This window comes from Nannobrachium achirus (assembly GCF_963921795.1).
Source record: "Nannobrachium achirus genome assembly, chromosome: 8".
NCBI classification, from domain to species: Eukaryota; Metazoa; Chordata; class Actinopteri; order Myctophiformes; family Myctophidae; genus Nannobrachium; species Nannobrachium achirus.
The window spans coordinates 68,261,400-68,333,488 of record NC_137817.1 but is presented as its reverse complement, the minus strand read 5'-3'; the positions used below and the strand labels follow the sequence as shown (position 1 = coordinate 68,333,488).

Genomic DNA, 72,089 nt, shown 5'->3' with positions numbered 1-72,089 from the left:
CACGGCTGTGGTCAGCAGGCAGCCATTGCTCTTTTCCTCCTCTTAGTTTTAGTTTTATAGTTGATGTTCAAGTGCCTCCATTATTTGTAATACAGCTTTTTATAAGAGTATCGAATTATTACTCTACCTTTTTGATGACTGTATGCTACCCTTCCCTATTTTTTATTAGTGTGCAGTGTTTTAAGTGTTCAATTATATCTTTGGGGCGTGCGCTTTAAGTCGCAGTGATTTATCTTTGCTTGCAGTGATTTATTCTTATTGTACAGTGTTATTAATACCCCAGTCTAATGATGGTAGTGCGACATGTTTGATAACCTTTGCTCACTGATGCTGTTTAAATAAAGTTGTAAAGCTATGATTCACAAAAGCCTCTGTCAGTCTTCTTAGCCCTGTGTGGGGAGATTTAGTTGGTCATAACGATAACAGAGTAAATGCATAAGTTAGGCAGGTCTCCCACCCTGTAATTGGGAGTGGCGTTGTCACTTTAATATATTCAACAATACTATCAGTGTCCATCTGGTCACATACAGTTAAATGATCTCAATAGGTATTCATTTGCTGCATGTTTAGCAGATAGTTGCTCCATTCTTCATCAACAATGTTGGCAGGGTGTGTAGCAACCAATAATGTAATAACGGCTAATATGTAATAAGAGCTCATAATGTAATAAGAAATGTAATAAAAACTCATAATGTAATAATCAGCTCATAATGTAATAAAAAACATGCGCATAATGTAATAATTAAAATGTAATAAAAGCTCATAATGTAATAATCAGTTCAGGTTCAGGTTTATTAGTAACATGCATATCCATACAGGTACAGACATACAATGAAATGCTTGTGCCAGGAGCACTCTCAGCCTTATTACACACAAAAACATCAACCCACAACAACAAGACAACAACAAGTCACCCAAGACAACCCAAAAAACAACAAAAACCATACAGTGTAACAGTGTACAGTTTAAAAACTGCGTACAGTGCACATGACTACCTACGTCTCGCATTCATCTCTTCGTTAAGCAACAAGATTGCTTGAGCATAAAAACTATTACTGAGACGGGTGGTGTGCGATGAGATGCTCTGGTAACGTTTTTTGGATGGGAGGAGATAGAACAGGGAGTGGGCGGGATGACTGCTGTCTAGGCGTGGGGCGGTATCGACATTTTGTTACCGCGATTACCGTCTTCCCATTTACCGCAGGTATTGCGGTAATTACCGCACCCCCGTATCTATTAATTAAGGTTCGGCGATAAGCCAAAATATTGCAATCGTCTTCCCAAAAGTCGCCTCTCCACAGCCTGACTGCCCGAGTTATACTTCCCCGTACAGCACAGCACAGGTTTGGCTTTGAAAGGAGCAGATCTACAAGCTCACAACACGTCGCGTCGCATCCGCGACGTGTTCTGAGCTTTTAGATCTGCACTGTCGGGTTACCATAGTAACGGTAGCTACTTGGGCTTTTAAGACACAGACTGCTGTGTGTGAACAAACCAGAAGAGAGACGGAGACGGGTAATCAGATCGTGTACAGTGATTAACTCACGTCTGAAATCGCAGCGATTGAGTGCTGATATATACAGGTTTTAGTGACAAGACTTGACAGAAAAGGTTATAAAATCGGCGACGGGGCACAACGGGCGAGTCGGTCGGCGCGACGCGGTGGGAAAAGTAAAAGATAGTTTCATTTTCGGTTTTAGTCCACGCGGTCCGCGCTCCGCCTGTAATCCGTATGGATAAAAAACAAAATGCCACAAGGTACTACTGCCACAACACAAGGTATGTATTAACATACTTGTGTTGTGTGGATTACAGTCAGAGAAAGTTTACGCTTCTCCGTGCTCCCTACTACAAGGCTGCTGCTGTGTGTAGTGACTGTGTCTCCGAGTCGAGTGACGTATGTGTCTTCCAAACCATAGACGTTTCAAACCTGTGGTACGCGGCCCAGAGCAGAGCGGCATGGAGCGCATGCGGTCCTCGCCTCTCCCCCGTTTTAAAACTCGCTTGTCCGCGGTAAGGACCCTGACACCGCGGTAGGCCTCGGTATACCACAATACGGCGGTACGGCGGTTACCGCCCACAACCCTACTGCTGTCCTTTAAGATGTTCTCTGTCTTTTTCTTACAGCGTGTGTTATAGATTGTGTGTAGCTGTGGTAATTCTGTGCCAATGATTTTGGCAGCTCTCTTCACAATTCTCTGTAACTGTTTACTATCTTGAACAGTCACGTTACCAAACCACACTGTGATGCATCCTGTCAAAACACTTTCTATGGTACAGCGATAGAAATTTACAAGAGCCTTGGTGCTCAGGCCAAATCTCCTGAGGCGCCTCAGAAAGTACAATCGCTGCTGCGCTTTCTTAAGGATACCTTTGCTGTTTAGAGACCAGTGAGTTTGTTATGTGAACACCCAGGAATTTGAAACTGTCCACTATGTCTACAGGTGAACCATTTATGGTTAAGGGACTGTGATTGACTTTAGACTTCCTAAAGTCAACGATGATCTCTTTTGTTTTACTAACATTTAGAGAGAGATTGTTATTCTGGCACCATAGGGTTAGCTCTTCAATTTCCCTCCTATAGGCCCTCTCATCATCGTTGGATATTAGTCCTATAACCGTGGTGTCATCTGCAAACTTGAGAATAGAATTATTGCCACACCTGGCAACACAATCATAGGTGAACAGACTATACAACAAGGGACTGAGGCAGCAGCCCTGGGGCGCTCCAGTCCTGGTCAATATCTTAGATGAATGCTTGTTCCCTATTCGTACAGATTGTGGCCTGCCTGTCAAAAAGTCAAACAGCCAGTTGCAGATACTACTGCCAAGACCAAGACCCCTGAGTTTCAACACAAGCTTAGATGGTACAATCGTGTTAAAGGCAGAGCTATAATCTATGAAGAGTAGTCTGACATAAGAGTTCTTTTTCTCCAGATGTTTCAAGGCAATGTGTAGTGCGAGAGAAATAGCATCATCGACTGATCTATTAGCACAGTATGCAAACTGTAGTGGATCAGTATTATGTTATATATAACATTATAGTTCATAATGTAATAAAAAATACATTATTACATTATGACGTTTTATTACATTATGAGCCTCCTATGTGGAGGTTCTTAATGTAACACATTATTACATTATTACATTATTGAAAAATCTGTTATTACGTTATGCGCTCGTTTTTTTATTACATTATGAGCTGATTATTACATTATGAGTTTTTATTACATTTCTTTTATTACATTATGAGCCCTTATTACATTATGAGCCGTTATTACATTATGAGTTGCTACAAGGTTAGATAATTATGACAGGTTTTCCAATTTGTTATTCAAATGTATAGTCATTTCATGTATATAATTATGTTGGGTGGTTTACTGTTGATTGAGAAAACAATGTTGTGCATTAAGCTTATCATCTGAGGGCCCCCAGTTTACTGTCATAATTGTCATATCGACCATGTGATACACTGTGAATCAAACGTTCTTCACCTCAAATTGTTTCTGCCTGGAAAAGATGGTTCTTAAAACTCATTCACCCCTGTAATAAAAGTGAAGAGTGCCAAAGTAATTTTTCATTGTCCTTTACTGGTGATCACCAAAACCCTTATGCCAGATGAAATGGGCTGACGCTTGTAGGAGTACACTCTTGGACTTAATGAGATACTTTTATTTGTAAATAATATGGAATGTGTCGGCTGAAGTCATTTATGGTGGAAATCCCCCCCCCCCCTTTTTCCAATGTGATTTAATCTTGATTAAATCACATTGGATTTAATGGGGAAATGCTTTTAGACTAGATGGATCGATCTCAATTATAGGGAAGGGACAATATGAAAAATCACGATTATGATTATGATCAAATAAAATTATTTACGATATCGCAATCTACAAGCTCACAACGCGTCGCAATGCAAGCTTGTAGATGGGCTATTTTTTGGAAAAGACATTTGATTGATAGTGGAAAAAAGACTATCAAGTATGTATATTATAAGTCCTTTTACCAATTAGAGGGTTTAAGTGGTACCGGATATGCAGCTCAGCAAATAAAAGGTGAATTGATCCCAGTGCATGACGGAGGACGATATCATGATAAATTAAATCGCCACAATGCGATTATCGTGAGTTTTTATCACGATAAACGATAATATCGTCCCATCCCTACTCAATTATTTCCAGTAATAGGATCCTCAAATTGAGAATCAGTGGCTTTGTACCCCCACTTGAAAATAATTTACAGGGAGCCTATAACCATGCAACTCAATCCAAGGGAAAGGTTCTCGAGATTCAGGGTATCTTGGGTGCAGATACATATAGAGGAAAGTACAATGCACACTCATTAAGTCTTTTTTAATAATGAAGCAGTAGGCTACAGACGCGCAAGGGAAGACGATTCCCTTCTGTATAGGCCTCTGCTGGTGCTTCATTAGAATAAAAAAAAAAAGACTTACTGAAAGTGCAGATCTATAAGCCTATACCGATGACATGCTAAATGTGAAGAATGGATCAACAAAAGGAATGCATTAATATTGCCATCTACATTATAACAACTGTTCTTTGATATTCTGAAGGAGAAAAAAAATACTAAACTCACACTTAAGCGTAGGGAAATCAGGATATGCCATGGTGTAACAGATGAAAGCATTTTGGAATATAATATGCAAGAAATGATTAGACATTAACAAGTAGTCCCAATATGCTTTACTTTATTAAAACAGGCATTGGTGGACAGTAACATGTACTTGAGCACCTGATGTTTTTCATCAGTACTTTTGACTTGTGTATTTGAATACTGTTACTCCACTACATTTCAAAGACAATTACTTTTGACTCCACATTTCTAGGAAGAGAAAGTAAATAAGAGTTAACCGCTGTACAAGATGAACGTCATAACAACACACTGAGTGCTTATGGATAGAATATACTCGATTACAGTGGTTTTCAACCTTTTTCATATCTAGGTGCTTTATTCTGCATTTGATTTATTCTGTGTGTAAAAACCCAACCAGATTACTTCAGATTTACTTAATTTCATAACCAGTCAAAGAATATGTGGCATGCTTTTTGCTTTTCATTGGACTCACATCTATGCCTGTCAGCCTCTGACACTGCAAATTGGTGATGCCATTCTGTAACATTTCAACTCGTTCGCCACGATGACCAGTTGTTAGAGGACAGCAAAACCCTTGGTGAATGTGGCTTCACCAACCAGACTGCGAGACCTCAGGCCCCAGCTACCGTTGGTTTGGCTTTCCGCATTGGTGGTACGTATGTCCAACATGTTGACTGATCCATTTCCCAAGCTCCACTGTGGTTCCTTTGTTCAACGGAATTGCATTTGGTTCCTTAAAGTGGTGGTATATCCTACCCGGCTTCTGCTTGAACACCTGGAGTTCATGCAGCACACGGACCATCGCCTTGATGTCCTCGTCTCGGTTGGCAGATGTGTGTCTCCCTGACACATGTGGAACATTACAGGCTTTGTCAAAATTGTCCAGCATGACCTTTGTTTCTCCTAAACTTTGGCTCATGGACTGTGCAATTAATACAATCTTAGACTGGGATAAAGTCGATTTGCAGGTTGATGATCCAGTTTATGTCTATAGCAGATATGAAAATGGACCATGCATGTATGTGCATGTGCGAATTACCCAGATACAGTACTGAGTACCCAGATACAACACAAATACACTGTCTGTGGATAGTTCTTTTAAGATTATACTACCGAAACAGCTAAACATCTGTATAATGGACATATTTTGATAGGAGGGGTACTGTGTGGGTGACGTGACGTAACGTTTTCGCTGTCCTCGGTGTCAAACATGTATAAATAAAAAATATATTTGTCAAAAACCTTCTGAATATTGTGCAGGACATTAAGCTTTATGTGAACTTACTCAAGATTAAAACATTTCATTCCTCATTTCTTCAGAATCTTCAACCAAACATGGCAAAACTCATATGGTGTGACTGTCCTGGCCTTGTTTCTCAAAGTGGGAACTTGAATAAAACTAAGAAAAAGAATTGCTAAAAATCATTTGAAAATGAATTTAGGCTAAAAAAAATGTCTATTTTGAGCCTATATCTTTTCAAAGTCAAAGCATAATGTTTTCAGTCATTTCTGATCAAAAACATTTTGTCCCCCAACCCAAAATCATTTGGTGTGACACTAGTTTGGAAAAGTTAAACAGGCAATTATTTGGACACCTATTGGCTAGAGAGGTCCTTCTTCTGTAAGGCTATTCAGCACTCCCAGCACAACTGCAAGACAGGTGTCTGAGGTGAGTTATGATTTTAACATTTTCATGAAATGCCATCTTGTTGAAACGTTGACAAACTCACCATTCTGGATGTCTTTTGGTGTGACACCTTTTCTTTAAAAAAAGCTTAAGTTATTTGAAGTTTTGGTCATATTTCCATGTAGATCTAGGCTGCTTTGTTATAGCTAGCATGCTGTTAGCATGCTAATGTGTACATAGTAGCCTCAAGGTAAACCTAAATGGAGAAAACAGTAATATGGTGTGACACTTAATCATATGGTGTGACATGTTTGCTTGTCACACCATATGACTTGACTGTCACACCATATGATTTATACTGTATTTAACTACAGATATAACAACAAATAACAAAGTTCCATGTTTCTTTTGTACATTTAAACATTTGTTTTAAACACTTTTACATAAAATGTAATTTAGCTTCATTCAGTGATACTTCAAATTCATCAGACAGAGCAGAAACCCCTTCACAGAAACCTTAACATATTGTTTCAATCTAAACAATATTTTCTCTTTGTCTTAAACTATACATTGCATTTTCTTTTGTCAGCTGGAAAATGACAAGTGCTGAGAGAACGAGAAAGTACAGGGAGAAACTAAACAATGACCCAGCAAGGAGAGAGGAGCCAAAGGGGCGAGACTGCATTTTCTACGAAGAGCAGGAGGTTGTCTGTGGCATAGCAGAACCGCAACAAGGCAGCCGGTTTGCTACCCTCACCAAATACGACTGGCTGATGTACAATACAGTCTAAATGTATAATCTAATCTGATCTAATACTTTTGTACTTTCACTCACTGGACTGGACAGTGGACAGTGTTAAGGTAGGACCCGAGACAAAACTAGCGAAAATAGCTGATCTACAAGCTCTCAACACGTTGTGCTGCGAGAGCTTGTAGATCAGCTATTTTCGGAGTTGCGCAACCCAGCACTCTTTAGCTAGTGGAGATGTGGTGTAATGTCATGATTCCTAATTACATTTGTTCAACACAAAATGCTGTGTTCAAGTTCAGGAGACTTCGGAAAAAAGCAATTTACCTGAATGCTGAGTTCTGTTTCCACTAATTGGTGTTAATAAAATGTTGCCTTCAATGCCTTGGCTCCAAGTGTGGCTATGCGCCTTATTGTCCCTTTAGGATCCTTCTGCCGTGGGCCGGCAGAAGACTTAGGTGTGCGTAGCATTCCTGTGCACATCCTCATCATCCATCTACTACTACAATTCTTTCTTATCCCATGTTAAAGCCCTACAATAATATCCTGTTCAGAAATATTAAGGCCATGTTATCCTGGGTAATTGTTTAATCAATCAGTAGTTCAGTTCAGTACTCACTAATAGGTAGGTTAAAACACAGTTTGCTTTGACACATGAAGATATGATCATACGGTGTGACACTAAATCATTTGGTGTGACATTCCAAATAGTGAGAAATCATACCTTTATTAATGATTAAACCAAAAAAATGTTTATGGATTACATAGAGAATATTATCAGGAAGAGTCACAAATATTTGTGTAATTTTAGAGAAAGTTTTGACAGAATACATTTAAAATATGTTGTAAGATCATGAACATGGGCCTCACACAGAGTGTCTATTATGAAAAAAATATACAGATATAATTAATTTTCAAAAAACTATAGTGGATCACTGGTTAGTTATGATAAAGGACTTTGATAAAGTGAGTAACTTAAGAAAGATGTACTCCATTTTCATTTTATGAACAATTATTTTCATGTCACACCATATGACGATTTTAGGCACAAGTACAACAAACTGCTGAATAAAGTCTGATTCCAATAAAATATCTAAAAACAAAATGTATTTCCATAAGGTTGAGAGTGAGTAGAACAAAAGTAAATAACTTTTATGCCTGCAATTTAAAGTTTTTTTAAAAACACATTTTTTGGTGCGTCACGTCACTGACCCATCTACATCATTGATCCATGGTGTAGCATAACTATACAAGTTTATTAATTGATTAAATGTACTTTATAATAATGGTGAGGGTTGGGAAATGAGAAGGGTTTCACAAGAACTTTTCAATACATTGGTTTGTAAATGTATACCAATGTAAATGTATACCAATGTAAACGTGCTTGCAGCCAGTTGATCGGCATCCAAAGTTAAAATCTGTTCAACAGTTGCACATCCCCTCGTTTTGAATTATGTCAGTGTTTATAGCGCTATTATTATTAACCATATACACTGTGCTTTGCCTTAAAATTACAGTATTATCAGTGTTGATTTTACTCACACCAGCAAAGGATTGCACACCTCTGCCAGACCAGACATCCAAAAGCCTTACAGTTTGGCCTGGCAGAGTACTATACGATAAAGATAAAGGTATTTTTGTAATCAGATTGGCGAGCAGGCAAAGTGGTCACTATTGTTCTTCTCTATTGCATCTTTTGTATTCATGTAAAAGTCATGTATAGTTATGTAAATAAGTGTTTCTGTACTTTTTTTAATTCGTCAGTGTTTTCAGTTCTATACTAATGCTGAACATCAGTTAAAAAAGAACCCTGAGTTCTGAGAAAACCTTGCCTCTTTGTGTGGTCCAAGGCGTGCCAGGAGGCATTTCTCGGGCTGAAGCGAGCCCTGTGCGATGTCCCGGTTCTCGCCCCATCTGACGTAGGGTGGGTGTCTTATCACTGTCGTAGCCGGAGGGTGAGAGAGTGGTAGCGTACTTCAGCCGGAAGCTCAAGAAGAGTGAGCGGAACTACTGCGTCACCCGCCGGGAGCTCCTGGCAGAGGTGCTTTCTGTCAGGCACTTCAAGTACTACCTCTGCGGCCTCCCCTTCACTGTAAGAACTGACCACTCAGCCCTCCAGTGGTCAATGACTTTCCAGGAGCCAGAGGGGCAGGTTGCCAGGTGGTTGGAGCGGCTCCAGGAGTTCGACTTCGAGATAGTGCACCGGTCTGGGGCTCGCCACGCCAACGCAGACGCCATCTCATGTCGGCCCTGGCAGCAGATGGGTGCCGCTACTGCGAGCGGAGAGAGGCACGTGAGCTGGAGCTCCGTGAGGACGAGGAGGAGTGTGCAGCCGTAAGGAGGGTCGAGGAGGTCGCCTGCAGGGAACTGCAGGCAGTAACGGATGCAGAATGGAGAGACGAACAAGAGATTCAGACCTGCAGCCTGTCTTGCAGTGGGTCGAGGCCCGACAGCGTCTGCCTTGGGAGCAGGTGGCGCCCTTCTCCAAGGCGACTCAGGGACTATGGACGGACTATGTTTGAATCGCTGCGGCTGTTCCGAGGTGTGCTGCAGCGGGCATTCAAGACAGCAGCCACTGGAGAAGAGCAGTGGCAGGTGGTGGTCCCGAGGGGCCTGCAGGAGGCTGTGCTGAAAGCCATGCACGGGGCAGGTGGGTCTGGACACTTTGGGGTCAACAAAACCCTTCGCCAGGGCTTCTACTGGCGACGGCAGAAGTCAGCCTCTTTTCTGCCGTCGCCAGTAGAAGCCCTGACGAAGGCGGCGAAGGGTTTTGTTGACCCCAAGTGTCCAGACCCACCCACCCCGTGCATGGCTTTCAACACAGTCTCCTGCAGGCCCCTCGGGACCACCACCTGCCACTGCTCTTCTCCAGTGGCTGCTGTCTTGAATGCCCGCTGCAGCACACCTCGGAACAGCCGCAGCGATTCAAACATGGTCCGTCCATAGTCCCTGAGTCGCCTTGGAGAAGGGCGCCACCTGCTCCCAAGGCAGACGCTGTCGGGCCTCGACCCACTGCAAGACAGGCTGCAGGTCTGAATCTCTTGTTCGTCTCTCCATTCTGCATCCGTTACTGCCTGCAGTTCCCTGCAGGCGACCTCCTCGACCCTCCTGACGGCTGCGCACTCCTCGTCCTCACGGAGCTCCAGCTCACGTGCCTCTCTCCGCTCGCAGTAGCGGCACCCATCTGCTGCCAGGGCCGACGTGAGATGGCGTCTGCGTTGGCGTGGCGAGCCCCAGACCGATGCACTCTCGAAGTCGAACTCTTGCAGCCGCTCTCGAACTCCTGGCAACCTGCCCCACTGGCTCCCGGAAAGTCATTAACCACTGGAGTGGCTGAGTGGTCAGTTCTTACAGTGAAGGGGAGGCCGCAGAGGTAGTACTTGAAGTGCCTGACAGAAAGCACCTCTGCCAGGAGCTCCCGGCGGGTGACGCAGTAGTTCCGCTCACTCTTCTTGAGCTTCCGGCTGAAGTACGCTACCACTCTCTCACCCTCCGGCTACGACTGCGATAAGGTCAGGTGGGGCGAGAACCGGGACCTCGCACAGGGCTCACTTCAGCCCGAGAAATGCCTCCTGGCACGCCTCGGACCACACAAAGAGGCAAGGTTTTCTCAGAACTCAGGGTTCTTTTTTAACTGATGTTCAGCATTAGTATAGAACAGAAAACACTGACGAATTAAAACAAGTACAGAAAGACAAAACAAAAACACTTTAACTTATATTCATACATTTTACATTTAAAATCCACACTAATTTTACGGCACAGCACAGTGTATATGGTTAATACTAATAGCAGTATAAACACTGACATAATTCAAAACGAGGGGATGTGCAACTGTTGAACAGAATTTTCAACAGAATTTGGATGCCGATCAACTGGCTGCAAGCATGTTTACATTGGTATACATTTACATACAGGGCTCGCACAGGGCCTCTCTTTTTTGAAAAAAAAAAAAAAAAAGTTGAGAAAACCTTGCCTCTTTATTCTGTCCCTTTAGCAGGTAGATGACGTTGCACAGGCTTGTTTAATGCTCCACCTCTGGCATCACGGTTATACTGGCCAAACCTTAAGACAGCCTGAACAGTCTCAAGTGGATATGTCGCTGTGGTAGCAAAGTCCTTAGATAAAGCAATAATTCAGTGAACTCCATATATGGGCAAGGACAAGGACTGTAAGCTAGATACCAGTGTCATTCAAAATCTAGATGTGGAGGATGCTGAAATTATTTGTTTGCCTTGAGCTGCCTGTTAATCTTCAGAATATGTTGACTGATCCATTTCCCAAGCTCCACTGTGGTTCCTTTGTTCAACGGAATTGCATTTGGTTCCTTAAAGTGGTGGTATATTCTACCCGGCTTCTGCTTGAACACCTGGAGTTCATGCAGCACACGGACCATCGCCTTGATGTCCTCGTCTCGGTTGGCAGATGTGTGTCTCCCTGACACATGTGGAACATTACAGGCTTTGTCAAAATTGTCCAGAATGACCTTTGTTTCTCCTAAACTTTGGCTCATGGACTGTGCAATGTCAAAATTGATGTTTGCACCAATCTGTGAAATGCACTCCTTCGTGTAGAGTATGTAGTGCTCACAATTCATGTCCAGAGATACGTTGTTCCCAGCACCTCCGTTGACATTCACAGTCCTATTCCATCTCAGTCTATGGGCCTCACTCGGGCTTAGCAAAGCATGGAGATCTAACTGGAGTTTTAGTGCCTCCAAGCTGTACCGATGTCGACCGGCCTGCCAAAAATGAAGCATCTTAAACTTCCATAGTCGACAGGTCCTGTCTCCGTCCCCCTCCTTCACCGAATCCTGGAAATTTCTCTCTAGCATGGCCATCTTCAGGAAACGAGTATGGTAATTATAAACACCATCAGTTCTAGTACCACTCCGAGATGTGGTAGCTGTGGTTGGGGGAGTGTGATGGAAAAGTTGGAAATGATGTACTTCCCACATGTGTTTTTTGAGATCTTTGGCATTAGCGAATGGCGGGTAGATACACTCATCTAAATGGCATTTGTGCTGCGTTTCAGGCCTGCTCTCTGGTCTTGGAGCTGGTTCTGGGAAAGCTGTTGTTATGTGGTCATTCATAATGTACCTCTCCACAATGTTGCCAAGCTGAGTGTCAAACCACTGCTGTTTCTCTAATGGAGAGCTGAAATGACTTGGTGGGATGTTGTGTTTTGGCGAATCCTGTACACTGTCTAGTCCAAAGTAGTCCAAAGTAGCTGTGATTAGCAGGGCATCTGTGACATCCTTGATGTAGGCATCATTTGCTCTAAAATGGTCACCCAGTGCTGATGCGCTTACATTCCGCCTGTCAGTTAAATTCCTCAAATGAAACAACGTGCCCATCTCTGAACCGGAGGATACATTGTAAAACTCTTTGAAAATGACTTCATTGAAGTTCATGCTGCAATGGAAGTCAGCCACAGAATTTACAATGCCAATGTTTCTCTCATACGCTGTCTTGCTGTTATCAAGATCTTTTATTGCACGATCAGAGTTCTGCTTTGTCAACAGGTCTCCTGTGACAATGACCTTAACAGCTGGCTTCAATTTGGTTTTCTCTTTGTCAACAGGCACATATGGGACATACCGGTCATTGATATGGCGCATAGCTCGGATCATGTCACTGGATTTCTTTTCGTCCACATCAAGTAAACCCAGCGGGATTATCTGAGTTTTCAGGGCCATTTCACTAGAATATTCATGAGATAAGTGCCACTGGACATTTTCTCTGAACGTCTCAAATGACGTGAAGTGGGAGACAATAACTCTACCAACCAGTTCCTGAAACTCAATTTGAAGGCAATTACGGTCTTCTTGATTGGGAACAAGTTCCTGGAAAGGGACATTGACGAGAGACGATGACCTGGCTTCTTCTGACAGATGTTCAGCGCTGACCCGCTCCTGGTTCGCAACCATGAGTAACCAATGGTAGTCGATTCGTTGATGTTCCATTGATACTATGTGCGGTCTAACAGCCCGGTCCAGGTTGTCGATAGTCACTTGGAATGGAGCAAAACGTGGGATACCCTGGGGAACAAATGAAGCAAAAGTTAAGACAAATGTATTTCTTTCCATAATGCATACAATGAAACGATTTATTTCTACATTACCTACTGTTTCTATTGTACACCTGTCTAAAACAATACATATTTTTATTCATTAATCTATTTATGTATTTATATATTTATTTACCTATTATTATATCCATTTATGTATCTATCAATATATCTATTTATGTATCCATCTATTTATAGAATTATGTATCCATCTACCCATTTATTTATGAATAGACCCTTTTTCTCAATGTAGTCGTTATACCAATTGATTCCCCCACCACATGCATTTGTTTGTTGTCACTGCCGTGACTGAACCGATTTATTTCTACTGTAACAACAACACCATGAGTACTCCATTAGTGCAACACTTTTATTGTTGAGAAGGAAATAAAAATCACTAAATGCTGCATGGACATTACATTATGTATGAATCATTGTACCTGTCCATCGGCTGCTGAAGACTGTGGTGTAGGACAATGTGGTCCATTCAGAGTATCCATGTCAGCATCCTCCTCATGACGGTGCACTCCATTCAGAGAGTCCATGTCGTCATCATCCTCATTGTCGATGGATTCCATGTCATCATGCTCGTCAGTCTATTGGTTTATCATGAGAAAAGGCAATAATTAGTTTAGTGACACTGATAATGAAGCTTGTGGGTGGAAAAACCCTAATGTCTAAAACAATACATATTTTTATTCATTAATCTATTTATCTATTTATTTACATATTAATATATCTATTTATGTATCCATCTATTTATGGATTCATGTATCCATCTACCCATTTATGGATAGATCCTTTTTTTAAAACGGACATCATAAAACTATGGTTTAGTGATGAGACATCACTTTTCAGTTTTATAGTGGCCGTTTCTTGGAAAGGAATGTTTTTCGTGCAAAACAAATGCTTGTGTTGGATTCATAATCCCGAAAAACACCTAGTTTGACCCCTCACATACTACTTAAAGCATATTTATTTTTCTATAGTTAAGTCTATGAGAGCCCAACTTTGGCTCGCACAAGTTTCCCAAGACAAATCTGCGATGCAAAATGTTCCATGTGGCATGTTCTAACTGTGTGCCAAATGTCATGCTTCTTTCATAAAGTACACGATTTTTGTCTGAAACGCTCTGACTATTAGCCCCTAGTGCATTATAAAATGGGTATAATAGAAGGCTTTTAAAAATGACATTAAGTCCACATCTTGCCATTTTCACTTTTAATAAAGACTTGCTGGTCAATAGAACCCAATATTATCATCCTGGTTGCTTTGGGATGGACTACACCCTGGCCATTTCGAACCCAGAGTTACTGTTGAAGTGTCCTTGAGCAAGACAATGAACCCCTAGTGGCTCCCGATGAGCAGGTTGGTGCCTTGAATGGTTTCCTCTACCACCGGGGTATTAATGTGTGTGAATTGGTGAATATAATGCACCATCATGGTAAAGCACCTTGGATAAAGGCTCTAAATAAATGCATCATTTACCATTTGGACAATCTGTATATGATATCAAAACAGCCAGCAAGTAAAAAATGACTAAATGATTTAATTGGCATTTCTTTGAGCAGTGTTGAGTCATTTCACAAATTTCATGACACTAAGGCCTATTGCAGGCCAGGGTTCCCCAATAGGCGGCCCGCGGGGGGCTACTGTCTGGCCCACAACAACCCCAGCAATAATGGTATAAGAGCAGAAACACAAGTATATCGTCGTTGTCGTGTGGAAATCTCGTATCTCCAAATTTGTACGTTCTTTCAGAAATCATACAAGGCCGTCGCACAAAAGTAGTGAAAACAGCAGATCTGCTGTTTTCGGCTGTTTTCACTAGTTGAAATCATTTTTAAAATGATAAATGCAAAACCAACGGTTTTGGACATACAAGATTTTCACCCGATAACAAAGATATCTGAACTGTCGCTGGAGTAGCGGGAACGCCACGGTCGCCCCCTGTAATGTTGTGGCCCTCGGCTTGGTACCCTGGACGTAATTCGGCCCTTGGGGAAAACTAATTGCGGAACCCTGGCCTATTGTATCCTACTGACTCACCGGTTAGTGAGGACGCCACCCATAGATCTAAATCTCAAATAACATGTCATTATTCCACCTTACAAGACCATCATCTTAGCCCTGTGGATAACACTGACCTAATCTAACCAATTGTGCTTTCATATAGTGTGTGTAGTGTGAACAAGTTTTAATGTTGAAGAAAATTAAATGAAATTAATACCTGCTCTCCATCAGATTCAAAGTCAATCTCCACCAAAGACTCCAGAGATGACAGACCGAGTTTATGGAGGTCTTGCGTTAGGCCACTTCCAGGCTGTTCCTAATAGGGCAGACAGAGAGCGAATAATGTATTGGCTAGTATTAGTTGAAATACATGTAATGTGGCATCCAAGCTATTAAAGGTTATTGAACAACGTAGAAAATACATTGTGGTTAGGCAATTACCATAGAGTCTGTGTAGTGTGAACAAGTTTTAATGTTGAAGAAAATTAATTGAAATTAATACCTGGTGCTCTCCATCAGATTCAAAGTCAATCCGCACCAAAGACTCCAGAGACGATAGACCGGGTTTGTGGAGGTAGTGTATCTGTCACGGTTAGATAGAGAAACTGAGCGCTCGTCGTGCAGCGCGGGGTGGAACAAGCGGTCGCTTTGAGCCACAACAACGTAGCGTCGGCAGGAATGATAGCCTCACCCCACGGAGGTTAGGGTTAGGCATAGTTTTTACTGAGGTTAAGGTTAGGGTTAGGGTTAGAGTAAGGCATAGTAAGCTAATGGCTAAACACTGCCGAGCTAGGCTAGTAAATAAAGAAAGAGAGTCGCAAACGAGTGACGTCAGCGCGACAAAACAAGCGCTCTTACCACAATCTAACTGAGTTACCCAAACTAACCGTAACATATCTATCCAAGCTATTAAAAGTTATTGAACAATGTAGAAAAGACATTGTGGTTAGGCAATTACCTTCTCCACTGAATCACTGTGTAGCCCCAAAGGAGATGCTTCAGTTAGACCTGTGGTGGCATGGTCCTTTAGAAGAAGAAAACACATAATTGAACATAGTTAAAACCTTTGCAGAGAAAATACTGTAGCATCTCGCTCCTAGAATGAGGGGAAAGATGTAGTGTAGCATTAGATGTAACAGTTTGAGGAGAAGACATTTAATTGTATTTACTATTTGTAAATATTAACATCTTTAAGGGTTTAATACTAATAAAGGAGATAGAAAAGACATTGTGGTTAGGCAATTACCTTCTCCACTGAATCACTGTGTAGCCCCAAAGGAGATGCTTCAGTTAGACCTGTGGTGGCATGGTCCTTTAGAAGAAGAAAACACATCATTGAACATAGTTAAAACCTTTGCAGAGAAAATACTGTAGCATCTCGCTCCTAGAATGAGGGGAAAGATGTAGTGTAGCATTAGATGTAACAGTTTGAGGAGAAGACATTTAATTGTATTTACTATTGTAAATATTAACATCTTTAAGGGTTTAATACTAATAAAGGAGATCTTTATTATTTTACTTTTATTATTGTACAAACCTCTTCACCAGTAGGACACGGCCCATCACCACTGCGAAGAATGACCTCTTTTTTCCACTGAAGTACTGCACTGTCATATACGTGACCCATGCGTTTGAGGGTTCGTAGTGTGCTTTTGTGAGAAACACATATTCCCAATCTGGAGAGTCTTCTGTAGCATTGTGTTGTAGCCCCTGCTTCACGCAGGATCAATGAATTGATAAACTGTGGTGCATTCACGGTTTGCACACGTGCACGGATAAGGGTGGCTCCAGCCATGGCCAGAGCACACTTCTTGATTGTTGTGTGTGGGGTGTCTGAAGCTGTGAGTCCATCGAATGGCACCGCACTAGCTTGCTGCAGGAATTTCAGAAAGGTCGGTGCATGTTCTCTCCACTCTGACACAACCGTTGTCCAATTGAAGTTTTTCAAGTCTTCCAGGCTGGTTTTTCTTAAGATGGACTCAAAGCTGCAACCGACTAGTTTTTTTACTTCTGCCTTTACTTCTTTCAGCACTTCAGCAGTCATCCTTTTTTTTTATTCAGGGATCTTCATTAGAACTCGTGGGAGTCTGAGGTACTGGCCCCGAACCAGCATATCAGCTACTTTTTCAAATGGCCCAGTGAGGATTCTTGTTCTGCTATATCTAGGATACTTCACCATGACCTTAAAAAATCAAACACAAACAAGATAATGATGTAATGCATGAACTGTACTTTAACAAACTTAGTGTAAGGGTCTTGAAACCAAGACCAAGCTCAGATTATAAAATACAGTGTAGTAACAAAAATGGCATGCTGCATAAAACTCTTCTGATGTACAGCAAGCTACACATTTTTTATTTGCCTCCAACACTCACCTTATATATTTTCTTCTGTAAGGGGGAAGTTACCGTCTCATGTCCAATGTCCTGTGATCTGTCCACATTGCCCTGTAATGTAGGACTGTTTTTATTTATGTAGTCTTCACTTTAAAAAGATGTATTAATTACAGGGAAAGTAATTTTAAATTGAAGAGGGGTCATCTCCTTTGAGATTACACACATCATTAAGATGAGCACATGCATACCTGTGCAGACTCTGTGTGTTCCACTGCAGTTTGTGTCTTTGGTGCAGTAGGCGCTGCCGGCAAGCTGCCAGCTTGCACCTGCTGTCCATCATTTGACAAGGTATTTTCACGTCTTGTACTTAACTCGCACACAGCACTCTGCAATGTGGAAAATAGACACAAGAGGAGAAGAAAAAGGAGAGGGGGAGAGAAGGATTATTAATTAGTTAAGATCATAACTGCTTGACTGCTGTCCCCACCCCAGTCAATCACCCATTCTAAAAAGCACACCTGGCAATCTTCAAACCTACAAACACTGAGCTGGGAGTGAACACACAACTGTTGCATGAAGCCAATCAATGCACACACAATATTAAGTATCACTACGTGCACTTTACATAGTAATGAAGGGGCTCTGTCATGACAGGTTCTTAAGTTACATGACTATGTGGCTGTCACCATTGTGATTATAGCAGAGGCATGGCAAACATTATAATGTATGTTTCTATAAATTACTCAAAATAAAGCATATTTTAATCTATAACTAAATTATTACAACTAAACAGTACGTCATTAAAATAATTGTTATCAGGCCCGCCGATAGGGGGGGGTAAAGGGTCCTCTTTACCCCCTTCCGGGAGTGGGGGGGCCCGGTGGAGTGGGGGCCCCGGCCCGGGCCCCCTCCCTCCGGCCTGGGCCCCCCTAGGAAAGGGCGCAATTACACTGTCAGTTACGGTATAGGCAGGCTGTGATGTCATTACGTTTCCACTGCGGAATCTTGTAATCTCATTGGGTCAAGATGGCCCACATGACATTTATCTCCTTCGCTATTCGCTCTCATACTAGGACATGTTTTGTTTGCGGAAGAAGCTACAGTGCTGAGTGAACCTATTACCTATGGAGTGAACGCTATAGACTCCGAGACAAGTTTGAGTAAACATTAATTTATTGGAAACATATGGATTAACACATGGCGAGGACGAGGAGTTTGCGGGTCGGTAGAAAGAGTTTCGACAATGCGGTGAGCACCTTATATATTGCATAATTGTACATGTTTGGAGCGGCAGCTCATTAATATAAGCGACATCTCTCTCTCTCTTTCTCACGACGTCTCTTGCTCTCTTTCTCACTCTCTCTCTCTCTCCCTCCCTCCCAGAGAGACGCAAACGAAGCGAAGTTGCACAAAATAAGTTATACAGTACATATTTCCTTTTAATATTAACCTGAGTAAAATAAGCTGCATTGGGAGGTAAACGGGAGAGACTTTATTGTGAATGTAAGACCAGAATAGATAGTTGTGTGTTGCTGGGTCCTAGTTGTCTCACAGTCACTGAATGTTATACTGTACCTCTGTCGCTGGCTTCATGATGGCTTTGGAATAGGGCACAGTTTAAGTTGCACGTGGAAGATGGACAGTCAAAGCTGTATTATTAGTTAGAGTATGTTACAGACACTTTGAAACAAGAGGGCACTTGTGTGAGTAAAGTTGGCTACGTTGTCCAGCCACTGCACACGCATTTGAAGATGGAAAAAAATGGACTGGGCTGGGCTGTCCCACGTTAAAATGTCACCGTGGCTTGAGTGGAATATATCCGAGGAGGCACAAATGCTTATCAACTGAACTGTCCCAAACAGCTGTCCTAAACCAGATGCAGGGACGCCTTTATCTATTACAGTAGCTTGTGAGTAGCCTAAGCCTATATACTTTATTACCTTATGTCAGCTGAAACTGAGCCATTTTTTGAAGGATTAATCTGAAATACATATTTCTGTGCAGCAGGCTATATGCTTTGTTTCTTATTATGAAGGAAATGTGTTCTCAAAGTAATGCAATGTTCAGGTTATTGAGCAACCATTTACGCACACCGATGCGCAAATGGTAACGTGGTTAATTAATGTATTTGTGCAAGATGGCCCTAACATTTGTGTACATACTTATGTTCAAACAGTACAATCCAACATGTACCGATGTCTCTGGTTCACATTGGCACATTTCACTCAGGTTTTTTTTCATCTCACTAATGTCAATTTGTCTGCTGACCTCACTCAGCAACAACATAGCAGTGATCACCCCATGATGTGCACTGCAATGTAGTTTCAAATGCACTGCATTGCAGATGCTTTTTTTTTTGTAAAAAACTAAAAAAGAAGAAGAAGACACGTGTGGCATACATGATCTGGGCAGATTGCCCCAGGAAATGTGCCAATCTCAACCCAAAACAAAGGTCATGCTTAGGGCTGTGTCTGTGTGCTGCATTTACCCGACCTGCTTGTCATTAATGCATACAAATATCTATGACCGATATTTTTATCAGATGTCTGGTAAATTTTAACCATGCCAGTTACAGTGATCAACAGTTTAAAACCCAGTTTAAAACCCTAGCACAACCACTTTTAACAATTCTTTTACTTTGAAAATGAGTAATTTCCTGTGAAATACACGTTATTTCGGCCCGCGCTGCGCGCGGGCCAAAATACGAATACGGGCACGCGTGGAGGGGGGCCCGCGTGGAGGGGGGCCCCGGCCAGCTCTTTGATATTGACCCCCTTGCCAAAAATACTCTCGACGGCCCTGATTGTTATTACTGCAATGACCCAGTTAAACGGTTTCGAATACATGCCACTTACGCTTTGATGCTCTAAATCCAACCTAAAAGTAACCGTCCCAGGGTCAAAGACAACAGGGACCGATCCTGCAGGCATCTGCGCTTCTGTACTGTAAGAGGCAGGGAAAACAGTCTGTTTGGATGCGTCACTGAGCCTTCTGTCAGCATGCTACAATGGAGACAGGAGAGAGAGAAAATAGAGCAAAGAAAGAGTGGGAGAGTTCATGTTTATTACACTATAATGAGTTAAAAATGTTCAAGTGACTCAAATTTAGACCTACTTATGCTAAACCTTAAAACACTAACTTGTAATTTTCCACTTCCTTTTTTTTTCCATGTCACTTCAATTTATATCTCCTTACTCTTAGCTGACCTTAACTTTCAACTGGGAAAAGAGAGCAGGCTGTGGTCCTTTGGCTCTGTCCGAAATACAATACGACGTAATTCAGAGGTTTGGGAGCGCATACCGTCATTAATCCGGCTGTTCGGTGCCACCGGGATTTTGTGAATCCCTGAACCGAACCAAAATAAATGTGTCTCTAATAGTGTCATATGCATCTCCCCTAAATGTACTGATGAATTTCAAATGAAATTCATTACACTTACTGAAAGGTTATAATGATCATTTTACTATTTGAAATATCTTACACTCGATCCCCTGATTCTAACCTACTCTAACCTGACCTTAACATTCCCGGGAGAAAAGACAGCGGTGTGTGTTCCTCCAGTCAGCCTCCGTCCATGGCTCGATGAAACTGGGACATCACTCTGTTCGTCTCTCTCTCTTATTAGACCGACAGCACTCTGAAATGTTGATTGGTGGACCAGAGAAAGACATGATGTATAAAGAAAGAGACTATCTTTGTACGTGTTTCCATGTACAAAATATGACTGTTTGGAAGTGTTTCCACTTCCGTTTTTATCCCTTTATTCTAAGCTTACCTTAACTCTCGCCGTGGAAAAGAGAGCAGGGTGTGTTCCTGGAGACATCTTCTGCCCCTGACTTGAAACAGGGACATCGCTTTGTTTGTGTGTGTCACTTATTAGAGTGACAGCTCCCTGAAATGTAAATCAGAGGACCAAAGGAAGACATGGTGGAGAAAGAGGCTATGTTTATTATAAATATTTGATTCAAAGATTCAATATCTTAAATTTACCCCACTGATGACTTTAAAACTAAATACATTGTGCTCGCCGAAAGGTTATAATGAACATTTTACTATTTTAAGTCATTTAATCCCCTTAACATTCTGACCTGACCTTAACATTCCCTGCGGAAAAGAGAACTTCTTGTGCTCCTCCCGTCATCCTCCCTCTTTGGCTTGGAGGACTCTGTTTGTCTCTCTCTCTCATTAGACTGAGAGCACTCTGAAATGTCAATTAGAGGAACAGAGAAAGACATGAAGGATAAAGAACAGTCTATGTTTATTATAAAGTTAAATCAAGCGATTCAAAAATCTTAAATTGACCCCACTGAGGACCTAAAAATGTAGTTAACAACACTTACTGATAGGTTAAGGTTAAAAAAAAAAAAATTCCTCTTGCATTTGATGCCCTTTTTCTAACCTACTCTAACCTGACCTTAACTTTCCCTGGAGAAAGAAGGAATTTTTCTCCTGCAGTCATCCTCTGTCTTTGGCCTGACGAAAGAGGGACACCACTCTGTTTGTGTGTGTCTCCTATTAGACTGACAGCATTCTGAAATGTTGATCATGGGGACAAGAAACAGAGTGGAGTGAGAGGAGTCCATATTAATTAAAATAGTATTGAAAAAGTGAAGTGAATGTCACATCTTACTGTCTCTTACACTTGATCACCTTATTTTTGCCTATTCTAAGGCATAGGCTACATGGAGCTGGATTTTTCATATTCCTGTTTTTTCAGATATTCACATAAAAGTCTTAAGAGATATCCGGGTACCATGTCTCCTAGGATCCAGTGAATTGGATATTTTTCAATGTCTTTCAGAAATATCCAGCTTTGCGGCCGAAATGTACAGCTTCATGTGGCTGCAAGCCCCAACCGCACAAAAAAAAATGTCTAGCTTCAGAAATATCCAGCTCCATGTAGCCGGCACCTGTGTCTAACCTGACCTTCACTTTCCCTGGGGAAAGGAGAACTGCTTCTGCTCCTCCAGTCACCCTCCGTCTTTGGATTGCTGAAGGAGGGACTTCACTCTGTTTGTGTGTGTCACTTATTAGACTGACAGCACGCTGAATTGTAGACATGATGGATAAAGAGGAGGCTATGTTTATTATAATGGTAAATCAAAGATTCAACATCTCAAATTTAACACACTGAATGATGAGTTATTAATTACACTTACTGAAGGTTACAATGTAATTTTTTGCTATATAAAGTATCTTGCACTTGAACAGTGTTGTATTGGTGATTTCATGTATATGGGACACGCTTATTAAATGTTCTCACTCACACTCTTGCTCCAAAGCATATGGTTGGTGTGACTGTGTACCCACATGACAACGAATAAAACACTGCACTTGATGCCCCTTTTCTAACCTACTCTAACCTGACCTTAACTTTCCCTGGGGAAAAGAAAACGGCTTGCCCTCCAGTCATCCTCCGTCTCTGGCTTGACGAGGGAGGGACATCATTCTCTTTGTCTAAGTCACCTAGTAGACTGACAGCATGCTGAAATGTCGATCAGGGTACAAGCCACCGAGAGAGGGAGTGGAGGGAAAAGAGTCTGTGTTTGTTATAATAGTAAATAACCAATTCAATCATATTCATATTACTTACCATTTGATATTCTAACCTTTACTTTCCCGGGGGAAAACGAAACAGGGACTGTCTGTGGGTCTCTGGATACTTCCTTCTCTGCATCCTGTGATAAATACATATTATCCTTGAATATGATTAAATGAATAACTACATAAACAGTGTTAAAACATCTATGAAATGTCTGTTCCATTTCAAACCAAACAACAGAACCTCAGATTTGTCCTGTGAAGTTTAAAAGAAGGGGAAAAAAACAATGTGTGTATTTGGCTATCTTAATGTGTTAAGCTAACATTAGTTACTAGTTTTCTTAAGTAAAATTAAGCGTTATCTTGTAAAACAGCGTTATTAGACCTTTCTTGTCTACTTGCTGCCAAGCAATGCTTAATGTGAAGATATCTAGGTTTGCGTTTACATAGTAAAGTAGAAAAAAGGGATTAATAACGCTTATTAAACCCTTTCTTTTCTACTTGCTGCCAAGCAATGCTTAACGTGAAGAAATCTAGGTTTGCGTTTATAAAGTAAAGTAGAAAATAAAGGGATTAATAACGCTATGTTTTACATGCAAACACATATTTTTATTTAAGAAAACGAGTTACTATCGTTAGATTGTTAACACATTAAGCTAGCCAAACCATAGAGTTATAATAAATAGAGCCAAACACACTAACGTTAGCTTGTTAGCCAAACACAAACATAGCCTTCTCGGTAAATAACGTCAGCTACGAACCTTGAAATGTAATGAAAAAAGTCCTCGCCGTGCTTGTGGTTGTTCAATGCCACTGGGGAGACATCGTTTTCTTCTTTCTGTGTCTTTTATTTCTTTCGTTGGTGTAACGTTTGTAGACTCCATGCTACTTATTGTACGAGTACTCCGCAGAAAGGACGAAGGCGCTGAACGCGAAGGAGAACAGAACATGTTTCCGCGGGGAAGAGATTTTCAGGAACACCGCACTGTGATTGGTCGAAAAAAACTCCGGAGAATCTCCCTTCCGGTGTAGCGCACTCACGCCTTTTGCCTTCTATTGTCACCAGGCTTTTCTCTTCGGAGATGAGTGAGCCTGGCTACGCGAGGCTACACATGACAGGCCATCACACATCACAGTAGTGTGCCCATACAATAGGCTATTTAACTAGGTGTACATCCTAGTACTGTAGCAGGCTAGTCAAAACAAACAAAAAACATCACATTCTGTTGAAACACAATAGCAGCCACCACCACCAACAAATCAAATAAATTATAATAATGTTGCATTAATGTTGCCATCGCCATGCACAGCGGGAGGGAAAAGGGGAAACAAGGCTATGCACCAAGTTCAACAACAAATACAATTCTGTTGTTAAGCATTATTAATAGGCCTAGACAGTGTCTTAAAGTCCACATCCCACGAGGAAAGGGGAGGAGAAATATAGTCTATACTTCACCGCAAGGTGCGGCAATATCCACCAGGTCAATGGACAGTTCCTCTCAGAGCTCAGCAGCCTCAGCCAACTTTAACGGGACAGTCCAACCCTGACAGACCAACAAAAGCGAAAATTAGGCTAATGTATATAGCTAGTGTTAATAATAAACTCAAATATAAGTGACCTAGGTGTACAGTACGTTTCATTTATTTATTTCACTCACCATTAGAAGAGCTGAAGACGGCGATTGCGAGCTCCGTGGAACTTCCTCAGAACAGCGTCCTTCCATTCAGCTATGCATTTCACGGTTAAGTCCTTTTCAAAAGCCAGTTGTACAAGCCTGGCCTTCCTCTCGTGCAGCATGGTGCGTCTATGGTCGCTAAAGAAACTCTTCAGAGTTGAGAAGGAATTCTCACAAGTTGCTGTTGACGCACCAAACACCAAGGCCAGTCGGAGTGCCAGTAATACAGTGGGCATTGATTTAAGCGACTTGTATTTTAACAGTACTTTCTGAACAGTCCAGTTCTCTTCTGGTGCCATTTCTGACAGGAGGAATTCACGTGCAGAATGTTGGAGTCCTAATCACAGGAAAATGTAATTTAAAAAAATTTAAAATGTTTTTGTAAGGTTTTATAGCCATAAATCATAAATCGTGTTCTAATTTGCATTTTGGGGATATGTTCTAGACCTTCTAAGGATCACGAAAAAAATATTACAGGCATTTTACTTGTGTTTTAGTGAGGAATAACTTCAGTTAAAAAGTGAGATGTTCATCCAGAAGCTGGAATTTCAACTTCTCTGGGAAGTGTGAATGTCATTCTCTGTGGGGGGTATTTATATGCAAATATCGTGGCCAATGGCATTGTAATACTAAACAATAGGATTTAATGGCGATGTTAATGTGAAAAAGAACAGGAAAACTAATTATAACATAAAAAAAAATGATTTAAAAAACGTTGCCAAAAAGCAAGGGGGCTTCAATAATGACCTTATAAAGAAAAAAGACAACTCCCTGTCATTGTAGCAATTATTATGCATAGAAATGCAGTGGAACAATAAAGCTAAAGATATGTTTAGAAATGTTGACAGGAATATAATCATTGTAGCCTTTTTCAAACCAAGTTGTGAACTTTGTGCTGTGCACACTGACTAGTTCTACTCAAAGGTTGCGATGGAAAGCATTGATCAGCATGTTTCTAGCTAGCACTTGCATTACGTGGCTTGGCAATCAATCTGACATGCTGTGGCGATTTTGGTGGAGTAGATTCTAGCGCCATTTATCTCCACAAAGTTAAAATAATGTTTCCAAGTTGCAAAGCTGCTGTTGTCTCGTGATCTCGTCAGCATTTGGAGACACGAAAACTCTCCGTCTCTCTTCTCTTCACTGTTATGTGACAATGTGTGTGCGCTCACTGCGCTGGCTTCAGTGTGTGTGTATTTTTTAAGACCCGCCCAAGGCCGTCTCTGATTGGCTTAGCCTGAAGGTTTAAGCTAGGTCAACCAATCATTGCTCCTCTACAGCGCATCATGTTAGTGTGCTAGACCAGGCATCATACACTGGGTGAAAAGAGAGATTATCTGACATATACTGGTAGAGTATATGACAGTTTATTTACAGATATACTGGGCATATACCGACATTATTGGGTATATACTTTTTTAGGGATATTCTGGCATATTCCTCTGTATTCAGTGATAATTGGTGATATACTGCCCCCAGCTAGACAAAGGCACACAAAGGCACACCCTGCTGTGCCTTTGTCTAGCTGGGGGCAGAATATCAGGGGAATATGCCTGAAAATCTCTTGAACTGAAAACTTCCAATAATGTGGGTATATCCCAGTATACTGGTACAAAATGGTACAAAATGGGTCATATACTCTACCAGTATATGTCAGATAATCTCTCTTTTCACCCAGTGATAGAGTGCCAGGCATGCCTTTCACTTGACTGTGAGATTTACCACACACACAGGCAGGGGAAGTTTATGACAGGGCAGGCAGGGAGGGGAGGGGAGGCTCCGCTGCCGTTCTCATTCTGCTCTCCGCTGCGGTCGGAGATTGGACCACTGAAAGTAACTATTCACTTTACACTGTGGTAACTAGAACGGCGTTATTGAAATGGGAAAGGTAACGAGTTACGTTATTAGTTACCGAGAAAAGTAGTTTCATTACGTAACGTAACGTAACGTAACGTAACGGCGTTCTTCCCAACACTGGATGCTGGTACACATCAAATGCTCTTTAGAGAGAGCATGTTTATTTAAGCCTTTGTTAGACTCTGTTGCATGCTTCCAATTGCGATATCCCTTCTGTGTGAAAGTTGTATCAACATTGCCACTACATGCTGCACGAAATTTCCTGCACGGGAAACAGAACACTGCATCTGTCTGCACATTGTATTCCAGCCAGTCTCTCCCATTAAACCATGAACTCGCAAACGAGCGTTTCTTCCCACTATAAATGGTGGTCGGATATTTGTCCCGTTTCACCTGATTCGGTGCCTCAGACCCAAGATCCTCAGGTGGAGAAGTGTGTGGAGGAGGAGGGGGTTCTGGTCCAAACTCTGCTGAGCTGTTGCTGGCTGTGGGAGTTGCTGCAGGAGCTGGCGGTGCGTTTGAACTCCCCGCAACCGGCATGTCACTACTAGTGCTAGGCCTATTGTTTTCCTCATCATCTGTCGCCTCATATTCAAACGGTGGGTCTGGGTCAGCTGTAGACTTTTGTGGCTTTTTGAGCCAGTTTCTTATGTCCATGATTCTAAGTGTTGAATTCCCCTCGACAACAAACAACACATGTAATGACGCATGCGTCGCTCGCAGTCAGGTGCAACAGCAAAACAAATCCGACTCGGTGCGGTGCGCACCGTGCAGTGGCGGTTCTATGAATCGTGCAAGCCAGGGGCGGTTCTATGAATCTTTTATTATTGTATTTTCAATATTTTCTATTAATTAATTTGAAGATGTATATATTTTATAATAATCACAAAGAACATAAAAATAACCTATATTTAAAACCTGTAAAACATATTAAGATAATGGTGTTCTGGGGTACTACTGCCCAATCTGAACTGGGGGGGCCCAAAGGGCAATCTGGGGGGGCGCTGGACCCACAACGACCCATATTATATTATGCCTATTAGCCTACTGGTATATAGAAGGATATAGGCCTACATATAGTGACTCCAGTGGCACTTTCCTTTTATCTGACTGAGCAACTCCTCACAGGCCTGCACTAAATGCGCGATAGAGGGTAAACTGTAGCTAATCGAAACCACGGTTTTTGGGGGGATTGCATTCTTTCTTGATTCACAAAAGATTTGCATTTTCCGACAATATGCTACAGTATTCGTTTTAATTGCAATAAAACGTGCCTGTGTGAATGTCACCGTAAAATAATGAAAAAATCCTGCCTACAGGATTACGTTTTGTTCTTCTGGTTTAAGTTCATCATGGCTCAATTGTCAATTATGAAGCGATTAAAACTGTATTGTGTCCCTATTACATCTAAAGATGTAAACGTTGGCTGATCTACCAGTGCGCCATGCAGTGCGCTCCCAAAATGGACATTTCCCGACATTGATTTGCTATATAAAACCATATTTGATAAATATAACTATCATCTACAATTACTTATTGTAGAGAACGTTATAGGCTATAGGGTATTTTAGCCTAGTGCGCACTGCCACCCTGGCAGTGCCGATACGAAATTAATATGGCATTCATATTATTCAAGTTATTATACAGCCTACCAAAAGCTGTATGGTTTAAAGTAGGCCTAATTAATATAGGTATAGGATATAATGCAGCACTCGTGTGTAAAGCCCTGTGTTGGTTCTTCTGTTCGCTTTACAATCACTTTTGTAGAATGCAACACAAACTCGAAGCACTGCGCTGTCAGCGCCAGGTCCAGAGCTGTCAATGCAATAATCAGTTTCCTATCACGTTCACTGAATCGAGCCTCTATCTCTCCCAGAACGGAATCAATGGCACTGTAGTAGAGTCGTTTCATCTCTGTCTCTGTGTTGTTGTCGTTTTGTCCCACACTTTGCTCAACAACATAGGCTTCAAGGTTCCTGTTCATGGTGCGCCTCCTTTTCTCTGGTGGTGGTGTGTTGCTGCTGTTGTTAGTGGCTGTGCTGTCGCTGTTATTGGCTGTATTGCTGTTGTTGTTAGTGGCTGCTTTCCATAACTCGGAAAAGGCTGTGTCACATCTCACTTTACGAACACTAGCTGTTGCACTGCGCACAACTTTTACTCCACTAAGGAGGTCCATTCCCTCAGCTTGCAGCTGTTGGTTTGGTGCATCCAGCAGCAACAATATCTTCTGCACTCGTGTGTAAAGCCCTGTGTTGGTTCTTCTGTTCGCTTTACAATCACTTTTGTAGAATGCAACACAAACTCGAAGCACTGCGCTGTCAGCGCCGAGTCGCCGACTGCGCCCAAAGAATGTGTTTCTTGTGGGGAGATTTACAGAAGCGGAATATACCAAGTTAATCAGGGGGAACTTGATAAATATAGGGGAGTAAACATGTATGAAAAATAACAAAAGAAAACATTTTTTAATACAAAATTCAACAAATTAAAGTTGCATGGACCCCCCTCCAGCCAAAATAAAAAAAGTCATGGTCCCCCCTGACGAACCCCCCCCCCCCCCCCGCTATGGACTATACCAACCTTAAGTATTAGACCAACACTCCCTTAGTGTTTTTTTTTATGTTGGAGTACCATGAGGTGCAAGCGTATTCAAAGTGGGACTGAATGAGGGCCCCAACAAGAGTCTTGAGGGGGGGGTCTATTTGTTTTCATTTGTACACTCAGTGTTTGGGGGTATTTGAAAGAGGACCACTTTATTACTTTCACACGTTCACAATTGGTATGACAATATGTCCTGCAATTTCAGAGGCAGGCGATCCAAGCGTCTCCGGGGTGATGGATCCCACACAGTCCCACACGGATGAAGGGACCCAGCAGCTCAGGAGGAGGTGTGAAGTTCTGGAGACTTACTTTGCTGGCTCAGCGCTCCAAGAGTCCCTCTCCTCAAGTGTAGTCAGGGACCCACAAGCCCAAAAGCTCAAGGAATAGGGTTTAACCTGTGATGTATTGCCGTACTTTTTATTTCAGTTTTATCTATTAGTTTGGTCATTAAGGTCAACAGAATGAGAGGCCTGCTCTGCCGGAAACATTGCAAAAAAAAGGTATGGCCATTTGTATATTCACTGTCCCATCGACTTCACTATACAGGAAAAGAAAAATATTAAAAAAAAAAGATTTTCATGCAAAACAAATGCTTGTAATGGATTCAGAATCATGAAGAACCCCTAGTTTGACCCCTCACATGCTACTTAAAGCAGATTACTTTTTTTTTTATATGTTTCTTTTCCTGTGTAGTGGAGTCAATGGGACAGTAAATATACAACTTTTTTTCCCCCGAATTTTTAAATGGTACTGCTACTGCATGTACATGTATGAAAGTAAATGTTAAAAGGATGACACAGAAAGCCAGGGGCTTCCATTGTTCTATGAATTAAGGGTAGGCCATGACATTTAATGAAATGTTAAACTAGGCCCTGATCCTAAAACGGTTGAACCATTGGTCTAATTGACTTTTTTGGAATGTTTGTGGTAGTTGTCTCCGCCAGGCCGAAAGGCATGGCCAAAACTGTTTTCGCCCTTGTCTGTCCTCACCCTTCTGTTTGTGGACAGCTAATCTCTGCCACCGTTGGAACCATGGCAGTGAACTGCCGCACACTCCCTGGGTGCCAGAGCAGAACCTCTGCCCAGATTATTTTTTTTAGTTTCATGGGAGGCAGATTGGTGCAAAACACCTTTTGGACAGTACTCCTCCAGATATAGTGCAAGAATCACGCAAATCCGTATCTCTAGTCATTAAAACTAAAATGGGTGTTTTGGATTTTTCTGATTGGCTTCCAAAGTTTGCAAGAGTGGTCCCCTTTGAACAAAATGCCTCAAATCATGACAGGCTACAGATGACAAGGCACCCTTTTCACATGTGGCTATTTTAGCATCACCAGGGGGCCACAATAACCTACCTGACCTAGCGGAGACCTGTGCTCGGAAGAGCACTGCTTCTAGTTTAGTGTATTACTTGGAGGTGGTAGAGGTCAACAATATGCATACAATGTTACAATTTAAGTGTCTTCTAAATGTCTACTAGGGCATTCACCAAATATTCGAATATTCGAATATCAAAGTCACTATTCAACGTTGTTCACCGAAGTCGAATATTCGAATAAGCTTGGCTAGACAGGAAGAATGACAGGAAGAATGAGTTGTCAGTGCCCCTGGTGGATGAATTTGTTAATGCTTTATACCAGGGCTTCTCAAACCTTTTTAGGCCGTGACCCCCAAAATAAACATATTTGAACTGGGGACCCCCACACTGACAAGCACTTGGAATTGTAGCTATTACATTTAATGTGACTCGGTTCCACAGATAAATATTGTGAAAATAGCAGATGCTCACAACGCCTCTCAGCTGCCTCTTGCTTATTTGACAGTTTGGCCAGTCCTGTCGAATATTCGACTATTCGAATACTTTGAGGTCGAATAATTTGAATACTAAAAATCACTATTCGTGAATGCCCTAATGTCTACTGTGGTTTATATTGCATTTTTGTACAGTAAAAAAAAAACATCAGCCAAGAAGATGAAGCCCATTGAGCTGTCATCCTCTGAGGACGAGGACTACTCGGCCTCCGACACGAGCTACACCACCTCGACCCTTAGGCTATAAGAAAAGGTCAAAGAAGGCAAAGCAGGCCAAGAAAGCTAAGAAGGCGAAAGACAATAAGGCGAAGAAGGCCACAACGCGCACCAGAGGTAATTCATTGTAGAGCTTTAAAAAATAACATTCCGTTTTTATGGCCAATAGTAAAATAATAAATAGCCTGTAGAGAGCACAAGCCCTAAATGTTCCAGGGTCTGTTTGTTGTCTGTATTCTCCTAACAGAAATAAAATCTATTTTGAGTTAATTGATCAGCCCTAAAAGCTGTCACTGGCATTGTATGGCTGCTGATGATACTTTAAAGCAATTTAGAGTTTGTCAAGGTGGCTAATATCAAGTTTTTGCTGAAGGCATTCCAGAAGAAAAGGTCAATGGCTGCAGCACTGGAGATGGTCGGTGTTGACCGGAACACGGTTGTTGGTACGGCACCGATAGTTGAATTGGCTATTGGTGATCCTGAAGCCTTCCAGCAGCTTCTGAGTCTCCGTCCCGTCAAGGCCAAACTGTCAGATTTTGCAACCCAATGCCAAGATGCAATTGACGAGAGTGACACAATTTCAGAGGCAGTCAAAACATTTAAGAAGGAGGGACAGCTTCTGCCCCTTTGGAGTAAAAATTATTATTGATTATTATCGTCTCGTCAATTGCCTCTTGGCATTGGGTTGCAAAAGAATTTGAACCTTAAAGGTTCAAGTTCACCCCCAAAAAGCTTTTTTTTTTCTATTGATTACTCACGCCATGGAGACTTGAGTTCAATAATATTTTTGGGGTTTTGTTGCATTCCAAAGACAAACGTGTGATTACAAAAAATAAAAATATTCCATTGATTCTGGACGTAATCAATGGGGTTAATTTACTATAATACAATTTTTGTCTTAAGAATGCGACAAATACAAAAATATTGAACACAAGTCTCCAAGGCGTGAGAAAAAAAAGTTGAGCACTCAGTGCCGCGCTGTGAGCTTGCTACTTTTGAAAAATTTGTGAAAAGGCTTTGAATATTTAAAATCGTAAGGTTTTTATGTTATGTTAGTGGTGCTCAAACTTTTTCATGTGAAGGACCCTCAAAATGATATTTGGCCACGGATCCCCATCTCAAAATATTTAGTTCCAGGGACCCCCCACAAGCAAAATTACAAATGTTCGCCAAAAAAAAAAAAAAAAAAAAAAAAAACTTTTCAAAATTAGCAGATCTACAAGCTTGCCTGTAAGCTTGTAGATCTGCTATTTTTCAATAGCTAAAGTGTAAAATAAGTAAGGCCCCTCCACCTCTTGGGCCCTAGTAACTCAGTCCCACTTCCCACGCCTTGTGACGCCCTTCATGCCTTAACATAGGCGGGGGGTCCCCAGTTATAATTTCATTAGGCTATTTAAAACACTCGCATGACTAACAGGTCATTTTGACCTGTTTTTGAGATTTAGAAATGGAATTAGATCGCTCAGGAAACACTCAAAACATTTCATTTCATATTTACAAAACGTCTCAAATGGTAGAAAAAAAACAAGACTTTGCTTGTATGATAAGGAAAAAACATGAAAGGGAAAGTTTCTCAGAGTTTCCCGAGCAAACCCAAATCACCTCAAAATCTCAAAATCAGGTTCATTCATGCGAGTGTTAAGCATAGTACGGCGACGGCAGATGACAACAGCAACCGGAAATTGTCAGCGCTCGATAGATCAACCTGCCGCCGTAGCAGACCGTCTGTACTACGCCAGAAGGTCCGTTTCCACGTGGCGCCTACAACGCCTGCTGTATAGACGCGTCGCCATGGGAACCAAAGCGTTCAGTGAAAGAGGTGGGATCTCGTCGCCGACGACTCTTTGCTTAACAATTTGGACCGCAACGGCGATTGCGTTATAGCAGCCGTATCCCCGCCTCACGTTGCCGTAGTAGAAACGAGTTCCTTCTACTGCTGAAAAGGTTGAGAACCACAGGTGTAGGTCAATGTCCTATTGCTGTAGTGGGCCCTGGGTTAATAACGGTAACATTCTAATGCCACTGAATCAACTCACTGTAAAACATGAGGGGTCTGTTATTTGATGCCATTTAGTCGAGAGGACCTCAAAGGGTAGTGTGTATGTAGACCTATAGGCCTATAGATACACACAGAGATATAGATAGTGTATGTGGGCTGGGCAAGCATTGATAGATTGAAGACTTTATTCGAAGTTTGCATAGGAAAATGTACAGTTTCATGACAAATCGTTTCATACCTCATCAAGCAGCCAAACAAAGGTTATCACTACAAACGGTAGGTGGCACTGTATCCTGAAAAATAACAAAATAAACGGAAGTGACTTCATCTGGAGGGAAAACTGAAACCTGCGTAAAACTGTAACACCAGTTTGGTGCAGGTCTGCAGGAGTCAGTTCAGACAGCTGTCCAGACCGATCTCCAGGAAGAAAACCTTACGATTGATTAAGTTCCTTCAGCAAAAAGGACTACTAAAGGCCAAAACCAAATGTCGAATCTGTAAAAAAAAAAGATGACATTATAACCACGTAGAGGAATCGACCATTACAACTGGTTGTTTAGTATTTATTTGACTAGTTTTCCATTTTTTAATTGTTTCATTAAGCATGCTTTTTAACAGCACCATTGAACAATCTAGGCCTACATGCAGTGGATCTTAATGTTTTTCATATAAATAACAAATATTTTGTCTGCATTAGAGACACAGACCACCAGTTGTGATTTAACCTCTCAGACCGAAAACCTAAACTATTTTATTATTGTTGGATAAGATTTTGTCCACAATGCCATGCTTTATTAACATGCTGTTAAGATAGAAGATATAAACAAATAATTTCTCAAATTTCTCGAACGTCTTGTAAATTAAGTAATGCAGGTTATTAACTCATATGCTGCCATTTAACAATACCTTCGTACTCTTTAACTGCCATTCGTCTCCATAGACTTCCATGTAATTCATAGTGCACAGATCATGCACACCCATGCCTAGATAATGCACCACGTGTGTCCACATTGCTCACAGCTTTCAAACAAAAAAATCCGAATGGAAATCCGTTCAGGCATTCATGAGATAGCAGCCATTATGTTTTACACTGTTGTGAGCTTGGAGGTCTGCTACCTGAGTTGTATGGGGGTTGTATGGGGGTTAAACAAGCAATTTCGCGATCGCTATCATGCCTACTAACGTTTTTGGGGTCCAAAAAAAAAATTTGAAAAAAAAAAAAAAAAAAGAAAAAATATATATATATTTTTTTTTTTTTTTTTATTTACGGGATTCACGGGCGTGGCAGGGTGGTACAACGGGATTTTTAAGGGATTCACGTTTTTGGCAGTTAATGAGTTAACATCTGTTAAACTTGTAGTGTAAAATTAAACTCTTACGAGTCCATTTGGTTTCAAATCATAGACCCGTTGTCCTGATTACATGCAGTAAATAGCCTAGACTGTCAATAATTTTTTGTAAAACAAGATAGCAGCCTTCAAAAATAGCGGTCGGGAGAGTGTTTTTTGCAGGTCTTTCAGTCCGATTGTATCAAACAAGCAACTGGGTTAAGCGCCGTTGGACCGACCAGTTTAACAATCCCCAGCGACGTCAGGTTAGCATTTCACCAGGTTGGCATTCACCGGGGAAATCTCGCTTTTGCGATCGCCCATCATTTGGACCGGAGGGTTAGCGACTCACTCCACGGAGGTTAAGATTAGGGTGAGGGTTAGAGTCAGGTGTCGAAAAGATGACATGTAGTAACAGCGACACGCTCCCCATTCACCGGCGTCGGCAGGTTAGCATTTCATCAGGTTAGCATTGACCAGCGTTACTTTTTACAGAGGTATCTCCGTCACCCTGAATTTTGTCACCTCCACGCAGCCAATTACAAGCTTCCGCTGCCTTAACCCAGCAACACACTGTCAGGCACCAGAGCCTATGTGGTATGTGCCTAGACTACTAGCCCAATGTGACATCAGCTGTGGTGATGTTGGTCTCTGCGTACTTTCTATGACGCCAGTCTCGTGTGACGTCAGTCTCGTACTACGTACATAGGGACACACAAAGCCAGACTTAGGAGCGACTAGCACAGCTCAAAGATTTGTCCGTGACCCAAACATGGTTCCTGACCCACTGTTTGGGAATTAGTGTCATAGACGCCTGATGTCATCGACAGCTGACGTCACAGATGGCTGACGTCATAGACTGGCAACAGTTCCTGGCAGAGATGTTCGCTCCACTGAGAATGGAAACCTTCCTAGTGTTTATTTTCTTAGTCATGGCTGCCAGTTCCCACCTGATGTTGTGAGGGAGTTCCTTCTGCTCCACACCGTACTGAATAACTGCTAGCTTGCTTAGAGTCTTCAGTGTAGGACTGAAGTCTAAGATGTACAGGTCATGGGGTGCGGGGTATCCTCCAAAGAGGATGATACGATCTCCCACCACGCAACAGCACATATGACTCCTACGAGAAGTGCTGTTTCTCTTGAGTTTAACCTCCTTCCAGGAGAAGGTCTCTGGATTGAATTTCCACAGATCATTGAAGGTCTCGTTCAAGTTGACGCCACCAAATATGTACAGCTCTCCATTGTAGGCAAAGGCTGAATGACCACAGCGTCCTTCTGGGAGGAGCTGTGCAGGCGTGCTCAGCCAGCAGTTGGTCTCTGTGTCGAACACTCTGATGCTGCTGATGTAGTGGTGGTCCCTCTGGCCCCCATAGCCACCACATACAAACATTTTCGTTCCGATGAAGGTGGCAGAGTGACTTGATGAAACAGGTGGTGGAGTGCCTCTGGTGTTAACTAAAGACCACACCATTGTGGTGGTGTCCAACTTGTGCATGACATTAGAGTGTTCAGTCAGCTGGGTGTATCCTCCATAGATATACATGACCTTCCCCGAGACACATGCTGAGTGGTAGCTCCTACCCCCTGGAACAGTCCCAGAAACCCTGGTTTTCAACCATCTGTGGGCGTCGACATTAAGTGCATAGAGCAGGTTGCAGTGGGGAGACCCTCCCCAGATGTAGATGCAATCTGCTATGAGCACAGCTGTGTGGCCACTGCGCCTGGAGGGTACCTCAAAAGGAGGTTCTCCTCTTCCGTTTGTCACTGGGGGCAACTTCATCCAGAGTAAAGACACTGTGTTGAAGATGCAGACTTCAATCTGAACACTGTCATAACTTCCTCCTCCAAAGCAGTAGACCTTGTGTCCAACTGAAACGGCACCATAATCTTCCTTTGGTTCTCCTCTCAGATGCACTGTCCACAGAAACATTTCACACACCAAAAGACACAGACAGTGTCTCCAAATGCCCTGGGTTAATATATCCCCTTAATCCAACAGCTGCTATAGGCCTATGATGTTTTGTGTATTTGACCACTTATTTTAAAGGGGAAATTACTGTTTTGATGGCAGTGTGATGTCATTGCATTATGATGTCATTATGACGAAAAAACTGTGATGTCAGCGGACGAGCCCACCAGTTTTCATGAACTGCTGATTTAACCAATATTCCAATATATTGAAGCAATAAGCCACAAGAGGCATGTGGTTATGGTATTTTATAACGGCTGAGAGGCATGGTGAGACACGAGGCGCAACGTTTACAATATGGCAACATGAAAAATCATAGACATGTAACAAAAACGATCTATTATCTATATATTATCTAATATCTATTTCACTAACAATTCACTACAAGGTGTGCAAGTAGTTCCCAGCTTTTTTGCCAACAACACAGGTGCAGATAATTGGTGCACTGTGGAACACTGTGGAAAGAAATAAGACACTTACCTGGGTTTGATATAAACTGAGTCAAGGTGTGGGTTGTTGTCTCATATACCACAGCAATTAAAGGAAAACCAGCCAATCAGAATCAAGGAATGGAACTAGCAGTTTTAGAAAGTCATATACTGATGACATCGGGGTTCTCCATATAAGGGCATGAAAGGGACATGGAGTGACAGATGTAGAGATCTCCATAAATGAGCAAAAAGGGACACAGACAGACAGGTACAATGGGTACTATCAAAGTTCCCACCTGGCAGAGACAAGATACATTTTGCAAGACTGAGCAGGACATCCAGAATTAGTGGACTGAGTAGTGGCTTGGCGTGTAGTCATCTCTCAGCATTTGTTTGTTTATTACTTGCACCAGCAGGGCGCGCAAGTAGGCTGATGAGTGGTGTCTGTATGTATTGTATGTGGGTGGGTGGGTATGTCGCTGACAGTACAAAGGCAGGGCCTTTAGCCAATGAGGGAGCAGCGTTCTCTGTGACGTCACCACCAACCAACAAGTGTGACCTGATACAAGGCGAGGTGGCACCTCGACAGTGTGCAGTCTAGTTTGTTAGTTTGTGTGTTTGTTTGTAAGCTACTAACCTGTGGATTTGAAGCGATATAAGATTCAAGCAGGGACGTGCTGGCCATTGGGACGGCCGGTCCAAAAAAATTAAAAATAAAATGTCGGCCTTCGTTCCATTTTGGGGGCTGATGGGCGGCCAACAAAGTAAATCGTCACTGTCGGGCAGAAACCTCGTATCTCCAAGTTTCAAATTTGTACATTTTTTTCGCAAAGCAAAGCCCTGCTTCATCATACAAGGCCATCGCACAAAAGTAGTGAAAACAGCAGATCTACAAGCACACAACGACTTGCACGTTATGTGCTTGTAGATCGGCTGTTTTCACTAGTTTAAATCATTTTTTTAAATGATAAATACAAAACAAACGGTTTCCACCCGACGACAACAAAATATAACTCATGTAATTGGCCCACTGGCTTGTCACTTGTCATGATCTGAAATGGCAAATCTCTGAGTAGCAGCAGCGCTATAGAGAGATCTCTCTCTCTATAGCGCGCAATGAGGGCCTCTCCTACTCTTTTTCCCGGGCTGATTCAGGGGCCTAGCATGTCCCTGGATTCAAGAGTTGATATTATATACTCTTAACCCATTAAATGGGTTAAAACATAATACATGTGCATCTCTTCTTAGCGTGAGCATTATTATTATTATTTTATTATTAAGTTATGGGTGTCATTGAAGTTCATAGTTTCCATGACTCTTGCTGAAGTTCACACTTGCAAATTAATTTCCTTGTCCATTTTATGCCCATATATGGAGATCCCTGTCCCGATGTCATCAATATTGAGCGCATATCTGGGAATGCCTATATTTGGTAATGCATGTTCTGACATCACATTGTTGACTATCATGCTCTGAGATCACTGTGACTCAGACTCATCAGAAGGGATGTGATAGACGTCATAGGATTTTCACATAACGTATAACTGAGTAAACATGTTTGGGGTCTCACAGCATATCGCCATGGATCTCCATATATGGGTACTAGGGGTCTCCATATATGGGTAACTGGTCCGATATACATCACTGGCCAGATGCCAAGACATGGCGCGATCTCACTTGTTGCCCTGAGGGGTCTTACTAGTCTTATATTCTACTCCTTATCTTACAGGTAACAATCCAGTACCCATCACAACAACACTAATTTGTCCCATATCTGCAACTGGAATTGTGAAGAGTAAATGCAAAGGCAAATGGTCAACTGCAGCAAACCTTACGCAGTTTTTTTTGTCATAGACAAAAAAATGCAAGAGAATGTGTCAAGCTGGTCAAGACTTTGTTCTCTGGTGCTGTTCACCCGATGAATTGAAAAGCTTCTCCTTCGCTAAAATGGAGTCAGTTCTACAGCGTATGGCTCCATTTATGTTCTCCATTCTGTCCACCATCACAAAGCAGTCTCCCCCTCAAACCTGTGCTGCTGCAACATTTGCATACAACATCAACAGTGTTCTTCAGTACGGTGGTGCAAAAAAGGCCTGCTTTGAAAGGCTCAGCAAGTTTGGGATGTCAACTTACAACGCAGTGAGGAAGCATTGAAGCAACATGTACTGGCAAACATCTGTGGTGAAGCATTTTCAGGTGCTCAAAGTTGAAAACGAGATGCATCTCGACCGCCAGCATATGTTGTCAGAGAAGAATTCCATACAGCAAGATTCTGAGATGATGACGAAGCATAGTTCCATCCAGCAAGACTCTGAGATGAGGGGGACCTGTCCCGTGTTAGGAGAGGCATGTTATCACTTGACCTGTCAGGTAAGATAGTTCTAATTTATTTGATTTTATGTTGAAAGCACACATACCGAATGTCAACATATTTATTATAAGGCACGCGCGCACGCACACGCACGCACACACACACACACGTGCACGCGCGCGCGCACAGAGACAACTTGAAATGTAAAATACGGTAAATAATAAGTAGGCCATCTGGGGATATCTGTCTTTGACTATCATTCCACGGAAATCAACTATTTACGTGTCATTTTTACCCCTTTTTGTTTTTGTGGTTTGTCACGTCATGTGCGTTGTGCACACCATCACGTGATTATTATTAGTTTTTATAATAACTAAACATTTGTTATTTAGAACCACAAGAAGAAAAATACAGCACTTCAGGCATCAAAGGGAAAAGTGTCACAGAGGAAGGAGCAACTGCAAGCAGTGTTTGTCCAGTCAGGGTTGAAGACCTAGATGGGTTCGGTTTGCTGTTGTCATCATCAGAACTAGTGCCAGTAGGCATAGAAGGCATGGAGCCAGTTCCACCACCCAGCTACTCCATCATATTTGACAACCTGGACTTTTTCAAGCACACACACCACCAGTCCAATGCCAAAACTAACAAATCATTCCACTGGACTAACCACATGGCTGTGGAGGACTAGAGCTCCAATCTCAGCAGTGAGAAACCACACCATTCCATCATCGATTATGGCATCTGTAGATCTCTTCCTGGCTCCAGCACTCAGTCCCAAATGAGGAAGGAATTCATTGTCCTTGGAAGCATAATCATTACCACCCATCTCGAAGCCTTCAAGCCGTTCTCTGATGCATCACATTCCTCATCCATATTCTGAGGAAATGTCATTGACTTCCACTCATGTGAGGGCTGTTTTGCTAAAAGAATACTTGTAAGTTATTGTCACTTTGAATGATATATAAGCTTGTCTGTTATTGCAATCAATATTGTCTCCTTATAGCATCCCCATGGTCTCCTCTTTAAATGGCATTTCACCAGACATTAAACTTAAACCCCCCAATTATAAAGAGTCAACTTCACCTGCTGTCCCCCAATTATAAAGAGTCAATTTCACCTGCTGTCCTGCTCATTGCTCCACTGATCTCAAAAGAGTTGAAGTCTAGAAAAAGCGTTCAAATTGTCACTATGTCAGTCGCTGAGCTTGGACCAAGCCGTAAAAGAAAAAAAGGGTTGGTGAGTCGAAAAGAAGGCATAGGCCAATATGCGTTTTACATAATATCAAGCTAAAAGATCCTGGAACATTCACCCCTTTCAGCACATCAAAGATTGAACCTAATGAGAAACTCAAGCAAGTGCTTAACATCCGTGACGTAAGATGGCAGGAGCTCTTTGACTCGCCATACCGGATGAAGGACATATGTGACCAGATTCAATTTTTGCCTAAGAAGTTTCAGAACCACATTGTTTAGTAAGCTGACTGTTTAGTAAGCTGGCTTAAATTGCAATTTATTTTATAACTGAACTGTAGTGTTCTTATGTTGTAATGTTATTCTGTCATACAAGAATAACATTGTTCCAGGCTTTATTTCATTGTTTACATTTTTCACTTCCTATTGCTGACTCTTTGTGTGAACCTGGATGATTGGGCCACATTGTTTTTAATTGCACTTTATTTGACAACATGTTTGTAGAGTTAACTACCTCAGAAGTTCAGAACAATATGCTTTGTAAGTCTTACACCCTGTTCTACAGTATTTACATTCAAACAAGTCATTGTTTTCCCATGGCCGGATCTTATGGATGATAAATGATTGTCAATCACCAGTGTTGCTGGATTTGATCAGAAACAAGGCCAGACACACACAGGGCCCCAAAATGACTAGCAGCAAATCAGCATCAATCAAATTACTTTAAACCTATAGACACCAGCCCTATATACACTTGAAAAGGGCCAATCTACAAGCTTACAACGTGTTGCAAATTGATGTGTTATAGATCTGCTATCAGCTTAAATAAAATACAAATCTTAACATAAAAATTGTATATATTGTTGGGCCCCTGACAAAATATTTTTGGAAAAGGTTTGAGAGTCAATGGTTTAAGAACAATAGGAAGGAAGCCCAAATAACACAACCACCAATAGTTACAAGCGAAGCAACATGTCATGCAGTCTCAGTGTGTCGGGTAGCTCACCTACTGGTTGACAAGTATGTAGCACTGCCTGAAAATCCAAATACCTCCCCTGTCCAAGCAGGGATTTCCTTTACCAGGTTCAATCAAATCCCGAGTAGGGCATGAAACATGGATTGGAGCTTACAGCTCCAAAAGTGTATAGCTTAGCAGTTAACACAATATTAACATCAACATGTTGATGTACTCTGTACTAGGCCTATATACAAGCAGGTCTGTTCACATTGTGGTGTATTACCTACAGTATGTACATCCTATATGTCAGCTTATTTTCCCAGGGTGACTCTGATTCATTCTCACACACCTCACTTTGTGGAAATCGGCTGGGCGGCACCAGTGATGCCTCCGAATACCTGGCCCATGATCATTACACCCATCCCACCACCATCTATGACCCGCCCACGCATCCAATCCGAATCCATGAACCCCCCCCCCATCCATCCCACCACCAACCATGACCCGATCACACATCCTACCCCCGCCCCCACTCATCCAAATACCAAATGTGACCCCGCAGGTGCCAGATCATTCTATAATCCCTGAGAGTTAATCTTTATCTGCACACAGCAGCAGACTAGTGTCTCCTCACTGCTTCATGATGTGAACCAGGATCAGTACTATCTTGACTTGTAATATTCCACTGATACCAGGCTTTACTTTGTATGTATAGCTTGATTCCTTAAGTGCAGCGTGTGTGTTACGCTGCACGTAACCATGCAGGTAACACACAGGTAGGAAAAGGGCAGACTCACTTCCGTTTTCCGTTCCATCCATGTCATATGACTACTCTTAAATGAAATTACTACAAAACAACGAAACATAAGATAATTCAGATTTGTCGCTGAATAAATAATATAACTACCCGCAAGATGTCTAAACGCGAACAGAAAGAGAAGGGCATTGTGGAGCCGGAGGGGGAAAAAAAAGAAAAAGGACCTGGTCGGGTTCTGAGGTGGTGGTGCTGCTGCGGGAGGTTGAAAAATATAAATCTATACTTTTCTGCAGCGTTGTCAAGGGCACCAAGGGCCCACAGAAAGCCAAATATTGGGAACAGATAACAGCTGCTGTTAATGTGATGTCCGCCGAGGTCCATACAGTAGCAGACGTGAAAAATAAATGGTTCAACAACTTCAACTTGAAATCAGCGGCAAAACAGAATATATCAGTACCAGCGGGAGACTCTGGTCACCAGAGGTGGTCAGGGTCCAGCTCAGTTGGAGATTAAGGAGCTGGACGAGAGAATTAGGGATTATTGGAGAGAAGGCATTGTCCGGTGTGCCAGGCACAGAAAATCTGGATACAGATTTGACCACCGTGACAGTGCCGTTATCTCCTCTCCCCGACCCCATCTCAGAACCGGAAGGTGAACTATGTTTGTTTTGTCATATATTTATAATATGTAATATATAAAAATGTATTATTGTCTCCACCAGCCGAAGGCATGGGGGAGAGTATGTTATATTACAATAATAATATGTTTATATTATACAGTATACAGTATATATATATATATATATATATATTTTTTTTTTTTTCTTTCTTCATTTCTCTATAAAAGACGTGTGTGCATGATGTGACATAACAGAAGAGCAATTTGTGCCGCTGTGTGTGTAAAGTGATTAGCCTATAGGCCTATTTGTGAATCAAAATTCACTTCAACATGTATAGTCGGGGGCCCCAGGGATATTTTGGTTCAGATTCTCGCAAATTCGCCAAATTTGGCACAGATGTTGTCCATAACATACTTAATCATTTTAAGATGGGTGCCAAGATGGGCACCCCATGGTACTGCCATAATTGAGCAATGCAATTGGTGTCCCATTAACTTTACATTACAGGAAAAAACGCAAAAAAGAATCTGCTTTAAGTAGCATATAACTGGTCAAACTACGGGGTTTTCATGATTCTGAATCCATTGCAAGCATCCGTTTTGCACAAAAAACATTCCTTGGGCTAAAAAACTGCCCTAAAAGACTATTAGTGATTAAAAGTGATGAGTCATTACTTTTAACACTTTCGTGGTGGCCGTTTTAGCTCAATGAATGTTTTTTTATGCAAAACGGATGTTTGCAATGGATTCAGAATCATGAAAACACCCTAGTTTGACCAGTTATATGCTACTTAAAGCAGATTCTTTTTTTCCTTTTTTTTTCCTGTTCTGAACCAAACGGTCCTTTTATTGCCCTGGGGCCACCGACTAGTAAGCCTTACGTGTTTTATTAAGTATTCCCTCTGTCTGGAGGTTATAGGGTACTTTTGCTCTTTGCTGTAGGCCTAGATACAGCTGTGCATTATTATGCCCCCCAATAAAGGTCACTAATGCCGGGAACGCAAAATGCGTTTCTACCTTTCAGGCCGGGAACGCAAAATGCTGTTTATCCTTTCAGACCGGGAACGCAAAATGCGTTTCCTGTAGTTTTTACCCTCTTCTGGTCTCGTGGCCAATGAAATGCATCAGGAGGCGATGACGTATGCTTCCCTGACTACCGCAAAGCATTCTGTTTTTTTTTTTTTCTGTTTGGGAGGGGGCTGCACTGGGAGAATCCCAGTGCAGCTTCTCATAGCGGCGAAATGGAAGACGCGTTGAGCGAAGGCAAACCAGGCCCGCTGGAATTGGCATTGTTATTGTTACGTGATATGTTTGAAAACAACGACGATGATGAAGAAGTGTTTCATGGATTTTATGAGGACTGGATTACTTTTCACGGATGCACTTTGAGACGGCTAGTTTCAGAGACCTACTCTTTGCTAGCACTAGCACAGAGTCAACCCCAAACTCCAGAACAACAGATTCGCAGCTATGGAGGTAATAACACTTATAAAATGATTATGATGATATGGTTCATTCATTCACATACACAGGCGCACACACACGCACGCACGCACATATAATAATAATGACAAATGTCGCTCGCCAGATTTACCGTTATATGGAGCTAAAAACAAGAATTGACACAGTCAATATGTAAACTGTTCAAAGTCAGGGACTTTGAACAGTCTATCCATAATGAGTGGGGCGTGAACACAGCAATATTAAGAAAGCGAAGAGAAGTAATGTTGCATAGGTGTGGTGGAACAACAAGAATTGAAATATTCAATATAAAGGCTGGTGGATTGTTGTTTCTTGTCAAAGTGGTGGCCTATGGTGTAAGACCTATGGTGTAAGGTCTCAAATATTTGCTAATTATGTTTCTATGTGCTACATAGGCTGAGAAATGTATTTTTTATTAGACGTTTTATAAGATTTATTACAATTTTTGAGTTTGCAGATTTAAAAAAAAAAATGATAAAGGTCTGGACCATGACAAGTAATTTCCCATGAAAGCCAAAGGTGTAAGCTATCAAACAGTTTTGAAATTTTGTTTCTAGCTGCTACAGAGGCTGAGAAATAAATGTTTTAGTAGACGTTGACACCTCTGTGAAGTTTTCCATAAAATCTCAGGTTTTAGGGGTATTTTTCCAATCGGCCATAGGTTTTTAAGGCTTTTTTCCAGGCGGACTTAGGTCTAAATGGGTTAATTGCAGTGTTGGGCAAGTTACTGAAAAATAGTAACTCGTTACCGTTACTAGTTACTTAATTTAAAAAGTACTAGTTACTTTACTGATTACTCACACCAAAAAAGTAATGCGTTACTGTGAAAAGTAACTTTTTAGTTATTTTTTATTTTTTAGTATAGTAATTTTTAGTAATGACCTTATAGCCTGGTTAAACTTTATAGCTTGTAACCCAAAAGAGAAATTAGACATTTGCCCGTGACCCAAACTAGTGAAAACAGCAGATCTACAAGCTCACAATGCATTGCTTTGCGATGTGTTGTGAGCTTGTAGATCAGCTATTTTCACTATTTCTTAAATATTTGTGTTCTAATTTATGGAATTTCTTTGATTTTATTTATAATGTATTCATAGAATTACTTACAAAATAACGTTGACATTTATTTTTTTAATTTGCAAGTAATGTAGTCTACAAAAAAACAGTAAATAATCATATTTTCCATTTATGAAATACAATGCCTTACAAGCAAAAAACTTGAGGCATTCTGTGGCTTTCTTTCTCTAACAACAAAATCACGGTTTGATGAGCCTTAATGAAATAGACCCGACAACAGATTTGACCGCGAGTCGGGACCAGAGTTATATAATTATAATACTGTAAGTCGACGGGACACATGCATGGATTTACAAGACGTTGTCAATCATCTCATCAATAACGCACAGTTGTGCACTGCACGCAGTCAGGGGCGTCACTAGCAATTCTGGGCCCCTAGGCCAGAAATCTGTATGGGCCCCCCCATGCAAGCGGAGAACCGGCCAACCGGGAACACTTTGTTACTGTTTGAATGACATGTCTCACAATGATACGGTAGCCGTGATCGCCTCAGCAATCATGTTCACCTTATTTGTCAAATTGTAACACCATTTACCATTTTTGTCTACTTTTAGTTTTACTCTTGTAGCCTAAGCAGGATATAAACAAACATGTAGTGTCTGGTGTAACAATTTGACAATGATAGCTCTTGAAACAAAGTCCAGGAATTTTAACTTGATCTAACCATGATCACTACACATAATCATCCATTACATGCACACTCAGATACAGCTACTGTATTATTAATACAGTATAATCCACAACAGTCCCATGAAATAAAAAGTGCAGACCACCATCATCACCAGCAAGTGAATGAGACACCAGAACTCTGACTTGAGCCCAGCCTCCCATGCAAGCCAATATAAAACAGTATAACAAAAAAACACTACCTTGTATTTTCAGTTAGCTTAAATATGTGCAGGTGTTGTGCAGAATATACAATCACTAATCAATAGCAGCAGTGCTCAAGCAAATGCACATGAGGAGTGAAGCATATAGGCTATACATAGGAAGTAGAATAGGAGAAAAAATAAGCAGTATAGAACTATTCAGATTGGGTGAAGTATGAACATGATTAGCCTACATGCAAAAATGAGTCTGCATGCAATCAGAACTTTGGCTAGTTAGCTAAACTATGGAAAACAAGGGTTGGATATAATGATCTGAGAATACATCTACTGTATAACAGGCTAGATCATATAAGGCTATATGAGAATGGCATAACAGGACATTCTTGTGTGTACTGTGTCTGTGTGTATGCACATACATTGTTTTAACAGCAAAGTCAGTCAGTGTGTTTAATCTACAGCAAGATCCTGTGAACATTTTGGGAGTTCACAAAACAATAATAGCCTACTGTGACTGACTGAAACAAAAATATTGTGATGCCTAGATTGTTATTTTTGTATGACATAATCATATGACTACTAGATAGATGATGGGATATTATACAATTATTGTTATTACTAGGGACATCCAGCAGTTTGTCTTGTTTCTCCAGCAGAGTTTCTAGTGTCTCCATCTATCTCTCTGGAAGAGGTTGCACATGAACTCTGCAGCGGCCGCACTGAGGCGCTCAAACACAAACACTCTGACATTAATCCTCACACTACTTGACACTATTACCATACTTTAGATAACTAGTCATTGTTGCAACAAACCAAACCATTTTTCACTTTGATTTGGGAACCTACATACATTCATAACATGATGCGATTGTGATCAACTGATCATGTCACTAGTTTGGGAGTGCTTCCTTCCAGAACTTAGCAAACAGGTGTTTCGTTCGAAACACTTGCGTTTGTGCTTTAAACGTTATCCATGCTTATTGCTTAATGGTGTTGGATAAAGAAGGAAGAAGGAAGAGGGGAGAAGATTTTCTGTTGCATGCTTACCCACAGACATCAGCTGCTTCCTTGAGTGTAAACAGTCAAGCTCTCCTCTCAGTTTACAGTAATGAAACATGCTGCTCTATGTCACATTACGTCTTTTTTTCTCTCTCTCCCTGTCTCTGTTCAATGCGTGTTGTGTGTGGAAGAAGCCGGGGGAGGGTGGAGCGAACAGAACCTGAAAGTTGATCTTATGTTTGCAGTCTTTTTTTTTTTTTTTTTCTCCCTCTCCTTGTCTCTGTTCAATGCATGCTGTTGTGTGCTGAAGAAGCTGCTTTACAGTCAGGACCGGGGGAGGGTGGGGCGAACAGAACGTGAGAGTTGATCTTATATTTGCAGGGCCAATGAAAAGACTTTTCCATTTACTTCAGATGATCATAATTATCCTGTAGAGCACACCTAAGTTTCACAACCATAACATGATGCAAGCGGACACACAAACCGCAAAGCTACTATAGGTCTCAAAACAATGTGAAAGCAGGAGAAACCATTTTAGCTTTGTAAGGGGTGAGTATATAATATAGGGACCCTCAATTATTTAAATTGTATCGCTCATTGGTTTTATTCCAGCAGTAATTTTAAGTTTTTAGACACAAATGATAAACATCATAATAATAATTATTATTATTGGGGGAAAAAGAGTTTTAATCCAGACTTTTCGAGGGCCTCTGGCACCTTGGGCCCCCTTACCTCAGTCTAACTTTCCTACCCCTAGCTACGCCACTGCACGCAGTGGACAGGAAAAGTCAGCTACTGTAAGTGATTTGCATTCTATCATATTCTACCTAGTGCGGGCTATCTGTAGTCATGTTTGCAGTCTGTATGTCTGCACTAGTCTGTTGGTAAAGCACAAATATGCCCAGTGCACGTCTCAGCGCGGCTCTGTCTGGCATTTCGTGTCGTTGTCTCCCCTCCTCTCTGCCTTGTGAGTGACAGAGAGGAAGATTCAGCTCAGCTCTAGATGCATAAAATAACGCAAAAGAACGGAGGAACGCACCGTGTAGTAACGGTAACTGAGTTACAGAATTAAAAAAAAGAACGTGTTAGCGTATTCGTTACTGAAAAAAAGAACGGCGTTACAGTAATTGCTTACTTTGTAACGCGTTAGTCCCAACACTGCTTAATTGTAATTCCAGCTCCCCCGATGCTGCAGTTGGGCCTCTGACACGGACGAGTCACAGCCTGATCCGCCGCCATTTTCACCATCACAGCCTTCCTGCAGCGGTACCTCCACACCCAGACCCAGGTCCCATTCCTCTGCCCAGCCCCAGCCTGCCCGTGTCTTGACGGATGCAGTGTTGGAGACACAAGAGAGGCTGGCTGCAGCAACTGAGAGGCTTGCGGCCTCCAACGAAATTATTGCGCAAAAAGTATCCACAATTGCCGAAGTTCTAAGAGGGGTGGCTGCCAACACAGAGCCGCATTCTGAATGAATTAACACAACTTCAAACCATAGTTTTTTTGGTTTGAAGTTCTCATTTATGTCAATTAATTTGTAGCCTATTAAATGAAAAAATATATATATATAAAAAAAAGAAAAAAACTTTTGTTTTGTGTGAAAATGTTCTTTTAAATGAGAAATAACAATAAGGGATCTCTGATAATGGAAACAAAGTACAAGACTTTTTTTGCTGAATGTAATGAGCATTTCTGTAATTTCTGTCATGACTGGTTCTGGTTCATCAGGACACGTATCTTCTGGTGGCCCTTGTTGTGGAAGTGGGGGAAGAGGTAGGCCTACACACCATGTTCCATAGCAATGTTGTGTAAGACATCACAGGCCATGCTCATCTTACAAACCTAAAAGGATGGAAAGATAAACATTGTAAAAATAGAAAACAAGTATAAATCCAGAATAATTATCAGACTTAAATTAACGCTGTTCATTTTAGTCTATATAACGTTTTTGGCATACTATAACAAATTCTCAGCTATTTAAATGCACCTTCTCCGGTTTGTAAAGCAGTTTGCCTCCTGATACGTCTAGAGTAGACACCACAGCGTCCTTTTAGAATCCCGGTTTAATATAAGCCTACAGGTGCAGTAATTTATAATTAGGCCTACTTTAAAGCTTCACGCTGGTCGCAAACAATGTATATTTTATAGTTGAAGGCCAAATACACAGTATAGGCTATGTAGGCCGGGAACATGACACATTTCGCATGAATTCATGCGTTGTCAACTTGTTGTGTAAACACAGACAAAACGAGCCAATACGAGGTGTAAATGTGATGGTGTTTTGGTAACAAATCCAAAATTAGATCGGAAGCGCCTCTCAGCGTCTCCGTATGAAAGGGGCCTTAAGCCATTCGCTGCGAACTTAAAATATGGATGTGCGCTAAAACTGCCGGGAAATAGCTATATTTTATTAACATGATAGGGTATAATTTCATTGTTTTCAAAGCCATGATGATAAACCACCACAAAAAGACCACTAGAGTGCGCCATCGTAACACTAAAACCTTCAGAAGAAACCATGTTTAAACCATGTTTGAAGGATGAGAAGGTGACGTTGCTCCATCGATTCACAATGGGAGATCCGCGGCGCGCCATCTGTGCTCAATCCTGTTCAATTCGTGTCTAAAACCACCATCGGTCTGGGCAACGGATTGTATACAGACGCCACGCACAAAATTTCCGAATCAAAATCCGACCTAGTGAAGCTGCGTAAGGGATGATGGCTTGCATTGAGCCTAACGGCTAGCAGATGCTATTGTAAACAGGAAGGCCTGGTTTAACGGTGACGCCATAATCGTATCCTTTTTTTTCACGGTTTCGTGTTATAACCAGCTGAAGGTAAGGAAACCGATTTGCTCCGTCGAAATACCCAAATAAATGCTTAAACAATGCTTTTATATTAAAGTCGATTAAAGTCGATCGGCAGGGACGTCCATAATAACAATGTTGATCTGGGAGTTGACCTGCGCTAAGTGAGTTTTTTATGTGCACGTGCGTGCAGTCTATTGCGCCTATGGTGTTTGGTAGACCAGCAATGTGTGGGATACCTTGGGGAACACCAGGGAACCCAACAGGTGGCCCCAACAGCACATTATGGAAGGGCCATATGTCATTCTGAGGGAACATATATGGTCTATTTCGGGATGGGTCAACATAGGGCTGAGGGAACATAAGGTTTATTTTTGGGCTGAGGGAACATAGGCTTGAGGGGACATAGGGTGGGGGGGAACATAAGGTCGAGGGAACATAGCCATGACAACAAAGAACGAGATAGTTGAAAACAAAGCATCTGGTCAGTACGAGTATGGTACCTGAACTTTCACAGGCAGGAAGTTCTTTTCTCTTTCTGGAACACCTTAGACAACCTGCTGAGATGTGTCAGCACATCTGCTCGCAGGTATACAGATGCACATTTAGTCAATCATATCAGGTTTGGTCCCATTTATATTTACCTCCGCTTTCAGGTTATCCAGGCCCAAGCACTCTGTTGCAGCCTGAAGTACAGCTGCTGCAGGAGGTTCCTGAAGGAAGTAAGACACTCTTGAAGATGCGTCTTTGCAGCTCAGTGCGAGGCAGTGTGCAGCACAGGCAACTGGCACCAAACATGGGAAGGTGTTCTGTAGTTGCTTTTGCTTTGCTACTCCATTCACTCTCCCTGTTCAATACAAAATAAGAAGACTGATTTATTTTAAACAGTAAATGTCAACCTTGTTGGTATTTCATACCAGTCATGACTGCTGCTCCATCTGTCTGCTCCATATTTATTTTTATGGAGGACCTCCCTTATGGCGTGGACAATGGTGTAAGCTCTGCCGTCACTTAGTGACACCAGGTCCAAAAACTGTCTGTACAGCAACCCCTCCTTGTCCATGTATCTGATGAACCGAGACATTAAACACAAGATCATTTTATTCAAGACCTAAGTCTTGGATCATTGTATAACATTTATTTTACTTAATTTACCTAATGTGAATATCAAGATATTTTTAACAGACTCATCTGTGGTCTTATCCACTTCCAAACCAATTGCCACAGAATTAGAGATGTCTTTGAGGATCGGTTCTCCCTCAGCAGTGCCCAGTAATTCAAGCATCTCGTCTATAATTCTGTGAGATAGTTGGTTCTCTTCCCAATCCCGAGATAAAATTAACTTAGATTAAATAATAGAAACTTGGTCATGATGTCAAAGAAATGCAAGCATCAACTTTTACCTTAAACCTTTCAAAAATACTGGCAGCCCAGTAGCTCAGCCAGCTCCAGGAGGTCTGCATACTTTGTGTGATGAGCCTGCTTCTTTTTGATGATAGTCAGAGGCCTTAGGGAGATAGAATGGTCATTTCGTGCTAATCAGTCTAAAAGCACAAAATTTTGCACAGATGTAGCCCAGGGCATGCTCTAATGGTTTAGCTAGGCCGAGTCAGCGACCTTCGGGGTTGCCAGAGCGGCCAAATCAAGTTGGGCTCCCGTTGACTTTCTATACACTATACTACAGTTGGAACAATACATCTGCTTTAAGTAGGATGTGAGGGGTCTAACTAGGGGTTTGTCATGATTCTGAAACCCCTAGTTAGACCTCTCCTACTTAAAGCAGATTTTTTTCTGGGTATTTTCCTCCTGTATAGAAAGTCGATGGGAGCCCAACTTGATTTGGCCAGTGTGACAACCCCGAAGGTCGCCGACTCGGACGCCCTAGCTAAATCATTAGAGCATGCCCTGGGATACATCTGTGCAAAGTGTGGTGCTTTTAAACTGATTAGCACGAAAAAACCCTAAAAGCCCCCGACTATGAGGTGGTACAGGCACTTAAAGCCACCGATCATATTTTGTGTGATGAGCCTGTTTCTTTTTGGTGAGGTGGTAGAGGCACTTAGAGCCACCAATCACAGCCTCATGTTCCAGGATCACAACCGGATCAAATGAAACAAGCACTGAAGATCCTGTTCAAAAGGTTAAGGGTCAACTAAAAATATTGTTCCTAACAAAACAATAGACCGTTTGTCAGCCTTCTGATTGGTCCCTGAGACTCCCTGACTGGCCAACCAGAAAAAACATTCACTTTTTGCTATCGGGGGTGGAGTTTGTGCAGTGGAGAATGTTGCTTCAGCCTTTCAAAAACTGTCCGCACTGCGCGACACGGCAATCGCCCGGTACGGCCGCGGTAGGTGATAGCGATCACGCTCATCATAATGAATAAGCTTCAACAAACTAGTTCACATGGACCTTATCAATGGTCTAACTAGTTACGATTGGGTACATATATTTTAAATGGGCAGAATTACGATTATGTGAGGAGAACAGATTATAGTTCTCCTCTTCCTACCCAAGATGCAATGCGCTTTCTATTTCTATACTATTCTCTCTCTGATCCAGAGGATTAAACTAATTAAAACATATATTTTCGGGGGGAAACTACTGTTTTGCTATGTAATTACTGTACCCTTTTCTTCCCTTTTTATTAATATCACGTAGATGTGTTTTTTTTTTGGTACTTTATATAGCTGTAATGAGGCTATGAACAAAAAAAAAATCCCATCCACTTCCACTATAAAAGAATCTGCAATAGTGATTCTGTCCCACTGGGATTAAACAAATTAAAACATATATTTTCGGGGAAATCCCCTGTTTTGCAATGTAACTACTGTACCTTTGTCTTCCCTTTTTATTAATATCACCTAGATGTTTTTCCTTTGGTACTTTATATAGCTGTAATGAGGCTATGAAAACATAAAAAAATCCCATTCACTGCCACTATAAAAACAATCTGCCCAGGGAAAATGTCCCATCATAGTAACAGTGCAGAATGGGGCGGGATTTGCAAACTAGTCTATTGTGTGCTCGCTTCAAGCCAAATGATATTGGCTATAAAAGTACAAACTGTCAAGATTGCAGACAAGCAGTGTTATTACATGAACTGAACAGCATGGACAATTAAATCAAAATAAAGTTAAAACATAACGTGGACGGGTAAACAATAAACAACACAACCATGGCAACCGTGGCAGATAATGATCCATATTGCCACACGAGCCCTGCCAATGTTTTAGCTTAACTCTCCTACTGCCAGATTATTTATTTATTTATTGGGTCTGGTGCCATCAAAAAGCGGCTTACCTTTGCGACGTTATAGTAGATAGACAGACAGACATTTATTTATTTATTTTTATTTTTTTGGGTTGTGCAATAGTGCACTTTGGTCTGCCAGGCAGCAGAGGGCGGCGTCATGCGAGAATGAATGTGAATTTGCCTGTTATGTGTTGAAGAAGAAGAAGACCAGTCACTGGCCACAGAGCCTTACAGCCAGAGGGAATCAACAAGGAAGTGAATTGTTCTCCGTTGATCTAACGCATAATGGATTTTTTACACCATCACCGCGGAAAATGTGTTTACAGTAGACGGCCGCGCGACCCCTCATCAGCTTACAGTCATCAGACGAACGAACCGAACGAGCGCCGTATTGGCGGAGAGGTCTTGCGAAATCGGGCGAACGTGAACGTTCAAAGCGTTGGGAGAGTTAATGACAGTTATCACTCGCGCCCCTGGGGTATAGATTAGTTTAGAGTCTAAAATAACCTATACCCTCATTAGTGGGTTGGCTTAACAAAATTATCGATAGGAAGCGGATAAAAGCGCAAAACTTTTTTTGAGGCTTCTTTAGGACCTAACGATGGATTTTAGCCTTGGGTACCAAACTTTATTTTGAAGTTTACCTATAGAATTATCCATATCAAGTTGGGCTCCCATCGACTTTACATACAGGAGGAAAATCTGATTTAAGGAGGGGTCTAACTAGGGGTTTGCACAAAAAACTTTCATTGGGCTAGACATGGCCCCACAAAATGATGGTTTAGTGATGAGTCATCATTTTTCACAGTATGTTGGGTATTTTTGGGGGCCATTTTAGCCCAAGGCTAGAAAACCAGGGTTAAGCAACCACACTACATATGACACTGTGGTATGTCATGTATTGTATGACTTCCAGACAGTTTAATGGAGTGCATTCATCTTAAAAACAGTTGATCCCAGGGTAATTTTCCCAGTAGCATAAATATAATAACAAAGCTACTCTTCACTGTTGGCCAATCCAGCAGCCTGGTAAGACTGAGATGAAGAGCATGGCTTTTATAGTGTTTGGGGAGGCACTAGCCAGGTTTCTCCCCTTCCGCTGATTACCTGACTCCGCCCTCCAAGCCGGTACTGCAGCTCAAAACACACCCATATGAGGTACAAAAGTATAGGCATCAAAATATACTTGGGGTATTAAAATAAAAATACTCAGATGGTCCAAATATTGATAAATCAGCAGATCTAAGCTCACAGCAAGTCACAAATTGTAGATCAGCTTCGTATGATTGTTAGCCAAAGTATTAAGTGTTTCATCTGTTTTGAATTAATAATACAATCTATGTTTGTATTAATAATAACATCTGCCAAAGAACTAAAGCTGTCAAATTCTGTAATTGTAGCTAAGTAGAAGTAATACAAATAAAAAGCCTGTCCACTGATCTCCCTGACAACCAACAACAACCAATAAAATGGCTGACTGTCCCTTCAGGCTATAGGATTTACAGTAAATCCTTAAATTCTATAGCCTGAATGGGACAGTCTGACGTTTTATTGGTTGCTGTTGGTTGTCAGGGAGATATCACAACCAATCGGGATCCTAAAACTTGATTATTTTACAAGTTAAATTAAAAACCAGATGGACACGAATAGTATTGTTGAATGAATTAAAGTGACAACGCCACTCCCAATTACAGGGTGGGAGACCCGCCTATCTTATACATGTACTGTTATTGTTACGACCAACTCGACCAACCCACTCAGGATAGCATGACAGACAGAGGCTTTTGTGTGTACAAAACCATTAACATCTTTATTCACATAATAGTATTAATTGAATCCATAATTCACATTGTACCACTTCATGGACCGGGGGAACAATAATAACACTTCATAAAATCACACCACTGCAAAAGGGGTTAATATCTAAATAACACTGCACACTGTTAATAAAACTGTGACTTATAATGCGCACACAAATCACACAAATCACATAAGTGAATACTTGAAGCACTGCAAACTTAACATGGGGAAGGGGCATGGGGCATGGTCACTAAGTAGGTGGTACAGCAAGTGAGAACTCTGATAAAAACCTAGTACAAATAAGGGAGGCACTTGAGCATAGCAACTATTTCAAAACTAAAATGAAGGAAAAGAGCAATGGCTGCCTTGCTGACCACAGCAGTGTGTCACCAATACAGCCTGCAATATACAAATGCACCAATTAGTTACCATATACAACCCACATTACATAATGCATATTATAGCCTACTGGAAGTTCAACTTCATACCTCCAGGGCAGGCCCGAAGCACTTGGGCACCCAACAGGTAGGAACCTGAGCTGACCAGGATCATCTGGGTAGGGCCCTCTATAATATAATACAGAAAATAATAGTTAAACACCAAAAAGGGTATAAAGGTTTAACTCCCATAAACACAATGCTGGTTGAACACCATAACCTTCATACAGTATATACACATGAACCTAAAGTATAATTAAGCCTACCTCAAGACTCTGCTAATGCATATGCATGTACATTGGTGATTTCTGGCTCCCACATAAATCACCGCCCCAGTCACAGTAGAGCAACACCAGGAGTCTAGAAGTGCAGTGACATAAAGTAAGTACTTGTAAAGTGACTCATAAAACCAACAGAAGATACCAAATCTAAAGTGTCAATGCCTTTGGTAACATACCTTTTTAAGTTAGAATACACACACACAAGGTGCTGAACACCAGCGCACCGCGCTCCTCACAGACAGACAGCCTCGACACACGAGAACAAACGCTAGTACAGCTGCTCTCACGAGACCTCATATACTATACAATACAGACGGCTCCACTCTAGTCAGTCTCTGCAGACGGCTCCGCTCTAGTCAGTCTCTGCCAGCTCTGAGCTCCCAGGTCCTAACGTCCCACCCGTCACATTTGAATGGTGTTTCTATGTGTAAGTATGTAGTAGTTGATGTTTTGAGGACATAGAGTCCAAGATGACATAATGTGAAATGTAAAACAAATTGAATGTGGGATCATGATCAGGGTTTCCTGCAGGAAAAAGTCTTGACCAGGGGGGATTTCATGGCGCACGCGCGAAGCGCGTGCGCAGAATTTTTTTTGATAATTAATTAATTAATTCGAGTAATTAATTCACGTAATTTTTTATATTAATTCTTATTTTGCCCTATAAAAAACACATGAATGTGCCCATGATGACGGAAAACACAACTACATGCTATCATTCACATTTATTCAACATTGAATAGGCATTCAGGAGATACCAGCCCTTATGTTTTCTTCAAATGTAAACAAACATGGCTGCCATGTTTGAAAGATAGGGTTGGTATGGGGGTTAAACATGCAATTTCGCGATCGCGATCATGCCTAGTACATTGTTGGAGGTCCAAAAACTTTTTTTGAGAAAAAAAAATTTTTTGAAAAAAAAAAAAAAAAATTTTTTTAGTCCCTTGGGGGGGCGGGGGGGTTTTCAGGCCGGGCGGGGCGCCTGGCCTGTAAAGTGCTGCAGGAAACCCTGATGATTAATTTTTTCATTTAAGACTAGGTTTTCTGAACAAATTCAAAATAAGCTTAGCTTGAATCAGTGAACAAATTCAAAATAAGCTTAGCTTGAATCAGTGAGACATGTGCCTTTACACTCGACAATACAATTAAGAGATATTTAGCTGCCCAGAGGCCACTGTTGGATGATGACCAATTCAGGGAAACAACGATACCGGCACATGATTTCATGTGCCAAAATAACGTGATGGTAAATGGTACCCATTAGTGGTGCGCAGATAGGCTTTTGAATTCATCCGAATCCATCCGCACAAATTAATTATCCGCCTGTTATCCAACCGCATTAATTATATTTATCCAATTCATAAATCCGCATCCATCCTCATCCGCATCTTCCATTATGTCAAATTATTATTGTTTTCTGGTAGGCCTATTCCCAGAAATGCATTGATTTAGCCTACGGAGTGTCTGTTCGTCTTTTTTGCGCTGCGCTTCGCTGACAGATAGACAGGCACACAGAGAGAGAGAGAGAGAGAGAGAGAGAGAGAGAGAGAGAGAGAGAAACAAGCACACACACAGCGTGTTAGTGGGAAGTTTAACTTACATATGCTTTTCAATATGCGCGAGGGATCTACAGTATGAAAGAGATTCATAGCGCAGCGCGACCATAGAGGTAAGGTAATGAGCGTGACGAGGCATGCTGTGATGCCGATCCAGTGGTTGCAGCTGTATCGTTTTAATGTGGACTGGACATTGCCTCATGAAGAATTAACAAATTATAGTAACACACACTCTCACACAGACACAAGCATTCAGAGATGCAGCTTTTGCATTGATAGATATATTATGTCATAATTTATTTCCTGCATTATTTCATCCGCGGTAATCCAAAATGAATTAATACTTATATTTGATTGATCCAAATCCGCCCGCATCGCGGAACACCGCGGTGCACCACGGCTAAAACCGCCATCCGCGCATCACTAGTACCCATGTAACCCTATAAAATCACTCCCCGAACGTCAACTGTCTTTCCTTCTCCATGCCATGCAGTTCTCTGGCTCTTTTCTTTAGCTCGTCTGCCTTCTTTTCATCTTTCTCCGTGCCGTCCCCACGTCTGTACATGAGGCTGGCGTTGGCACAGCCCCACACATGTCCCAGCTCACAGGCCCTGCTGGCGTACTTCAGTGCTCGAGGCATGTCTGGTCGCACGCCCCCAGCATTGTCCTCGATGAACAAGGCGCCGAGGTTAAAGCATGAAGGGGCGAACCCCCCATCACATGCCTTCATGTAGTACTGCTGGGCCACTGCAGCGTCAGGTCCAGCCTCCATTGCCTGTCCGTCGTGGGCTAGTGTTCCAACAGCATGGCAGGCATCCATGGACTTCTTTCCGCCTGCATTGCAGGAGCGCATGAAGCAGGAATAGGCCATTTTCAGACACCGAGTCACCCCACCTTTTCCCGTGATGTGGTATGCCCCCAACTTGTAGCAGCCCTCAGCGTTCCCATCTGCCTCACAGTTGTGTTTCAGAACCTGTGCCGCGGACTCGTAATTCTTCTTGATTCCTTCCAAGTAGTCCGCAAGTCGTTGGCATCCTTCTGGTTCCTTTTCTTTGTAGCACTGGAAGCTGTATTCCACACCTATATTATCTAGGAACTCTTTCACCTCGCTTTCGTCTTCAAAGTTGATGAGTCCAGCCATTAATACAACCCACGATCTGTTCTGTGGAGATGTCCACCACTTTTTGACCTTGCTGTTTGCTGTGTTTGGTCATATTACTTTGATGTAAATCTATGATGTCAGTCATCTATGACACCAGTGCTATGAGGTCACTATCATGATGTCACTGATCTCCATATTTAGGCATAGAGACAGGGACAGCAATACAGATTGAGCTTACTTAATAGAAGGCTAGGGAAGTCACTGTTTGAGTTCAAGAAAGCAGAAAAGAGACAAGAGAGGAGCGAGAGAATGATAATGACATTGTCACTCTTTGGCCACAGTCTAAAATTCTTAAGGACTAAAGGGCTGGTCAAGCACTGGTCATCAGTAAGCAAAATCACAGCTCCAGAAATACTGGGACAAAATGGGCCTTCATTGGAGTACTTGCATCAAAGTATTGTACCCTCCATGCACTACCAGAAGAGTCTGCCAAGACTACCTATCCCTACACTCGACAATACAATTAAGAGATATTTAGCTGCCCAGAGGCCATTGTTGGATGATGACCAATTCAGGGAAACAACAATACTGGCAAATGATTTCATGAGCCACGTGGGGAAACAGCTGCACGGAGACCTTGTAGCTCAGGACAATAATAATAAGCATACCAGCTATATCTCATCTCCGTGGTTTGACATGTATCTGTCTGCGCGAGAATCCGTTGTGTTGAATTACAACCCCTTCATGTCCTTCCATCCTGACCCAAAGACAGAATACAATGACCAGCTGGTGCGAGCCACCAATATGGTGTGTTCCGCTGTGCGCTTTATGAAGACCCTGCGTGCTGGCTTGCTGGAGCCCGAGGTTTTCCACCTCGACCCAGCAAAGAGTGACACAGACGCCTTCAAGAGGTTCATCCGCTGGGTACCCCCGTCGCTGTCCTGGTTCGGAGCCTACATGGTAAACGCGTACCCACTGGACATGTCTCAGCACTTCCGCCTCTTCAATTCCACTCGCATTCCCAGGCAGGGCCGAGATGAGCTCTTCACTGATGAGAAAGCGCGACACCTCTTGGTGATGAGGAAGGGCAATATGTATGTCTTCGATGTGATAGACATGGATGGGAACTTGGTGAAACCTGCAGAGATCCAGTCCCACCTAAAGTATATTTTGTCTGACCCATTCCCTGCACCCGCCTTTCCTCTCGGGATCCTGACCAGCGAGAACAGGGATGTGTGGGCCGGACTGAGGGACAAGCTACTTGCGGCTGGAAATGGCGAGTCGCTTCAGATTGTCGACAGCGCCGTCTTCTGCCTCTGTCTGGATGATGAGAGTATGCAGGACCATATTCACGTGTCCCACAACATGCTGCACGGGGACGGCTGCAACCGCTGGTACGACAAATCCTTCAGCCTCATTCTAGCCAAAGACGGACAGGCAGCGATCAATTTTGAACATTCCTGGGGCGACGGCGTGGCTGTGCTCCGATTCATGAACGAGATCTTCAAAGACACCACCGAGAAGCCGCTGGTAAACCCTGACTCTGACCCTGCTGCTGTGTGCTCAGATGCTGCCGTGCGCAGACTCCAATTCAACCTGGGCGTTGAGCTGGAGAATACAATCACAAAAGCCAAAAGGAACTTTGATGCGGCTGTGTCAAAGGTCACCATCGACACCATTGAGTTTCAGAAGGGTGGCAAGAAACAACTTAAGGAGAAGAACTTGAGTCCAGACGCCGTCGCCCAGCTGGCCTTTCAGATGGGCTTCCTGAGGCAGTATGGAAAGACGGTGGCTACCTACGAGTCATGCAGCACAGCGGCATTTAAACATGGCCGCACAGAGACCATACGGCCAGCCACCATCCACACACAATCCTGTGCACATGCCTTTGTTTGCCAGCCGGTACAGCACAGTGCTGAGAAGCTGCTGGCAATGCTCACTGCATGCTCCAAATATCACGGGCAACTCACCAAAGAAGCAGCCATGGGCCAGGGGTTCGACCGGCATCTGTTTGCCCTGCGTCACCTGGCGAGCGCCCATGACCAGCCTCTACACGGCCTGTACAAAGACCCAGCCTATGCTGCCATCAACCACAACATCCTCTCCACTAGCACCCTCGCAAGCCCTGCCCTCAGCATAGGAGGCTTTGCGCCGGTGGTCCCTGATGGCTTTGGTGTGGGCTACGTTGTCCATGATGAATGGATCGGCTGCAACGTCTCCAGCTACCCGGCTCGCAATGTTTATGAGTTCCTGCAGTGTGTCCACAAGTCCTTAGAGGACATCTTCGCTGTCCTGGAAGGAAAACCTATCAGCTAAGGAAGGCGGTTTGTTCCTTCCTTCCTGCGGCCATAGCTGAGTGGTTAGTGTCGGACAGATACAGAGATGTCCATACATGGGCATATCGTTCAGGTCAGTTGTGCGACGTAGGCGTGAGGGCCGCATAGTGGCTTGTATTATAAGTATAATAAGTGGAGTCGTCTTTGAGGATAAGAGCGATACTGGTGCAGTACCCTTGTTCATATTACTTGGATGGAAGTCTAGATGTCAGTCATCTATGAGATCAGTGCTATGACGTCAGTATCATGATGTCACTGATCCCCATATTTAAGCAATGCAGATAGATAGAATAAATAGAAGGCTAGGGAAATCACTTTTCAAGAAAGAACCAGAAAGATGCAATTTTGGAAATTGCGAGTGTGGTTGCCCTGCCCGTTTTACAGTATAATAAGATATTATGATGTCACGTGAAGCTTGACCAATCATGGAAATCAAGAATAAACAAAAAGCAAGAAAGGGTGACACAGCAAGACGCCACAAGCAACCCTCTCTGGGAAAGTAGAGGTCAGAGTCAGTACAACTATTGTTCCAGTTGAGTTTGTCCTAGATTATCCTACACACAGAAAAATAAGGTTCCAATTGGAACCAAAAATGGTTCCCCTGGTTCTTCAGAGTGATTCCATATGGTTCCCCTGGTTCTTCAGAGTGATTCCATAGGGGAACCATTTTTGGTTCCAGAAAGAACCTTTTTCACCAAGGTTCTTTAAAGAACAATTTATTCGAATGGTTTGATAAAGAACCACTAAAGGTGCTTCAAAGAACCATAAAAAATGGTTCTTTGAGGAACTGTTTCTGGTCACGAGCTGAACAGTTTGGGAACCAGTGGACTACAATGTGCTCACAGTATTTATATTTTTCAGGACTGCCAGAGGACCTCATCGTGGAGGAAGAGCTTCAATTGTCACACAGCAACAAGAGACAAGAGCCATTGTAGACAAGGTCTGTGAAAACAATATCCTCACACTAAAACAGACACAAACAAGGATCCTGGCTGACAATACCATCTTCAATGACCTCCACACAATCAGCATCTCGACAATACATCGCATTTTTCACATAAATTTAATGACAATGAAGCAAGTGTACAGGGTTCCGTTCCAACGCAACACAGACCGTGTGAAGGCCCTACGTCGAGAGTATGTGCTTGTAAGTCCCATACATTCATCACTGACACATGCATGCATTGTACCAGTATACATACTGTAATCTACTGTAATAGTGTTCCTTTTCTACATTGTCTCACTGTAGCAGACTGTGTCTCTGTGTCCATACTGTAACTTGTATTCTCATGCTGTCTGTTTCAGCGCATCCAGGACTATGACACAGCCAATGAACTCTATGAATATATCTTCATAGATGAGGCTGGGTTCAACCTGATAAAGAAGAGGCGCCGGGGAAGAGATGTGATTGGCCAGCGGGCCATCATTTGAGGTCCCAGGCCTGCATGGTGGCAACATCACTATGTGTGGCCATGAACCACCATGGCATCCTACACAGACATGCCCACCTAGGGGCATACAACACAGCCCTTCTACTTGGATTTCTAGATCAGGGGTTCCCAAACTTTTTTGTCTCAGGGCACCCCATAAATATTTGTTTAATCCTAGGCACCCCTACATTATACTTTTCACTCCCAGCACCTTATATTCATAGCATATCGTCGTTGTCGGGTGGAAACCTTGTATGTCCAAAACCGTTCGTTTTGTATTTATCATCTATAAAATGTACTAAACTAGTGAAAACAGCAGATCTACAAGCACACAACTGTGATTGTAGATCGTCTGTTTTCACTAGTTTTGTGTGACAGAGGTTTCTGCCTGACAGTGACAATATTTTAGTGATTATGTTGCGAGGAAAACGCTGAGATAATAGCCATTTTGGTTAGAACTGTCTGAAAATGACTTTGTACTTTAAGTTTAAAATTATACTAAATATTTCTTCAAGTGTCCAAATAAATTCCAAATATTATCAAATGATCTCGCGGCACCCCAGGGGGCCCTGTCACCCACTTTGAAAACCCCTGTTCTAGACGGCCTGTATGATATGCTTGTCCCACCTGATCATGACATAGATAACCCACAGCGGGTCAACTATGTGATAATTTGGGACATTGTAAGCTTCCACAAGGCTGCCCTGGTGCATGAGTGGTTTCAGGACAACCCACGGTTTTCTGTTCTATACCTTCCACCTTATTCCCCCTTCCTCAATCCCATTGAGGAGTTCTTCTCAGCCTGGAGGTGGAAGGGGTATGAAAGGAACCCACAGAGCCAGGTCCCACTGCTTCAGGCCATGGAGGAGGTTTGTGGAGATGTGGGCTGTGAGGCCTGTCAGGGCTTCATGCGGCACTCTAGGCGGTTCTTCCTCGGCCAAACATTCCTTTTTCAAGAGCATTGCCAGAGTCACCAATGACTTTGTAAACATTTGTCAGACTCTAGCAAAGAGAAATCAGCTTCAGCAGTGTTGGGATTGGCAGACCTCAAGTCTCTTCGAAGATGATGCACAACGAGCAGTCTGTGAGTTGTCCCTTCCACAACTTCCAGTGAACTTGCAGGCTCTTTTTTTTATTTATTTTTTATTGCTAAAACACAAAAGCAAAAATTAGGCACAATTTTCACAACCTTTACTTCTGTCCCCAATCGCTTGACTCAATTTGTTACAGTAAAAAGTAGTGAAAATAGCAAATCTACAAGCTCACAACCCAGCGGAAAGTGATGCGTTGTGAGCTTGCAGATCTGCTGTTTTCACTCATTTGAGTCTTGGGCTAGTGTCTATAGTAATCTCTCTTTTGGGTCACGAGCTGAAAAATTTGGGAACCAGGTTTTCTGTTCTATACCTTCCACCTTATTCCCCCTTCCTCAATCCCATGGAGGAGTTCTTCTCAGCCTGGAGGTGGAAGGGGTACGAAAGGAACCCACAGAGCCAGGTCCCACTGCTTCAGGCCATGGAGGAGGCTTGTGGAGATGTGGGCTTTGAGGCCTGTCAGGGCTTCATGCGGCACTCTAGGCGGTTCTTTGGAGGACATCGCCTGCGATGTTGATGAGGCCCTCTGGCCAGACAGAAACCAGAGGCGTAATGCCCCATGATGTTTATGCTTGAATGGTGGGACGGGACGGGACGGGACGGGGGGGTAAACGTTAAGACCAGGGGTGTAGTTGGCTGGATTATTCTAGCTTTCCCGGAAGAGAAAGATCCCATGATTGTTTTCCCCCTGTGAGGTACCAAAAAGATTTGTTCTCCACTGGACCCCATTCATTTTCCTCTTTGATTTTCTAACCTTAATAAACAGTCATAAATACTTTATGGTTCCTGTCGCTGGTGAAAAACTGCCTTTCAATTACCATGATATGCGTTTTGTGCAAATATGGTCCCATTTATGTTAAAATTGATGATAAAGTTGCGGGGGGCGTGGCCAACTAAACTGATACCAGCCGGCTGTGTTCTTCTTCGTGTGCTTTATTTTCGGGAGGCTCAACAACACATTCTCCCATGTATCCCTACGGTTCCACGTGACCATTGGCAGCCAATAGCATTCCTTATGATTCCTGGGGTACCATTCAAACAATGATGGCGACACCCATACAAGGGACAAAAAAAGCGTCATTTTTGCCGCATAGAAACCAATGGCTTCGCGTCGTCCATATTTCTTTTACAGTCTATGGTTTAGACCTACAGTCAATAAAATGTTTTGTCTGCATATTTGTGTGCTGTTTTATGTTTGTCTATGAGAGAAGTGGGCATACACTGGGTCATTTGACAAAAAAGGGAATTGGTTCATTTACCAGAGTAATTGTCATTCATTCAGTGTGTTCCATTTCTATAATTGTGTTTTAAATTCAGTGTTCAGTGTTCTGTACATGCTTGGTAGTGTTCAGCCAAAAGCTTAGTTGTGTTTATTCAATGAATGGTATGTGTGTGTCATGTGAAAATATGGCTGTGTTTACCAAATGAAAACACAAGTTCCATTTAAGAGATTTGATGGCAAAGAGTTGTTTTGCAAAGGGATGCCAGGGTTTCAAAGGCCCCCACCACCCCCTCCTCTGCAGAAAAGAAGTAGTGCTGCACGGTTAATAGTTTTCAAACCGAAATCGCGATGTGAAATCTTGCGATTAGCGAATCACAAAGGCAATTTTAGAAATCCCTTCATAATTGACTAAGCAATGATAAAATCAAACTGTGGTGACTTTCTTTGCTTCCTAAATACCTGCGCATCGCCGCACCACTGATTAGCCAACATTACGTTGTTACGTAATGTGTTACGTTGAAACTGTCTGTCTAACAGGGCGTAAAAGTTTATTTCCGTTCCAACGGAGTACACCATGGCCACAGGTAGTGAATGTTGGTAATCATTATAAATATAACATCCTTAAATCCTTGTGCATAGATTAATACTCCCATTTGTCGTAAGCTGAAAGTGAATGTGATGTTTTGGCACAGACGGTGGCTCCGGCCATAGCCGTGGGAACTATAGGTGCTGCAGGAGCTCCAGCACCCCTATGGGGAAGTTTTAATTTTTTATTTAAATAAGAGCAAATCAAACATAGCAAAAAAACTTTGCCTGTTGTTGTCGTTTTTTATTTATTCATTTATTTATATATTTTTTGGGGGGACGCCATATAATTTACAAATGATATAGCCTACTATAATATGTTTCAGATCATCGCCTTGGCATATAGCCTACATCTATGCTTATTTGGGGGTATTTGTCCAGTCCTTTGTTATGTTAGGCTATTTGATGCTACATTGCACATTGCATGACGATTCTGCACTTTGGCCTATTTATATATATATATATAAAAAAAACAGAATTAAACCCATTATAAAATGGATTAAAACAACGATAAAAAATATTATAATTTTTTAAGGCAATGGCAAAGATGGGAGTCCTCATGGAAAATTGGCATTACATTTTGGATAACACTGTTCTATTGTGAAAATAGCAGATCTACGTGAGCATGTAGATCAACTATTTTCACTTTTGTCAGTTTTTTACACAGGTTTCTACGGTTTCTTGGGCTGGATATGGCAGCCTGGAATGGTTTTTCAAGTGCAGCTAAACTTAGCATGTTAGTAAACGTGCCACAATTTACAATAATGCATTGCACCTGTGCAGCTGACCTGCAGAACCTGGGAATATACCATTTTGTCAAGATGGGGAGAATACAAGTGTGGAGAATATAATTATAATACCTTGGTTAAAGTGACCCTTTTGTTAAATGTTGCATTTGTAGTTATTTTACTGTAATTTAACAACATAATAACCAGCACAGATAGACAAAGAGACATTCATGGATTTATATTTAAAAGTAACTTTTATTTTCCCCCCTGGATCCAGGGTATGGCAGCAGCATACCCCTGCCATACCCAATTGACGCCCCTGCTCTTCCTCTTCCAGTTCCACACCAAGGAGGCTATGGGGAGAAGTCACCCGGTGACGTGTTGGTGTCCACGCCTATCCGCCATGACACTTTCGGTGGCAAAACTGGCACCGGAAGTTTGGTGAATAACATTAGCGTCTATGAGCGCCGGCTGGGACAGCTCATGAACAAAAAAACATTCTGAACGATAGAGACCTTTATTGTATAATTGCTCCAGGAATATAAAAGAAGACATATCACAGGTATTTTCCAATCACTTGCTTTTCGATGTGCACAGTGCACAATGTTATTGAGGCAGCTAAACAGCGGCGAGTATAGTTTCTCTCTCGGCGCTGTCGCGAGATTTGGATTCCAGACAGGGAATGGTGGAGAGTCTCGCAATACTAGCAAGTTCAGAAACGTAAATTGTGCTCTTTAGATGCCTCTATAATGGTATACAGTGTACTCACCGAAAAGCAACACAGCAGAAAACAATGTGTGACATGTTGTCTGAGCTGAATATTTTATAAAGGTCTCTATCGTTCAGAATTATTTTGTTCATGAGCTGTTCCAGCCGGCGCTCATAGACTCCAATGTTATTCACCGAACCTCCGGTGCCAGTTTTGCCACCTAGAGTGTCATGGCGGATGGCCATGGAGCCTAAATACGCCCTGTGTCCTTACCTTATTTGAATTACCTTGTTCCACACTGCCCCAGGGATCCGCAGAAGCCAGGCAGTCACATCCATCCAACGTGTCCCCTACCTCCTCCTCCACCTCCTCCTCCTCCTCATCGCACACGTCTAACTCAAAATAAATCAGCTTTTAAGAAAAAAGTGCTGTGGTATTTACTGGAAACCAGTTATAAATAGCTTCAGGAGAAATTAATTTGTAAAAGTTATTTCCTGCTAGTATTTATTTAAGCGATATCATATTAATGTGCAAATGTGAATTAATGCAATGTAATGTTTTCTTTTTTATTGTATTGTTTTCTTTTTTTTACTTTATAGCTTTTTTTAAATTTATTTGTAATATGACTTGTATGGACCCCAGGAAGACTAGCTGATTGCTGCGGCATCAGCTAATGGGGATCCTTTTCAAATAAACAAATAAACACGCCCTCGTCCCTGTCTCAAGAGGCAGACCTCGACAATCCCGGCAACCTCGACTACAGACGCCTGCACTACCACCTGCCACAGCCAGGGGCAGCCGAACAGGATGCTGAACCTTTCAGTTTTACAGATCTGGACCAAGCCCCCAGGACCGAGGGGGAGCTTTGAAGCAAAATGGACATGGTGGCCGTTTGAGGTACTGCAGTTGGGGCTTCTAATCGCTTCTAATCATGAACGCGCATCTAGGCTGCTTTGTATTGACGCGCGTTCATACCCAAGTGCTCGTTCATGAATTAGAGCCCCAGCACGTCCATGAACACAAACTATAACGCAAAACGCGTCACAGAAGCAAAATAGAAGCCCCACTACGTCACGTTTCAGAGGCGTTTCAAACGCGGAAGTACGCTTCATGCGCTGGGTGAGCAACTCAATGCAAGTGGACGGGCGGGGATATCCGGTGTCCTCTCTATTCTTATTATAACTCTATGATCTGGACGAAAGGAAGCGGAAGTTGGTCACCGGTCCGCATGATGGACAAAGCTTGTGCGTGGAGGAGTTGGCACTGGACCTCAAGCATTTTCTCCATGACTTGGTCGTTGCCAAGGCTGTCTGGGGCCCTCAGGAGTTCTTCACCCTGTATAACTATGTCATACTGGAAGTGTGCGCAGAGACCGACATAGTATTGATGGACGTTTGCCAGCTTTTCTTTCTTTTCAAATCTTTTTTATTGAAACACAGTGTTGCATATAAGGCAGGTATGCGTAGTGATGATACCCCAAATCCCATTCCCATCACAGTAATTGTTTGCACAACATAGCATGTGATCTGAGGCTATCAAATAGAACAAAGTCTAGTACAGAAAAAAATAAAAATAATAACCAGCCCATAAAAGGTAATAAAAGAAAACATTTTCTCCCCTCTGTATTCCCAATTTAGTATTAAAGCCAATTCCCCAAACCCTAGTGCTCTATGCTAGATCCGTCCCTGCTAATCCCCATAGTAGTCATTGGGAGGGTAAAGACAACCACACACGTTTGCCTGCTTTTGCTTTTGCCAAACGAGGAGCTCTCCGAGTACCAGTGTTGCCAGACGTACGATAATTATCGTATTTGTACGATAATTTGACCCCCTGTACGATGTACGATCAATAATTCCAAAAATGTCCAAATGTACGATAATTTCGGCATATCACCAAAAAGAGCGTGAATTCACTATTTTCCCTGGCTGCTGAACTGGGATCTGGTTTGGCTTCTCAAAATAAGCCAGGAAATCAGTCAATCTGACCCTAGATCTGTACTTAGAGGCATTAAAATCAGCGGTTGCATCTTTCCAGACCAGTTTCAGGCTTTTATTTGTGTAAGCTCCAGGAAGTTGCCTGCCTCCACGCAGCATATCTGATGTGTTTTTGTCACGCAGGAGTCTCAAACAAGGTCGTTTCTTACACTAAAGACGCATTTTTGGGTGAAATGACGTTTTTACGCGAGTGATTTCTCTTTTTTGGCTGTGTAACGATAATTCTGAGCCTCCGGTACGATAATTCAACATTTCCCATCTGGTAACACTGCCGAGTACCAGGCCAACCTGCACGTCAGCTGGGACCTCGACACAGAGCTGTGCTGTCTCACAGGGGCCGGTGACCTCACAGAAGTTGTCACTGACCTTGGTGGCATTTTAAGGTCTCACCGGGAGTCCTGCGTGAACACGGTGATGATGGAGTTTCCAGTTCCCGAGAACAGCTCCCGCCGCGTCAACGTCATGAACGAAGAACGGCCTGAAAGAGTGATGGCAGACACTGAGCGAAGCACCTGGGTTGTACTGTGATTGTTGATCAAAACAACTCTTTGGTTGTTCATAGCTATTTTACCTGCTGAATCAAACAGTTGAACAAACTATATTTTAAAGATAAACGAGATATTTGCTTTGAGCTTGCCGTTTTCTTTTCCCTGTTGTGTATGCTGCAATATTGTAAGTGGTTCCCCAAATACTTGTCAAAACACTATGATTTTATTGATAATATAACTTTTATATTTTGGGGGATTCTTTTTTTATATTTAATTTTTTTGTCACGGCAGTCACGCTATTAATTCTTTAAAAACCTTAAAGGACAACTTTAGTTTTTTACAACAAGGGTTCATATTTTAGATTGTAATTAAATAATATAAAAGATGAGTGTTAAAATTATTTAATTTACTTCTTTCTATTGTTTTAGAGATTCTTATGTCAGTGGTTGTGGCATATGTACAAGTGGCTGAATATGTCATTTTCCACACAATAAGCCCATTCCCAAGATACAACGCAACCTTTCATGGTTGGATGTGACTTATGGGGGCTAGCAGTGTTACTGTAAATAGCAATAAAGAAACTGCTGGCTTATTGTGTCTAAAAAGACATATTTAGCCACTTGTACGCATGCCCCAATGCGTACGCATGCCCCACATTTTAGCACGGTAAATGCGATCCAACAATAGAACAAAGCAAATGAAAACATCTTAACACTCACTTTTTCTTTTCTCTAATTACAATCTAAAATATGAACCCTTGTTGTAAAAAAACAAAGTTGTCCTTTAAGTGAGTTTTCATTGTGATACTGATAAACATTGGTTTGCCCGAGAATCGTACGGACTGATTTTGGAACTAAGAATGTGACTGTGCGAGACATCCAAAAGTTCTTGAGACGTGGCGGTGAAGACGATAGGGCAGGGGACCGAAGCTACATAGCCGGTGCCAGTACTGCGAATCAGCGCATTGAATGTTGGTGGGGCATGTTGCGCAGACAAGGTACTCAATACTGGATTGAGTTCTTTGGAGAGCTGAAAAACGAGGAATATTCTGACACGGAAAGTGTGTACTACCAATACTTTCTGCACTGGTGGGAGTTTAACATGCACAGCCTCAAACTGGTCCAGCGGGTAAAACTTTTTGCATGGGACAGCGACAGCGTCATAGAAGAAGATTTTTGGGGAAAAAAACTATGTTTCTATGTCAGCAATCTGGCCAGCCATCGTCAAAGAAAAGGTCCTTTTCACTTAACTGGACCTCAGTTAAGGCCTTTGCACACAGGCGCGTTTTTTATCCGTTGCGTTTGTTCTGTTTGCGGCATGATTAAAACGCATTGGATTTGGTGTGCAATGCTGTGCGAATCCGCTTGCGGATCCAAAAAGGAGTCATTCTTTCTTCCCGCTCAAAAACAGCTCAAGACGGTTTTCCCCCCTCTTCTTTCTTTTCTAAAATGCGCACACTGATGCAAACAACTGAGACAAGTCAAAGTGACAGCAGTTCCAGTGAGGAGGAATTTGTTATCATGGCGTTGCAAAACCAGAAAAGAAGGCGAGAGTTTTGGGTCCATCCACTTTTGCGCAACAGAAGGGAGAATGGTGAATTCTATCTGCTCATTCAAGAGCTAAAGTTGTACAATGATAGATTCCACACATATTTCCGTATGTCTGTCGTGCAGTTTGAAGAGTTGCTACAAATGTTAGCACCCCACATTCAAAAAGAAACGACAAACTACAGGCAAAGCATTGACCCAGAACAGAGACTGGCAGTGTGCTTACGGTGAGTTATTTGTAGGTCTATTTGTTAATGCATTATCTCTCTATTATCTAGGCCTATTTAGATAATAGAAGCTATGATAATAGATGCTATATCATTATTAGTAGGCCACTATTGCAGGACAGCGCAAAGGCCTAATAGCCGACATTAATTAGCCAATAATACCCCAATAATAAGCTAATAGATTCTATTAGCTTATTATTAGCGTATTATTGGCTAATTAAATGTGTCGGCTATAGTTATTATTGGTATTATTGGCTAATTAATATCGGCTATTATTAGGCCTTTGCTGCTGTCATGTAATAGTGGCCTACTACTATGATATCATAGCATATAGGCCTATGTAGGCCTAGACATAAATATACATTTTTTACCTGCCTCCTAATTATAGTCTATCTGTATTGTATTTCAGGTACTTGAGCACTGGTGACTCTTTCACCACAATTGCCCACAGTTTTCGCCTTGGAATCTCCACTTTGGGTCAAATAGTGCGAGAGACCTGCGATCAGATCTGGGTGGTGATGAAAGACAGGTTCCTTCCTGTACCGACACAAGACAGCTGGAGAAACACAGCTCAGCGCTTCCAGGAGAGATGGAACTTTCCAAATTGTCTGGGTTGTTTGGACGGCAAGCATGTTACCATCCAGGCGCCACCCAACTCCGGGTCTATGTTTTTTAATTACAAGAAGACCTTTTCGATCGTTCTCTTGGCGCTAGTTGACGCGGACTACCGCTTCATTGCCGTAGATGTGGGCAGCTATGGAGGCGAAAGTGATGGGGGCATTTTCAAGAGCTCTGCGCTAGGGAAAGCCCTTGCCAACGGCACACTGGATGTCCCACCTCCATCAGAGCTTCCATCGGCTCCTGACTTGGGCAAGGTGCACCATGTTGTAGTGGCTGATGAAGCGTTCCCAATGAAACCATACCTCCTCCGCCCCTACTCTGGAAAAGGGTTGCCTGAAGACGAGCGCATCTTCAATTACCGGCTTTCCAGAGCGAGGCGCATCGTTGAGAATGCCTTCGGACTCCTCAGCCAGCGCTGGAGAGTGTACATGGGGCGAATGCAACTCAATCCCGATGCAGTTGACAGCGTGATAAAGGCTACCTGCATTCTCTGTAATTACCTGCGACCAGGTACATATAATAGCACTATATCTATCTATCTATCTATCTATCTATCTATCTATCTATCTATCCATCCATTCCCCCTATTGTGTGTTATCTATTCTATAATTATATGCCCATATGCCTATAGGGCCTAGCATATGTTTTGAGTATTTTCTTTGTTAATATTTTATATTTGACATACCTCGCTGAATTGTGAATTTGAATTATATTCATCATGCCCGTGAATACTTGTAACGTGATATAGAAACGTGATATAGAAATAAAATGTATTATTATTATTATTATCATCATCAGAGACAGAGACGGGGGCAGATT

General features: G+C 42.2%; 2 protein-coding genes across 2 annotated transcripts; one reads left to right on the top strand and one right to left on the bottom strand.

The window, feature by feature from the left end:
• Nucleotides 1–57,638: 57,638 nt before the first annotated feature.
• Nucleotides 57,639–58,331, bottom strand: LOC308289367 (cytochrome c oxidase assembly factor 7-like; the record flags this gene model as incomplete). The annotated part of the gene is made up of 1 exon (XM_080731062.1): nucleotides 57,639–58,331. One exon carries the CDS (start codon nucleotides 58,329–58,331, stop codon nucleotides 57,639–57,641), a length of 693 nt encoding a protein of 230 aa, XP_080587188.1.
• A 276-nt stretch (nucleotides 58,332–58,607) lies between these two features.
• LOC308290295 (carnitine O-palmitoyltransferase 2, mitochondrial-like) lies at nucleotides 58,608–60,608 on the top strand (the record flags this gene model as incomplete). The annotated part of the gene is made up of 1 exon (XM_080732080.1): nucleotides 58,608–60,608. One exon carries the CDS (start codon nucleotides 58,608–58,610, stop codon nucleotides 60,606–60,608), a length of 2,001 nt encoding a protein of 666 aa, XP_080588206.1.
• Between the last annotated feature and the right edge of the window lie 11,481 nt (nucleotides 60,609–72,089).